Here is a 72,089-nt window from a genome sequence, read left to right on the forward strand (position 1 = left end):
CTTGCCCGACTGCATGTTTCACTTGCCCTGGGCAATCGAGCAGTGGTTAATGTCGAGCCCTGGACAGTCTGGTGCACTGAGAACAACTTAGCTCTGAGTACCAAAAAGACCAAGAAGCTGATAGTTGATTTCAGAAGACATCATGCTGTTCACCTGCCACTGAACATAAATGGAGAGGATATGGACAGAGTTTACAGTTTCAGATTCCTGGGTACACATATATCAGAAGACCTGACATAGACATACAACAGCTGCTGATGTCCTACCACTGTACAATTAAGTGTCCTCACACACAGCATCTTGATATGGTATGGTAACAGCTCTGCAGCAGATAAGGCACTACAAAGAGTCATAAAAACTGTGGGGGTGGGTAAGTAAATAAATAAATAAATAAATAAATAAGCAGCTGCCTGCTCTTGAGGACATATACATGCCCTGCTGTCTGCAGAAAACACATTGCATCCTAAAGGGCTCATCCCACCCTGCCCATCAGCTGTTCGAATGTCTACCCTCAGGCAATCAAAGCACGCACCACAAGATTCAAAAACAGTTTCTGTGCCAAATCCATCACCACACTGAACTCTGCTCCGAAGTCTCACACACCCCACAATCAATAATGTATCAATCTACCCACATCTTGGGCAATATTTATACTTAAGGAAAACAACAGTGTGCTTTAACTAAGTTTACTTACTCTGCCTTATTCCGACACGTTTTTTGGATCCACTACTCCTCCTAGGGCATTCGAGATAGAGACACCGTTCCAACTCTGAGATGTCTGGCCCGAAGTGGTGTAGTGTGCTTGCATACAGCTTTTGGATCAACGCGCCCGTTCTCTTGTTCTTGTCATTTTTCTTTTGGCTTTTTCCCATAGAGAATGAACAGGGCTGTAGGTACATTCCACTAAGAAACTACATTTCCCATCAGCCCACTTCCGCGTTGACCTGCGTCACGCCGGGGCGGGATCATCTACATTATCCTCCAGGAAGGCATAAACCGCCTGGAATTCCTCAGCCCTTTGTCTCTGGTGTCTGGATTTCAAGGAATCTAGATGCACAAAAGAGATGCTCTCTACCAAAAAGACGTTTTTCTTTCTTTCTTGTGTAACCCCCTTTTTTTTTTTTGGACAGGTGCTGATCACCCAGCACAGTAGGCTATAGGCTACTAAAGAGTTACCCTAAATCCCAATAAATAATGGCGCAACAGGGTCCTAAGTTCTCAGCAGTGGAGTGGTGAGCTGGCTGAGATTCCTGATACCATAAGGGTACAAGTATGACTAGAGAGAGAGAATAATAAGCATGAATCTAATAAATGATAAATTTAACAGCGCGGTGCCTCCACTGCGAAAATACTACACTTACCTTTGAAGCTAGTGTATGGTGTATTTCCTCAGACTTTAAAATAACAGTAGCATGAGTGAAAGAACTAATAGCTAGTCTGCAGTGCGCATGTCAGAATGTTCAAATATAAACAACCAAATGAGCAGCCAATACACCCAAGATATAATTAAATAATAATGATTATATTTATTAATAAGCAATAATAATAATAATAATAATAATAATAATAATAATAGCAATAATAATAATAATAATAATAATAGTATTTGACAATAAATGCTCCCAAAGAAGCATGCAATGTAATCACCAAGAAAATAGTAACACCGGCACAAGAAGAGCGGAAACAATTAGCCTACATAATAGAGATGTTACAGATAGCACATCAACAGTGTGTATACCAGCAGTACATAGTAAGAAAATAAAATTGGGTAAAGTATCAAAAGAAAAGAAGTGGACAAGAAAAAAACGCGCGCGCAGTTGGGGCCCGTTGGTGCACAGGTGGCAGCTCTCTGAACTGCAGGCAGAACAGCAACCGCTGCAATGCCCTTCTAAAACGCTGGCTATCCAGGCGAGACCAGAGGAACGCGTGTGTGTGTGTCAGTGTAAGTGTGGGTTCGCGTTACTCACAATCCACCGGTCAAACCAGACGGATCAGGTTACAGATGTCGGTACAGTCACGCAGCAGATGCTCCTGAGCAGAGGGCTAGCTATTGCTGTGGGTTAGCTCGCTCGAATAAGATGCTGCTCACCCCAAACCCCTCGGTAGCTGGCTGGGTCCCAGACCCGACACAGTGAGTTCCCGGGACTGACGAAAGCGCTCCGGTGGGCACAGCACGGAGGGCAGATGTGTCCGCAGAAAAAAAAAAACAGCAAGATCACTCACTGGAGTGACACCGGAGTTTATGGCCACAAGCAGACCAAACTATAAAAAAAACTGTCTGCAAAATAAGTGCTGAAATAGAGCTCACAAACAACGCGATCTCTCTCTGCTCGGCAGCAGGCGGGAACTCCGTGAGCTTCTCCCTCGCGAAGTGATGAAACATCTCAAAAAGCCCGCGAACTCGCGGGCATTAAACATATACCAATTACCATTGGCTGACATCAAAATTCAAATAAAACTACAACGAGCAAATAAGTCTGATTGGTCCGAATGCACAGAACGTCACAACACATCAGAACAGTGAAAATATTCCAAACCACAAGGCATTATGGTAAATGGAGTTAATTACACAGAAAATAGGGCAATCCAATATAGAGTATAAAATACAGTGTTATTTTAGAGGACCTTACACTTGCAAGATCCATCATTCAGCGCGATTTCTTCCTTACCCTTGGCCAAGGTAAACTCCAGAGTCACGTGATCTTTAAACTCAACCTGAGTTACAACCGGTTTATTCGTATTAGAAGTGACGTCACGACTGCTGCTCAAACGCAGTTTTTAATTAAAAGTTGGAAGCAACCGGATTCCTTCTGACTAAAAAAAAAGCACTGTGCATATTATTCTGATCAGAGGCTTTTCCTCACGAACGCTGAAGTTCGGACCAAGAATCCTCTGCCTTCACGGAAACGACCCAAGTGATCCACTGGACCAGAAAGTTCTCTACGCCTTCATCACGAGCGACTCCCGTGCTCCAACGGCGAATATCTCTTCATATCTTGCTAAAGAATATTGAGTAAGATTTTGGCATAAATTAAGATAGTCTTAGGAATTTGCTTTATTGAAAGTGTGAATTTAAACTCAAACTGTTTAATTGTGCACACTATAGACACTTAGCGTGTTGAATTGATTTATCTTGTTCTATGTTTAATCTCAATTGTTTAATAGGCTGTGCATGTTTTTTTTCCTCTCTCTTTTATTCTTACTAACATTTTAATTTCATTATTATACATCTTGACCTCATCAACATGTCAGTGGATTCAGTATGGTTATGAGCTAGTGAGTTAGCTACAGCTTCCCTTTATCTGCTTAGCAACACAAAGCTAATCTAGGCCTACCACGTGCTCAGCAGGCCATCAGGCCTGATAAACCACACCTCAGCTAGAAATCCACATCCTAGCTCTTTGTTCACACCATGTGGCCACTCACAAACACACCCTAGTTAGCTACGGCTAATTCCTTTGTCTTTAGCAACACGTGCTCAGTAGGCCTCACCAGGCCTAACAAACACACTTTAGCTAGGCCATAGGGACTTTCACACAAGCACACATTAGCAACAAGCTAGACCTAACACACCTTTCTTTGTTTAACTCCACGAGGTGGTCCTTGGGCCTTAACTCCTCCCCCACAAACACGTGGAGTTAGCCACAAGAGCCAACCCTCTCAAGAGCAACACCCAAGATCTCTCTCTCTCTCTCACACACACATACACATAAACACACACACACACACACCACATCATATGTGTATATAAGGATTACAACCTGTTATTATTCATTTTTTTATCTTTGTTATAATAAATCCATTTATCAAAGCTGTGTGTATTCATCTTGTTAGTGTTCCAATATTTCCGAAGTCCCCAATCTCTCAAAGAATTCAAAAAGGTGCATATAAGCAGAGGTGGAAAGAGTACTAAAATATTATACTCAAGTACAAGTACTGTTACTCTGATGAAATTTTACTTAAGTACAAGTAAAATTACCAGACAAAAAATCTACTCAAGTAAAAGTAAAAAGTAGATCATTTAAAATGTACTTTGAGTAAAAGTAAAACGTTACTTTTAACAATGGGTGTTTTCTGCCTCCATTGTGTTGTGCAAAAATGAAAAAGAAGAGGAAACAAGGATATATGTACATCTCAACCCAGATGTTTTATTTAAAGGAAGTGTATCAAATTGAATGCTTAGGATAATGCTGCATTAAAACTGAGACAAACAAAAAAGGTCAATACACACAGTCATGTCGTTTACATCGCCCTGACCACACACAAAGCATTGTACACGAAATATGAAAGTGAAACGTTGCACCGAAATCTCGTAGCTTGCCTGTGTGCACTGTGTGTTATTGAACAATTCAATTCAAACATTATTTGTTTTGCTTAGTATTCCTTTCTGGCCTGTTGGATGTAGAATGGTAGGAGGACTGATCACGTCAGGTTGGCGAGCTAACTTGCTTGCATGATTAGCCAACCGAATAACAGACTAGTTACCGTTATGTTACAGTACCAACAGGTTGCTACTTCAACGTTAGCAATGCCATCCACTATTTTTGGAATATAACCAGCCTATTGTCAGTTTTACTATGGAAAGGAAACATTATGCCAATGACAATACTTACCTCAACATGCTTGCGCAGATTAGACGTCGAATTTTTGTATGCTGCAATGGTTATCTTCTTGGGCACACATAATCTGCATTGCATAATGAAACTGTCACCCCTTTTCTCTACGAAGCTGAAGTGATCACGTATGTAGGGCCAGGGGTGCACTTCATTACTGGAAGAAATTGCGTTTTCTGCAGGGTCGCCCACCACAGGTTCCTCGGTCTCCTCCATGTCCGCAGGGGCGCTTTATCAACACCTGTGGCCCAGGGGCTAGGCCCCTCATAGGCTACCTGTCAACCCTACCCTTACCGTTGGCCAGGAAAACACTCTTATTTTATTTGCAATACATGTCAAGCATTTACAGTGTAAGCGCGTAATTAGCCTAGAAGTCTACGATAGGTTACGTTTGGCTCAGCGTAGCTGCGCAAGGCCCACGCTCACATCACTCAACACATCCGACCACAGAGGGAGAGAAGAACGCGCGCATTATCATTACAGAGCCGGTTCTGATTATTACCACGGACAGGACAGTGATACTGCGTAACTTTCACGCAGGGGCATAGCCAGAGATAAACACACAAGCGCGCGTGCGCGATAATGTAGACCTATGTGTAAACATAAAACACACACCTACAGACAAGGCCTTTTAAAAAATAAAATACATAAAAATAGCTCGGCGGCATGAAAACAAACATTCACTGCAAGTCAAGGTACTTGGCTCGGCGGCCACATGAAACGTAAACACCATGGACAGCGGCCAAACTCATAACGCTACAGACCGAAATACATGAAACCGAGTCCTACTAGGGTCTATTTTACCGATCTATGTTCAAGCATCATGCAAGTCTTCCTTCTCCTTGAATAAGACCGTGCATTCAACTGCCTTTTTGACATGACTGCATCGAAATACCACTCAACAATATTTCACGCACTCCATCAAGAAAAAAGTTAAACATGATGAACACGGGCATACTGTTTTGAGCATACGATTTTTTAAACAGAAACTAGCTACATCAAAGTCCTTCAATAAACCCATCCTTTAGCGCAAATGAGCTTAACCTAGTTCAAAGCATGACGCTAGCAGTAGCTGCATAAGGCAAAATCACGTGGGCCTTTCATCAACAACAAGCCACGGCGGGCAAACATTAATAATCAAGTGTCCTTACCTTAAAACGTTGTCTTGACCACAGAACTTCTCAAGTATTTCACTTAAATCCACACGGGTTAACAACACACCCAACACAGCTAGTGAGAAATGTGGATCTGCGCTAGCTTTCTATTGCTATTCCCCTCAGTATGCTTACTCTGTCTGCTGCCCGAACTGTGAAAATTATAGGCTACAATCTTTTCATCAATTTCTTCAGTAGATGCCGTTTTAGACATTTTATTATCCCCATAGAAATATGCTATTATACTAACAGGATTATAACCCATACGAAAAAAAAACAGTAAAGAACTTATAAGAATTTACCACTGTCTTAGTAGTAAATCCTTATAAATATAAGGATAAATCCTTATAAGCATTTATAAATAAATATATATGCCATGTATGATTTACTCCTGAAAGTGGCCCCTTTTGCATTTTCCTCATACAAATGTTTTATGAAAATCTAGTATGTATGAAGTGAACATTGTGCATGGTTTTTACAGATAATGTGTATGATGAATTACACCATCTTTGTATGCTTCATGTAATGTTTGTAGTTTTAAATTATATTTTACAGTTTAAAATGTATATGCCTTTTATATGTAAATCCACACAAACATATATGTTTTTGTTTGAATTGTGGATGTATCGTAAAGGTATTCTATGATGGCTCTCTATGTTTTTTATATGTCAACATTACATTGACAGTAATTGGTTGACATTTTAAAAACATAGATAAACCTGAACAATTCATACAAAAAAAACCTCTTCTATTTTTACATTTATAGTAATTGATCGACATATAAAAACATCTATAAACCTAAAGAAGTTATACAATAAACTAGGGTTGGGCGGTATCCAAATTTTGATACCTTTAAACTGTCTCTGTGTTTTCCCGGGGTATACGGTATTACCGAGAAAAAAATATTTTGTTTCGGCCTACTGTGTAACGTGCGCCTATGCCTCAAATGTACTATTTAAAAGCAGCATAGCGAATTGTGTGCATTGTGGTATGGATTAAGCAGCAAAGCGAATTTTGTGCATTGATGAATGGATTAAGAGATATTTCAAAGCATCACGCAACTCTTCCTTCATCTTGAAAATAGCATTCAACTGTCGTTTACACATGTCTGCGTTGAAACGCATTTGCAGCACTATTTCACCTACTCCATCAAAAAAAGTACACGATGAGCAGGATCATACCCTTTCAAGCATGGGAAATAAAAAAAAGAAAAAGAATCAACCAACACCCAAGTCCGTTTAGACTGCGCGATAAACCATATTCTTCAGCGCAAATGAGGCGAACCTAATTCAAATGCGTGATAGCTGCACAAGGCAAAATCATATGGGCCCACGTCATGCCATGGCGGGGAAATTAATAATCAAATGGCCTTACCTTGCTTAAAACGTTGTCTTGATCACATAACTCCTTACAATTATTCCACTTAAATCCATACGGTTTAACACACCCAACAAAGATAGCAAGCGCATTGCTAATTCCCACCAGAAACCTAACAGTTTACGCTACGATGTTTTCTTCCGTTTCTTCAGTAGATGACATTTCAAACGTTTATTACCCACATCCCAAATGTCATACGTTATATTATTTTACCTTGTTGTTACTCATGTAACCTACTCAAAACACAACTCATTGGAGAGATCTCGTGGAAGTGGAGTACCCCAGGCTATGGTGTGCCTTAGGGGACATATTAGATTTTTCGTTTGGTTTGAAACCAAAATACTGCCACACTGCTGATGTTGTATTTTTTTTGCCACTAACTTATCTTGACTTGCCATCTTTCAACCGCGGTCTCAGTCTCTTTTTTTTTTTTTTTAGATAGGACAGTATAGAGAGACAGGAAATGAGCGGGGGAGAGAGAGACGGGATCGGGAAATAACCTCGGGTCGGCTTTCTGTCAGACTCCAAATGTCACGCAGGGTTGCCATGGTAACGACATAAACAACCCTGCACGCGATGAGAACTTCTTTAGGAAATTGATAGAATTAGTGAAAATACGGTCACACAGTTATTTGGGATGATCTTCAATTTATTATTTTATATTATGACCTCATGTACTCCATATTTATTTAGATATTATATATTTTTTTAAAATGACGGTAATGAGACCGATACCGTTGGTACTTTTGGATACCTCGGGATACCTTCTTACCGTAATACCGCCCAACCCTAGAATAAACCTGTCTTTTTCAGTAGGTTGACATATAAAAAACATAGAGAGCCATCACAGAATACCTTTACGATACATCCACAATTCAAACAAAAACATATATGTTTGTGTGGATTTACATATAAAAGGCATATACATTTTAAACTGTAAAATATAATTTAAAACTACAAACATTACATGAAGCATACAAAGACAGTGTAATTCATCATACACATTATCTGTAAAAACCATGCACAATGTTCACTTCATACATACTAGATTTTCATAAAACATTTGTATGAGGAAAATGCAAAAGGGGCCACTTTCAGGAGTAAATCATACATGGCATATATATTTATTTATAAATCCTTATAAGGATTTATCCTTATATTTATAAGGATTTACTACTAAGACAGTGGTAAATTCGTATAAGTTCAAATCACACGACACGTATTCAAATCACAACTGATTTATTTTACTGTTGGACAGATCATAGCATATCTAGCCTAGCTGCACATAGCCTAGCTGCACAGAGCCGAGCTGCTGGTAGGCTGATCACTGATAAGTAGCTGATATTCTGAACAGATTGGTGATCCTTACCTTAAAAAAGTCTGTGACTTTAGGCAACGATTCTATCATTACCTGCATCTCTCTTTTTTTTTCCTTTTATGCGCCCCGCTAACATGTGAACGCTTCATCTTTCAAAGCCTCTAAATTTGTGTCTCTGCAGTCTGCAGTCTTTGGCGCGCTTTCGTGCGTGACGTTACATTTTGTTCCATTTTATTCTGGTCCAGTTGTGGGTGTTCGTTTCGCGAACCACAAACACCATGTCTCTTACAGCAGGCTACTGTGCGCTCATTTATTTCTAACCTTATTTCTATCCGTACATTAATGTAGGCCCACGATTCCGACAGTTTATTATTTTATTAATATTACAAGGCCCCTGATTGGCTGTGGCCCAGGGGCGTGAGCCCCCCGAAGCCCCCCCCCCCCCTTAAAGCGCCGGTGCATGTCCGCCATCGTCTGTGTGAGACTCGCGCGCGCGACAACTGTCCTTCCGGTGATTCATTTCCAGAGCGCATTTCCCCTTCTCCGTTTTAGCCTTTTCTTAATTTTTATTTATTTTTTTTTACTCAGTAACGGTTGTGATGTAAAATGTACCAAAGTACACTACTTAAAAGAAAACATACTAAAGTAAAAGTACACTCTTTAAAAATTACTTGAAAAAGTATAAGTACACAAAAAAGCTACTCAAGTACAGTAACGCGAGTAATGTAATTCGTTACTTTCCACCTCTGCATATAAATTATGTAATATGGTAAGTGATCAATAATAATTTGGAATATACCATAATCTAGCTGTTGGTAATTTGTTATTAAGCACCAAGATTAATGGTATGATTCACTTTGAATGATTCACTGATTTGCTTTGAATGATTCACTGATTCGATTCACTTGAGTGATTCACTTGAGTGATTCACTTTAAACGATTCAATGGGATTGATTCATTTTAATTATTAACCTTCAAATTTAATGAGACTGATTTAATGAGATCACTTAATAATTACCTAATGCACCTACAGGGCTCATGAATCGAATCGTCCTACTCGGACACGCTCCATCGCAGATGCACCAAACCTCGTGATACTTCAGGCCAACTCCCCCAACACATACATGCAATTGGTTCTGACCTGCACTCATATTTTTCCTTTCTTTTTGCTCATCCCTTTTTCCTCCATAGGCTTGCATTGATTTTGACACGTGAGCTGCTTGTGATGGAGGCGTAGAAAACTTTCGGGTCCAGCGGAGCACTTGGGTGGTTCCCGTGGAAAGCAGAGGATTCTTGGTCCAAACCTCAGCGTTCGGGAGGAAAAGTCTCTCATCAGAATCAGATGCACAGCGCTTTTGAGTTAAAAAGGATTCAATCGCTTCTTAACTTTTAACTGCCTGGGCTGCAGTCGTGACGTCACTTCTAATACAAGTAAACCGGTTGTAACTCAGGTTGAGTTTAAAGATCACGCGACTCTAGAGTTTACCTTTGCCAAGGGTAAGAAAGAAAATCGCGCTGAGTGATGGATCTTGCAAGAAAGAAGACGTCTTTTTGGCGGAGAGCGTCTCTTTATGCGTCTAGCTCCCTTGAAAACCGGACGCGAGAGACAAAGATGGTGGAGCTTCCGCTTGGATTTATGCGTGCATGGCAGACTGACGTAGGTGATCCCGCCTACGCGTGACGTAGGTCACACGGAAGTTGCCTGGGAATTGTAGTTCTGACACAAGATGGCGGCATGATACCTACACTAACCAGACTGTACAGCTATTGCAATGTTATCGCTCGCTCTAAAAGCACAGACAACTTCATGACAAGCTTTCTCCTGGAATAAAATGCTTACAGACCTCAATATGCTTCCGCAGGTTGGACAGCAAGTTTTTGTAGGCCGTGATGTGGTTCGTTTTAGATAAGCAAAGTAAACATTTAAAACGAAATGAATCGAATCTTTAATCCTTTCAGAAAACTGAAACATGGGTTCTAGGTAAAGCCATGAGTGAGTGCGTTCTCCAGAAGAACCGCCTCCTTCCATTCCGCCATCAACTGATGGTGTTCAAATAAGTGAACTGCGAATTTCGGCCCACGCAGTGCATTATGGGATCGCTAATTTTTTTGGCTACCAAACAGCACTTCAAAATGGCGGAAAGCAGTATTGACAACTACGATTTAGATCAGTTTAAACTTTGGAAAGTTGATGATTTGAAACAGTTTTGCAGTTGTCGTGGACTGCCTGTGACAACCAAGACCACTACTGATATTAGGGGCCTATAGTATCATGAGGCCTGATACTGACAAGTCTTGTAAACACTGACAACAATTCATTTGTAGCCTATCCTTTATACAAAATTTTATCTTAGGCCTACATTGTCTAGACTATACACACACACACACACACATATCTCATCTCATCTCATTATCTCTAGCCGCTTTATCCTTCTACAGGGTCGCAGGCAAGCTGGAGCCTATCCCAGCTGACTACGGGCGAAAGGCGGGGTACACCCTGGACAAGTCGCCAGGTCATCACAGGGCTGACACATAGACACAGACAACCATTCACACTCACATTCACACCTACGGTCAATTTAGAGTCACCAGTTAACCTAACCTGCATGTCTTTGGACTGTGGGGGAAACCGGAGCACCCGGAGGAAACCCACGCGGACACGGGGAGAACATGCAAACTCCGCACAGAAAGGCCCTCGCCGGCCCCGGGGCTCGAACCCAGGACCTTCTTACTGTGAGGCGACAGCGCTAACCACTACACCACCGTGCCGCCCACACACACATATATATATATATATATATATATATTTATTTTAGGGGTGGCACGGTTCACAAAAGTCGCGGTTCGGTACGTATTGCGGTTTGAGGTCTGCGGTTCGGTACGTATTGCGGTTTTTTTTTTTTTTTTTAAATCTTAAGTACTCTGTATTTGGGCATATAGCCTACTATTTACCTTAAGTAAACATAGTTTAGGATACAGCATTTAAGAGAGGTTAAAATTATAGTTACAATGAAATAATCATGCACAAACTGAGTTTGAGTTGACATGAGCACATTTTATGAACAATCTCTGATGAAAAGCCAGGTAGTATTTTGAAACAGCAAGAGGGAAGACATGGATGATTTCAACAGCTTTTTTATTTACTACAGTATTTATACAAAGTGTCAGGAGTGTTTGCTGCCATGTTGTGGCATCTAGAGGAACCAGGTGTCTTTTGTCACATACAGAGTTTTCATAATTGGAAGAAATAAAAATGAGTTCTTAAAGCTTACTTTTGAACAGATGTGTGTGTTAAAACTTAAACTTTTATGTGGCGACCAACCAACCACCTATATACAAAAACCGAATCAAAAACTCTTCTAATCCCTGAGAGTGAGGATGTATTTTTTCACTTGAAATTAAAGTGCAGTGTTTTGAAACGTATGGCTGGATTTCTTATCTAATCTTAAAGTGCCACTGTATTCTTAGAACGATTTATAACAAAATACACACACAGCCAATATAAAATATTGCAATAAAACCAATCACTGCACTGTTTAAAACAAACCTCCCCTCCCCTCGCCGGAAAAAAAAAAAAATCTAGTTCGCCCATTATCCTGTGTCATTCTGAGATGCGCAGATAGACAGTAAAGGGAATTCCGAATTCCCTTTACTGTCTATCTGCACATCTCAGAATGACACAGGATAATGGGCGAACTAGATTTTTTTTTTTTCTGGCGCCATGGTACGCCGGAAATCCGGCGCGGCGCCGGAACGCTATCACCCCTGTTCGCGCGAAAGAGAACCACGTGGTTTCATACGGGCATTCGGCTTTTTTTTTTTTTTGGCGAACGTCTTAAATAGGGGTACCGCGGTTTATACGCGTATTGCACCGCAACAGGCGTATCGTATGGTTCGGTTTTTTTCCCATAACCGTGCCAAGCCTAATATATATATATATATATATATATATATATATATATATATATATATATAAATACATCTACTGTTAATTATATAAAGTAATCTAAGCCTGCTTTAATCTATATGGCCCTTATAGAGATCTTCGAGGTCAGCGCGCACCCGGCGGCGGCCATATTGGAAGTCAAAGGTCGCTGTGTCAGTGCATTGTTGTTGTCCAGCGAAGCAAAAAGGGGTGACAATGCCGAATACATGCGTCATTGTTGGCTGTAGTAACCGAGGGGAAAAGGGTGGCAAAAGCTTCCACAGACTCCCTAAAGTCGTGACAAACCAGGGAATTGCAGCACAGGAGAAAAGCGAGCGGAGGAGACGACAGTGGCTGGCTGCCATTAACTGATCAAATTTAGGACAACTTGACTGTATCCGGATTTGTTCTGATCACTTTGTGACAGGTAGGTTAATATGGTCTTGAATTTCATAGTTACTAAAATAGTTACTAAAATAGTTATTTTAATTTCATAGTTACCGGTAGCATCCAGTCTGCCAGCTGTTGTGTGACCGTCGTTCTTTCCCTCAGTCTCGTGGCCGCTTCAACATAAAACAACAGGGAAGCAACATGGGAGCAACATTCCCCAAGTCCAGCAATGCAGTTGCAATGTGCACACAAAATAGCATGTCTCTTGTCAACTATTATCCAGGGGTGTAGACTAGGCTGGGATAGACTCTGCGAGTGCAACACTTTCCCTCTGATCACTTTTGTCTCTCCGTCTTCAGCAGTAAACACCGACACATCGCGGACCCAACCGGACACAAATCTATCGTATGCTTCCATGCTCTTGTGGTTCTGGAAATCCTTTAGTTCACAAAATGGACTTGGGTGAAACACTAGATAGTTCACAAGATCTATGTATGTTAAATGCGGCAACAAGCTGGGGTCGGCTTTCCATTCCTTCTCACTAACAGTGTATGGATCTACATTCCCAATGAAACGTGCCTTCTCAGCATAATGCTCCCGTGCCTGCTTATCCAAACTTTCACAGTAGTGCTCCATCACTTCAAATGTCTAAATTCTTTAAAAAATCCAAGCTTTTAAGCCCTCTAACGCGGAAACGAATCGCTAAATGTGTACTCTATGATATGTACTCTATGATATGTACTCTATGATATGTACTCTATGATGTGTACTCTATGATGAGTACTCTATGATGTGTACTCTATGCGTGCTCTGGAGCGAGTGACTTCCAAGATGGCTGCGCACGCGCAGTGTTACTATTTTTAGCATCATCTCGGAGCACTCTATTATGGGACACAAAGGTGGGCGATATTACAGTAAGATGGAAAGATGTAGTAAACCTGTAGGCCTTTTCTGCATAATAACTACATAATATTTTGTTAGAATTGCCAAAAATAAATGACGAACTAAATATCTGAACAAACTTACAACTTTTTTCCATCTTTTACGTCCTTCTGGGTCTTTTTTTTTTTCGGTTGGAAATGTAATCAAAACAAACGGAGGTTCACATTTACATGACCCGTCTTCAGATGTAGGCCCAGTACAATTGTGTTTTCTTCCACTGCTTAAGTTTATAACTTCCGTTAGTACATTGGTAAAAAGCACAGTGTGCACCTGTCATAGTTTTACAATTCACTTAAGGCTTAAGGTCTTTAAGCCAATCGCTATAGAGCTTTAAAGATCACCGTCTGCTACCTGCCTTCCTATTGAGGTATTTCACTCACGTGACCAAGTCATGTGACACTGCCATTTTGGACGGCACGGCTCGAATCAGTTTGAATGCGAGGAAGGCGACAAACGAAAAACATAAAAGAAAAAGGAGCGAGATGCAGAAAACACCTTCACTATCCAGCGACGTAGGGCATTTACAGGGCGAGCAGAGGGAGAGGTATTTGCAAAAATTGAGGTTAGCAGGCTTAGAGAACGACGTTTACCTGCTTCCACCAGGATTGTTCACTGACAGCTAAGATTTGTTCACATTTTCATTTACTTTCGGTCCTCAGGATAAACAAAATGTTATTAAATGTCATTGAAATAACTTCTTAGTCTGTTGAGACATGGCCCGTTATAAGTTTTTCCTTTACTGTATTTACTAGTTTACTGAGCGCGCTCCGGGGCGGGCTGGCTGGCTGGCTAGCTAGCGCTCCGGGGCCGGCTGGCTAGCGCTCCGGAGCCGGCTGGCTGGCTGGCTAGCGCTCCGGAGCCAGCTGGCTGGCTGGCTGGCTAGCGCTCCGGGGCCGGCTAGCTAGCTAGCGCTCCGGAGCCGGCTGGCTGGCTGGCTAGCGCTCCGGGGCCGGCTAGCTAGCTAGCGCTCCGGGGCCGGCTAGCTAGCTAGCGCTCCGGGGCCGGCAGGCTGGCGCTCCGGAGCCGGCTGGCTGGCGCTCCGGAGCCGGCTGGCGCTCCGGGGCCGGCTAGCTAGCTAGCGCTCCGGGGCCGGCAAGCTAGCTAGCGCTCCGGGGCCGGCAAGCTAGCTAGCGCTCCGGGGCCGGCTGGCTGGCTAGCTAGCTAGCGCTCCGGTGCCGGCTGGCTGGCTAGCTAGCTAGCGCTCTGGGGCCGGCTGGCTCAGTAAACTAGTAAATCCAGTAAAGGAAAAACTTGAGACTGAAAGGTTTTAACAGTCATACAAATGACTGACCGTAAACATTGCTACAGTAACATACCAGCTACTGTTGTTGACATTAGCTAGCTTGCCGTCCAAAATGGTGGACACCGGGGCGTCACGTGACCCTGTGACGTCAGGTGAAATACCTCAATAGTCACTTCAGCGCCTCGGTAGTTCGTTTGGTAGCCGAAATAGTTGACCTAGAAAAGCCGCGCATGCGTACAAGCGTTGCGCACTTCGCCTATAACGCTGCTGAGAAATTGCTGATCTGAGATCACACACACACACACACCCTGAGAACGCTTAAAAGCTTGTAAGTCTTTGGACATACATTTAATTATATCCTTTGTGGACATGTTTAACCTGTGAAATATTACAGCAGGATTCGAGCGAATTCTGCATTTTAAAAGCCAGGATTCCTCCAAGTTAACGCCAGGACCTGTAATATTCCTCTCATATCGCTTACACAGGTTTAAACCTGGTTAAGGGTCTGGTTAGTACTGGGAGAGGAAACTGCCTGGGAAGACGAGTGCATGGCGCAAGAAGGACTTAGACTGAAAGCTTAGGCACTGCTACATTAATAAGGTCATTGTATTACTTATTAGTTCTCTATAAAAAAAAACGCACTGAAATGCTTATCAGCTATAAAATGAGCACGGCAAACACGAGCATTTTTAATTTATGTCTTGGTCCAGTTTATCCCACGGAGCCAAAGTCGGCTCGGATTTTGATGAAAAGGATGATTTTGATCCTGCAGGGATGTGAGAGAATACTAATTCTGGTCTAGTTTTACTTCTATTCTGGCAACCAAAAACATAATTCTGGCAAAATAAATGATACATACCACCCAACTTAATGATAACTTCAACAACCTGAATATAAACAATACTAAACATTTTGCATCTGCTATGCACGTGTCCATTCCTTATTTAGTATGCACACGTCACATGAAACCCATTTGGATTTGTTAAATTTGCAGACCCAAAGCAGTGGTTTGCAACAGGAACAATGGCAGTGTTTCACAACTGTGGGCCTGTGCACATTCCTTGAGTCCCTATTTAACCCTGCAATAGATTGTGATGGGGAAATCATTGTACGAATGCCAATTAAATACTTACAAGATGTTTTTCTATAAGTTATAGAGTGTAATGCATAATTCAGGCATGTGATTAGCAAAAGACAAAAAAAAGGCAGGAAAATGTACAACGTGTAGAACCATGGGCGGATCTACCGGTGTGGCATAGGGTGGCAAATGCCACCCTAAAAGAAAGCCTTGCCACCCCTGCTGCCACCCCAGTTGGCAGCGACGAATTCAAAGAAAAATTACGGCCAATTTGACATTTACGTGCACGAATTTCCAATGTCCGACTGCGGCGAATGCAGCATGAGATAACGCCAGAGATTGGTTGTTTTGGAAAATTGAGAGGCGCGAAGTGAGGGAGCCAGGAGTCACGAGGAAAGGAGACATGGGAGGAAAGAGGTAAAAGCTGATTAACTATCTATCAAGAAATGAAATTATAATGAATGAACAGTGCTAGCATAGTTGCAATGCTGATTTTGAGAGGATAAAAATCAGGTTGGAGAACGTTATTTAGCTAACTATACATGTAATGTGAAGCATTTTGCTGAGCAACATGGAAATCACCGCATTCAGCTGTTGTAGGCATGACAAGTTCATGTTATGCTCACTGGTGAGCCTTTACAAAGCGTGAGAAAAAAAAAAAACTATAAAATGTGACACTGGTGTAAATGGTTTAAATCATGCTGAACTTGAAGCAGTGTTGTTATTGTTGTTGTTTTTTAGTGTCTGTTTTGCATATACAGTATAAAACTGTCCAGAAACGGTATAGACCTCATCTGAGAATGTGTTCTTCGTGAACAATAAAAGCATGAGATTAAGTTTGTCTGTATGAGTTTGTAAATGGCAGCCCATGCCCTTTTGTAGTGTGTACATACTATTTGTCATCAAACTGTGATCACTGTGATTAAATTCAGTATACATTTAGGTCCATAAATATTTAGACAGAGGCAACATTTTTCTAATTTTGGTTCTGTACATTACCACAATGAATTGTGAACAAAACAATTCAGATGCAGTTGAAGTTCAGACTTTCAGCTTTAATTCAGTGGGTTGAACAAAATGATTGCATAAAAACGTGAGGAACTAAAGCATTTTTTAAACACAATCCCTTCATTTCAGGGGCTCAAAAATAATTGGACAAATTAAATAATTGTAAGTAAAATGTTCATTTCTAATACTTGGTGGAAAACCCTTTGTTGGCAATGACTGCCTGAAGTCTTGAACTCATGGACATCACCAGACACTGTGTTTCCTCCTTTTTAATGTTCTGCCAGGCCTTTACTGCAGCGGTTTTCAGTTGCTGTTTGTTTGTGGGCCTTTCTGTCTGAAGTTTAGTCTTTAACAAGTGAAATGCTGCTCAATTGGGTTGAGATCAGGTGACTGACTTGGCCATTCAAGAATATTCCACTACTTTGCTTTAATAAACTCCTGGGTTGCTTTGGCTTTATGTTTTGAGTCGTTGTCCATCTGTATTATGAAACGCCGACCAATCAGTTTGGCTGGATTTGAGCACACAGTATGTCTCTGAATACCTCAGAATTCATCTGGCTGCTTCTGTCCTGTGTCACATCATCAATAAACACTAGTGACCCAGTGCCACTGGCAGCCATGCATGCCCAAGCCATCACACTGCCTCCGCCGTGTTTTACAGATGATGTAGTATGCTTTGGATCATGAGCTGGACCACGCCTTCGCCATACTTTTTTCTTTCCATCATTCTGGTCGAGGTTGATCTTGGTTTCATCTGTCTAAAGAATGTTCTTCCAGAACTGTGCTGGCTTTTTTAGATGTTTTTTAGCAAAGTCCAATCTAGCCTTTTTATTCTTGAGGCTTATGAGTGGCTTGCACCATGCAGTGAACCCTCTGTATTTACTTTCATGCAGTCTTCTCTTTATGGTAGATTTGGATATTGATACGCCTACCTCCTGGAGAGTGTTGTTCACTTGGTTGGCTGTTGTGAAGGGGTTTCTCTTCACCATGGACATTATTCTGCGATCATCCACTACTGTTGTCTTCTGTGAGTGTCCAGGTCTTTTTGCATTGATGAGTTCACCAGTGCTTTCTTTCTCAGGATGTACCAAACTGTAGATTTTGCCACTCCTAATATTGTAGCAATTTCTCAGATGGGTTTTTTCTGTTTTCGCAGCTTAAGGATGGCTTGTTTCACCTGCATGGAGAGCTCTTTTGACCGCATGTTTTCTTCACAGCAAAATCTTCCAAATGCAAGCACCACACCTCAAATCAACTCCAGGCCTTTTATCTGCTTAATTGAGAATGACATAATGAAGGAATTGCCCACACCTGCCCATGAAATAGCCTTTGAGTCAATTGTCCAATTACTTTTGGTCACTTTAAAAACAGGGTGGCACATGTTAAGGAAGTGAAACTCCTAAACCCTTCATCCAATTTTAATGTGGATACCCTCAAATGAAAGCTGAAAGTCTGGACTTTATGTCCATGTCCATTATATAACTATAACTTGAATATGTTTCAGTAAACAGGTAAAAAAAAACAAAATTTGTGTCAGTGTCCAAATATATATGGACCTAACTGTATACGTCTGTAACACGTTGCCACCCCTCAAAAATTCCTGCCCCCCTCTTGCCACCCCATAAATATTTTTCTAGATCCGCCCCTGTGTAGAACCTGCCATGGTAGCAACCAAACTGAACTAAACAAAGTAGCTTGAAGATGAAGGAAAACTGGGCTACTTGGAAATTTATATTATTTGCACTGGAATGATCATACAGTCACTGTTAGAGTAGTATGGTATGCAGTAGAACACCAAGTTCCACAGATTCTTGGCTTAGCAGCTACATCACTATCATTTCCTTGCACCTTTCTCTTCTTTAATCTGGCCTTTTCCACTCCCTCTTTTTATTGTTCATATTGATTAAAGGCTCAGACGGCTTGCTCGTCAAACTGTAAACCTGTACAGTTGTCACGTGACCAGTTTGGAATCAGTTAACCAGTCAGAAATCTCAAGAGGGCTGCTCTCATCTCCTGCAGGTTTGTGTGAGTGCAGCTGCCTGCAGCCTATACTGCAACAAGTATCTCCAAGTTATGCTGCTGCTACTTTTAAACTTATTGCATCACCAACTTGCAGCTCACCAGGAATTCTCGGTTTTCTAGATTAGCCATGCCAGCACAGCACATCTGAATTACCTGAGCTGAAACAGTTCTTGTCAACTGATGTAGGCTACCACTAACAGACAAGCATGACTGTAGTACATAGGGAAATGGGCATGTTTAGCTCAAGCCAAACAAACCTCATGGATAATTGGAAAGGAAAGAAATCTATGAGTCTCTCTCTTTCACACACACACACAAAGATTGTTTTTCTTTTTTTTTTTTTAAACAGATCTGCATGATTTTACACAAGTCACATTTTCAGGTCAAAAAATTCAGAATTGAGGATTAATGTAGAAGAATTACATCCATGTTAACTACATAAACACGTAGATTTTTATGTTCAATCATCAAGACCAGACAATAACACTATCAATGTACAGCAACAATGCCATGTACGTACCCAAGGTCTAACTGAGCGTCTCAACTGTTCTAGGGTTTGTTACATTCTTTCAGAAAAATATCAGTCCATTTTTCTCGTCTACGCCCTCAGTCATGGCCTTGCGTCCATCCCCAGTCTCCACCTTGCTCTTTCACACGTGTGCAGCCACTGGCTCCAGCCCTTCTTCCATTTCATTGGTCTGAGGTGGAGGATTTTCTGGGCGAGATGATGAGTTCTTTAACATCATTAGTGAGAGTCTTTATCTCCTGCAGTTCTTCAGCTGATCCTTCACCCTCTCCATCCGCCTGTTCAGCTTTCTTCCCCACCAACCGCTTCACCACCAGAGTATGATACTGCATCAACAGCTGATACTGATCCTAACCAACACACCACACTTACTTAACTGTCACAAACATCAGGTTAGTCAGTGTGCGTGCGTGCGTATACCTGTGGGAGTTTATTCTGCAGCGTCTGTATGATGCTTGACACACACCGTCCCGGAGCAAGCAACATGCAGTGTGTGTGTTGCTGAAAGAGCAGCAAAACAGCAAGATGCAGAACAAGTGCCTCGTCAACTGCCGCCTGCAACTGCTCCATCAGAGAGTGTTTATGTATGGAGAGAACCTGTCTAACACACACACACACACGTTTGTGTAATGTTAACTGTGGTTGTGCAGGGATGAGAATGGAAAAATATAAAAAAAAAAAAAGTCTGAAAAAAGCCAGGGGTTTGGGGGCCGCAGGCACCCAGCGGGGCCCAGGGGCAGGGAGCTAATGATTTTTGGCTTTTTTTTTAACCCCAAAACCATTAATTTTATCAGCAAAACGTTGCAATTTATTTGGAAATAAATTCCCCTTCTTGGTGGACTCCCAGGTGAACATGATTAATATGGTACAAGAGACTTGTTTTTAATCAATTCACATTTGATTTCAAAAAAATCAATGCACTTTTTAATATAAACGAGCTCTACAGTATTATATTTCTGCATTTTTGCTATTCGTGTCTTTGAATACTCTAATCCTTTACAATGAAGTGCAAACCAGAAAAAAGTTCTATCATATAATTCTCTTAAGCTTTCTTCTGATGTTATCATGGTAGCAGGAGGCCTTGCATATTAAGCAGGCAACATTCAACATCACTCATCACTTCCCTTTCAACTGTTGTGTGGACTAACGAGGTTTTATCTGGACAGGATGTTGTGTAATGTAATACAGATACCATACGGGCAATCTGAAGATCAAGATGGTGATTTTGAATTAAAGAACAGACATGTACAATGGGCATTACATATTGGAAATTTTTTTAAAATCAAAAACTATAAGTTCATCTCGGCCAAAAAAATTTGGGCAGACGCTCCCGCGCGGCACACGCCAGCAATTCCCCCTCCATCCCCCTATGAAATGAGCAATAAGTAGGAGAGTTATACACGGTATCATACCTAAAATTTTATCAGAAATAGATATGATACTATGATTCTTCCCAACATGCTACATTAGATAAGCTAACCCCATTTATAAAAGATACACTTATATATGACATGTATTTGAGACACACACACACTGATTCGTGCGATATACATTATAAATATAATGAATTATTGAACAGGCAAAATCATTTTCAACCTACCTTTGGTGTTTTTTGGTGTATATGTGAAGTTTGATAGTCCTCGCCCCTCTACTAGCGTAGTTTATCATGTCAGAACACAGCGAGCAAAGTACTTTTCCTGGGACGTCTATTTTCCGTATGTGATCACCGAGCTTCGTTGTGACAGTCTGCTTGTCGATCTCGACATTCAGTGTTCTCGACAAGCCCATTGAAAACAGTTCTTTATTCCTGCAACTTTATCAATCTTCCTCGCTCGGTCCTCTTCTAAGACTTTTGCCATTGTCGATATGCTAAAACATCCCGCCTGAATACATGAGTCCTTCCGATGTTACCAATGCGCATCGTCAAACAGTGTGTACAGTCGGTGAACGGCGATTGCAAGCCACACGTGGAGAGCATGCGTACTTGTGTTTATACACTGCACGTGATGGGATTTCCCGAAAATTCTACCACAAATAAGTCGAACATTGTCGCAAAAGTGAATGTTAATTACGACATGTCGAAAGACTCGAGTGTGTGTTAACCCAGAGCCCACCAAGAATCAAGACGTTATAAGGTGACCACAGATCGCTAACCATAACCCCCCCTCCGAAAATTTCTCAACGGATTTACATCAATCTCAGAAACGATCATTTTGGTCTGAAAAAGTCGGAAATCCGCCGATCGGCGGAAAATTCTTATCCCTGGTTGTGTGTTTGTAGTGTAGAACTATACGTTTATATACATTCTATCATTGTGTGTTCTTACTTCTCTTTTTTCTTGTCTCCTTTCTTAAGCATGATGCCACACTCCTCAGCAGCAGCTTCCACATTGCAGAGGAATTCCTCAATGCTCTGAAATACAGACACAGTCAGACAGACAGACTGATGAGATGGGGCAATGGCATGACAGGGCCACAGAGTGATTGTGTGAGAGCATGACAGGGCCACAGTGAGAGAGGTGAATGTGACTTATGAAGGTGTACACTCACTCTTCCATTCAGGCTGCTGTTCAGTTTCATCAGAGGAGCTTTAATCTCATCAGGAAACTTGGCCAGAATCTTCATCCTCACCTAGAAATTGTGGAAATACAGATGGCACATGGAACAGCGCAGGATCATGAAGTAAAAGCCAACAATTTAAAAAACACTAACAGTACTTCATCAAAGAGTTTTACAAGAATATAAAAAAGTGAGCTCACCAGATAACAGCTCGACTGTCATACACGACCATTTTAAATATTATATTCATGGCAGCAGATGATTGGAAAAATTCTATTTTGGATATTTTGACTACTGCCATCTCTTATTAAAACGTTTTAAAAGGTTTCACACTCCACAGACAAACACTACCAGAAGGAGCTGCAAGTGGTTTAAAAATCACAAATTATATTAAATGTTGAGAACTGAAAACAATTACACATGACCCAAACAGTACTGTTTTTGCAGCAATGGCAGCTCCATCTCCCAATTTAACTTCATTTACTCTGTAACCATGGAAATGATGTTGCTGACCTCAGCAGTGATGGAGCTGGGATTGTCGATGATGGTCTTGTGATCATCTGACAAGAAGTTGATCATCGCATTGGTTAGATCTGAACACACTGATTTCAGGATGTGTTTCGCCATGTGGAGTTGAACGTCATCTACACACGCACACACACACACACACACACTAACATTTGGGTCCCAGGTCTGGACATGAACGTACATGTGCAAGAGACACACAGAGAGAGAGAGAGAGAGAGAGAGAGAGAGAGAGAGAGCGAGTGTGTCTAATACACACCTGAGAAGTGCTTGGTTCCTCGCTCTAGTGCTCGGACATTAGTGTACAAAGTGTTAATTTCTTCCTGTAGCTCCTTGGCCGTGTGTCTGCGTTTCCCAGCTGAGTGGGAGGTGGAAGTGGAGGACAGGAAAACTGAGTGCACCACTTCCTTGTATGCCCTTGATAACGGCCTGGAGACAGACAGACAGAACTAAGCAATTACACCAGCACTGTACACAGCTGAAGCTGGGGGATTGCAGGAGGGGGCAGGGAGCATGACGGTACATGATGACTGTAGCACAACAACCCTGAACCCAAAATACAAACAGGCATATTCAAAACACTCACAGATAAAAAGCAACAGAAAAATATTACACATCCTGCATATAAAACACCTTGATGAGGCCACTGACTCCCAAAACCTGAACCGGAGTCTCAGCTTCCCTCATTCACGCTCCAGAATACGTCCATCCCAGCACAACCCTGAAGCTCTGCTCCAGGTCAGTACAGCAACACAGCTCATGCAATGCAGAACGTGAACAGTTGCAGTTTCTTAGGATTTGAAAAATTTCCCAAAGAGGCTGGCATTGACCTGACCTGCCCGCCTCACCCCACCCCCAGCACTATTGCTGGAAAACAGGAAGAGAATGGAGGTCCTGAAGGTGAAGGACTTTTGCCTGGCTGTGAACCGTTTCATATTTAGAACAGAATTAAGTTTTGAAAGAAAACCATGAGCTGATGAATTACTGGCTGCAAGTCTGCTTTTTAAGGAATGGCAGACTCCAATACCATCAGGACAAGAGGAGTCCATGGACCTTCTCATCATGGAGGGAGGTGCTGTAATTTATATGCAACATATACAGGCTGAGTGGGTGTATCAGAGTGAAGACCACCGCTGTGCAGCTGCAGAACCACAGACCAATGGACTTCTCTTACAAATGTGCTACTGCCCTCCCTAAGGATACTGGCCCCAAAAGAGCTGCCCTTCAAATGGACTAGGATCCAATAAATTCCACTTGGGGCATTAATGCATCCTGGACCTGTATTGTAACATAAGCCTGGGTATGAGGCTCATCCCACCAATTAAACCATTACAAACAAACAGTTTGACAGTGTGGGCGACATAGTGGTTATTACTGTCACCTCACAGCAAGAAGGTTCTGGGTTCAAATTTCGCAGCTTACTGGGTTTTTTCTGTATGGAATTTGTATGTTCTCCTCATGCCTGTGTGGGTCACCTGTGGGTGCTTCAGTTTCCTCCCACAGTTCAAACATGTGGATCAGGTCAACTGGCTACTCAAAATTGCCCAAAAGGTGTGAGCATGAATGGTTTTTCACCTCTGTGTTACCCTGTGACAGACTGATGATCTGCCCAGAACACCCAAAGTCAGCTAGGATTGGCTCCAGGTTCCACCACGACCGTGACGGATAAGCAGTACAGATAATGGATGTTTACTGGCGTAGCTTATCACGGCACTAGCATTACTGTTGCCATAGTGACTGGTGTGACAGGATACAGGTAGAGATAAAGTACACAAAAACTGGCTCCTGAGGAGCTTTAATATCAGTACCTGACAAGCTCATGTGCAATGAGCTCCAGTGTTTCCTCAGGACAATCACACACGTGCTTCTCCAACACCTCCACAATCTCCTGGACTGACAGGAATACTGGCTCTGCAGGCTTACCTACACACACACACACGGTTTTAACAGTGAGTGCAGTATACAGGAACACATAGGTGTGTTCAGTAAAGTAGGTGTGCGCACGCGCAGTGTCTACTCTGTGCAGTTGCAGTTTCGTCATCACTCTCCTCTTCTCTCCTATTCTTCTTCTTGGTTTTTCGTGTTCGGATCTCTCTGGCATTTCCTCCTCCGCCTGCTCGTACACTGCCACTGCCCTCTGTGCACGCACGCACGCACACACACACACACGAGTGACCCTGCCTGTAGTTCAAACTATATAATATAGTGATGAGCATGTAGCATTACTGCAAAAATAAATGACAGATTATTAGCATGCAACATTAGTACTCCAGGATTTAAGTCCACCTGATGCTTTCTTCCTGCGCTCGTCTCGTTTGTCTCGTTTAGCACTCGAGCTCTCAGCAATCACTGGTGCCAGTTTCACATCATCCTCTGTTAATAACAGCACAGGATCACTCTTCACTTCCTGTTTACACACACACACACACACACACACTAGCAGAGCTCTGTAGGAGTGCTGGCCTTTTAAACAAATGTCTGGTTGAGCGTTTTCTTACCGCCTGAGCTTTCTGCTGCATGAGGTCATCAAAAAGCGCCAGGCAGCTGCTCATAAACTTCTCGCTGACAACAGCAGTGCCAAGAACCTGAGCACTGGACTGAGCATGCATCGAGTGGATCACATGACCTATCAACGTCGCTGAATCATCCTGTGAGAGGCAGCTTGGCAACAGCAGCTGGAAAGTGGGCAAGGGATTGCAGAGACACGTAATATATTCTCCAGTTAATGATGTTAACTGCACTGTGACACGGTTTATTCCCACACTAAAGTTATACTCGGAGTTTGGAATGTGTGTACACCTGTAAGTCGATCCAAGTTTCAGAGTTGACCGCTTCCTCCACTGAGGCCTCCAGTTGATCCAATATGGCTGCTTCCACACACACTGACCGCAGGAACAGCAACTTCCTGTCCTTAAACCGCTTCTTAACGTAGCTCACTGGATCAGGAATTCCCAAACGGGACAGAGACTCAAACTCTGAGGAAACAACATTCTCACCTAAATTCTGAATCCAAAAATCCTAAGCTGAAATTTCTCTCCATTCCTTTAATATTGATTCCCTAATCCTACATGTGGAGCTCTTGCTTTCTTATCCCAGATACCTTATTCCTAAATCTCAATCTCTTGACTCCCAAATACTTAGATCTGAATCTCTTATTTGTAAACCTGAACCCTTTATCCCTGACTGTTACCAAGGTAGGCATTGTGTGTCAGGAAGGATGTGACCCAGGAGTTCTGTGCTCTGCAGTAGACATCAGGAACAAACACAGCTTTATCCTGACGACCTCCAACTACTGACCCAAGGACACGGCCTGAGTTCACCAACTCCTCCAGCAGAGCTACAAAAAAAAAAAAAAAAAAAAAAGCTTCGTTACAAAATCTCGTGATAATTACTATATTAAAGACTAAAATGGCAATACAGCAAATTTAACACATTGCAAGATATAAAAAATTCCTTTGCAATTTAACATCAATCATGATGTATACCAAATCTAACATGAATCTGATGAACCAACCAAGAAGAATATTTCAAAATGTAACACGTGTCAGAACAAAAAATCCAAAATAACTCACTGCATCGGCCCCACCCAACAGGAAATGTATTAGATTACAAATATGTTCATCCTAGGGAGACCCACATAGGTACCAAATATGGTGCATGTATGTGAAATTATATGTCAAGCACATGACTCAAGGTGATGCTACAGATACCCCGGGACATGCCCGAGGCCACGCCGCTGTCCCTGAGCAACGGTCACAAGCACTGCTGTGTGTCAAATGTGTGTGCCAGACAGCAGCTCGAACAGCGCCAAAAAGTAAATTCACACAGAGATGCTCTAGAGACCCTTGTCCCACACACACACAAAGAAAAAGATACTCACAGTATAAGAGATTGTCCTGTAAGCCATACTGGCCAATAAGGTTATTTACTGGAGTCGGCCTATAAATAAATAAATAAATAAATAAATAAATAGAAAAAAAAAAAACACCTTAAAGGGATCCTCCAGCGGATTTATTCTCAATCTTATTTTAAGTAAAAGTAGTGGCAGAATTCAAAAATCAAACTTGCATTTTTGGAGACCAAATACAGTGTTCGAGAAAAATGAATTTTCTTTAAAATCCCAGCTGGGCTTGACACATGCAAAGACATCATGTAGTGGTCGCTTAGAGCAACTCATCTGTTTATATTCTCTGTTTACATCATAGTTTTAGAAGTATTTTACTGAATTTATTAGTTTTTAAATAAGTATGCCTCATTGCGTCACACATAAATGCCACAATGATGCTATAAACAACATTCCTGGTCGTGTCCTGAGAGACTGTGCCGAGAAGCTCACAGATGTCTTTACAGACATCTTCAACATCTCGTTGAGCCAGGCTGTTGTCCCCACATGCCTCAAAGCCACCACCATCATCCCGGTCCCGAAGAAGCCGTCTCCCTCCTGCTTCAATGACTACCACCCTGTTGCACTCACTCCCATTCTCATGAAGTGCTTCGAGCGGCTAGTCATGAGGCATATCAAGTCTGCCCTCCCCCCCGCCCTGGACCCTTTCCAGTTTGCGTATCAGTCCAACCGTTCGACCGATGATGCCATCTCCACTGCCCTCCACTCAGCCCTCACCCACCTGGAGACAAAAGACTCGTATGTCAGAATGCTGTTCATAGACTTTAGCTCAGCATTCAACACAATCATTCCTCAGCAGCTCATTCACAAACTGGACCAGCTGGGACTCAACACCTCCCTGTGCAACTGGCTGCTGGATTTCCTGACGGGGAGACCACATGCTGTACGGGTCGGCAGCAACTCCTCCAGCACCATCACATTGAACACGGGGGCCCCCCAAGGATGTGTGCTGAGCCCCTTCCTCTTCACTCTGCTGACCCACGACTGCACACCAACATCCAACTCTAATCTCTTCAAGTTTGCAGATGACACGACTGTGGTGGGTCTCATCAACAATGGCGATGAGTCAATCTACAGGAGTGAGGTGAGCTGCTTGGCCATGTGGTGCAAGGACAACAATCTCCGTCTGAACGTAGAGAAGATGAAGGAGATTGTTGTGGACTTCAGGAGAGAGCACACCCAGCATGCTCCACTATCTATTGACGGTGCTGCAGTGGAGAGGGTGAGCAGCACCAAGTTTCTTGGTGTGCACATCTCTGAAGACCTGTCCTGGAGCAACAACACCGCATCACTGGCCAGAAAAGCCCAACAGCGTCTGTACTTCCTCCGCAAACTGAGGAGAGCAAGAGTCCCAGCCCTCATCATGCACACATTCTACAGAGGTACCATCGAGAACATCCTGACCAGCTGCATCACCGTGTGGTACGGCGCCTGCACCGTGTCCTGCTGCAAGACTCTGCAGCGCATCGTGAGAGCAGCTGAGAGGATCATTGGCGTCTCTCTCCCTTCTCTAATGGATATTTATAACTCCCGCCTCACCCGCAAAGCCATCAGGATTGCAGGTGACCCCACCCACCCATCTCACAGCCTCTTCAGCCTGCTGCCGTCGGGGAGGAGACTGCGGAGTCTCCGGGCCAAAACTAGCAGGCTCAAGAACAGTTTCTTTCACCAGGCGGTCAGGAGGCTCAACTCCCTCCCTGTTCTGCCCCTCCTCCCCCCTCTGCCACAGATTCTGCCTGCACACCCCCTGCCCCCCCTTCAGCATCTGACATCATGTCACCCTCACAGTCCCCCCCCCCCAACACACACACACTCTCAGCGTTCATTAACACACTGAACTCAGGGACTGCACATTTCACTTTACCTCGCTCATTTGCACTATTCCGCACTACCTCACCTTAACAGCTATTAGTTTATTGTTTATACTGCTTATTTCATGTTTACCTGCTATACCTCAAGTGCCCTTGACTGTTTATTTGCACCAATTTATGTGTGTTTAGTCTGTCTAGTTCTTGTGTGTTTATACTGTTTATTTTTTAAATTATTTTATTTTTTATTTATTGCATTGCCTGTTTGCACCGTGGGTCAGAGAGGACTGAAATTTCATCTGTGCTGTATGTTAAGCATGTATAGCATATTTGACAATAACGTTGACTTGACTTGATAAAGAAAGCACAAGCTGGAACTAGACTGCATTTCCAGAGAAAATGCAGTGTGCTTGATCAACTGGAACAGAGGGTCACCAACAGAAACTGGATCAGACATAAGACCTCATGCTGCAAATCTGGGTTTTTCTGTTTGTTTTTTTAACATGGTTGACAGAAAGTGTGTGGCAGAGTGTGTGTGTGTGTAGAGTGTGTGTGCCTGCATGCTCTAAAATCTCAGTTTAAAATGGCTCAACTGCAGCACGATATAACGCTCTGTGCTCTAAAATCTTTTTTTACATGTGCTAGGGAGATTAACAGTGTGTGTGTGGGGTATGGTTCAGGACAGACAGACATGTCACAGCTGGAATGTTGTCAATATCTCAAAAGCTGTAGGAGGAGTCAAAGTCCCTCTCATACCAGAATCCAGTCTTCCCAGGCAGTCTCCTGTCCCAGTACTAACCAACTCTTTAAGGCAGACCTGGGCATTTTACAGCCCGTGGGCCGCATCCGGCCCTTTGGTTCATTCTGACCGGCCCGCGTAAGGTTAATTAGAAGTTACAAAATAAATGCATTTTCTAATTTTACCCCATGCATGGACTGAATGTGCATTGCTTTTATTTTGAAGTTGTGTTCAACAAAAACACAATGCGCGTGACATGAACATGACATGAAATCCCACGAAACCTAATCCCGCGATAACTACTTCCGTAATTTGTCCAGACCAACCACAAACTTGTACGTCATCCTTCAAACGGTCCAGCCAATCACAGAGTGTGACGTCACCAGCAGGCGCCGGAGCCGATCTGTAGATCTGATACCTACACCGAATCGACTGATGATCTGCCAGCTGTGCTTCGCATCGCCACCTCAGACATTCAACCTGACTTTGATGCACTCGTTAAAGACCAACAGAGACTAGATTTCTCTCACTGAACAAATAAACTAAAAAACACCAAATGAGGTGATTAGACTACAAATGTGGGCATCATTATTATAATATGATGTATCTTGCTTGATATTTGGAGTAGAAAGACAATATTGTGATGTCTTTATTGTGTTTTGGGGTGAATGTGACTGAAAAAAAAAAAATGGTAAAACGTTCATATTTTTGTTAACCATTGTTTTGGGAAATGAGATTGAATAAATGAAATTTTTTGTAAGGCAACCTCGTTTTTTCCATACTCTTACCAGTCTTAGCAGCTTGTAAAAACAATGTTACTTATTGCTTTATATAAAGAAATACAATTAATATTATGCAGAATTTAGTTCAGCCTTTTGATCCGGCCCTCCACAAAATTCTGTTTCTCATGTGTCCCATGGAAAAAATAATTGCCCACCCCTGCTGTAAAGGTGTACGGGTGCAGCACCAATCTCCATTTCAGTAACCCTCAGCCTCTCCCCTATGGAGCACTTGCATGTGACGTCACAGCCGGTCCAGATTGTGACAGACGCCATCTTGTCGGTCAAACGCCATATTTCCGTCTTCTACTTCTGCTTTTACTTCTACCTTTTCTTCTGGAAAACCCTACTATATACAATTCTACTACAACGGCTGCGGCTACAAGCTCTCCCTACCTGTGCACGTTTTTTATGTTTTTTTGTGTGTATTTTTGCGTGTTGTTCATCTGTATCGGACTTCAATATCCACTACAACTGTATGGACTTACTGGACATGGGTTTCCAGCAGAAAATGATGGTTTGTAGCGATTTCCATCGCATGCACAACATTCCGGACGAGATAGCGAGACCAGCGGGGTCTCCGTGGATTGTTATCAGAAGCAAAGCGAAGGAGGCAGCGCCGGGAGCAGAAGCAAAAGCGAGGCTGCAGAGCCGGCCTGTTGACTAAGCTCAGAAAACAGCCACTCAAACCTCCACTGCTAAGTCTCTATCTCTCCAACGCCAGATCCATGGTAAACAAGACGGACGATTTGGAATTACAGCTGGAATTACCTTATTCTATAATTGGCTGGTCAGTGCTATACTCGATACTTAAGTGACTTACCCATCCAATGAGGATTCTTGTTTACAAGATGCCACATCTGAGTTGCTGACAAATCCTGAATTTCTGTAAAGATAACTGTCCAGAGATTTATAAGCACGCAGTGCTTCACCACCGAACAGCGAGGGAAAGTTAATGAGGTAATTATACACGTCTGGGTATTCCGCTGGCAGTTCAAAATCCGGTCGTGAAAACTCCGTCCGGTAAGCCATAAGGGTCACAAATCTGTAGGTCGTTTATTTTAGACATATATCTATTTATCTGTTCATTAGAAAAATGAGCCGTGTAGTCCGTCGGTTGAAATTGATCCATTCTGTACACGAGTGCAGCAGTATTCAGCGGTGTTTTTTACCGACAAGATGGCGGCTGTGTACTTTCCGGTCACGTGACTGCAAGATCTCTATACAGCTAGGGTTACATTTGGGGGGGGGGGGGGGGGGGGGGGGGTCCCCTCTGGTAACCAAGAGAGTTCCAACTTCCCCACTCACATCTATATTGCAGTGTGCCTTGCCAGATGGAAGCAGGTACCATTTTTATGATGGTCTTTGGTATGACCTGACCACAAGTAGAACTTGCGATCTCCCAGTTGAGAGGCGGACACACTATGTACGAATAGTAGTGTTGCCAAAAAAAAAAAAAACCTTAATTAAATTAAAAATAAATAAATAAATGGGTGAATTAATAAAGTAAACTTAAGAAAAATAGCGTGCCTCAAGCTGCTTTGTGTTTAGCAAGAACTTGTAACTCTCCTTCCTTCCCCCCCCCCCCCCCCCCCCCCCCCCCCCCGAGTAGCCAGGAGTCACCAACTGAATTGTCTGTAAGCTGCATAACACAGATACCCGTACAATGAAAAATCTGTCTTTTAAAAAAAAAAATTTAAATTTAAAAAATAAATTTAAAAAAAAGGGGGTGGGTTTTCAAAAAACTACATTATTTGAGATGTAAATATCCCAGAATGTTTTTTTTTACATGATCTACATGGTGCTGGGTAGATTAACACAGAGTGTGGCATGATTTAACAGTATTAGAGTGCAAAGTGCGCAGCGTGACATGACACTTCCGAGAAGGACAATTTGATTTGTGAACCCCATTCATTCAGAAAACACTTTTCTCTGTGGAAATGCAGTCTAGCTCCAGCTTGTGCTCTCTTTATCGCATCATTGCGGCATTTATATGCTACACAACGAGGCATACTTATTTAAAAACTAATAAATTCAGTAAAATACTTGTAAAACTACCAACACTATGATGTAAACAGAGAATATAAACAGCTGAACTGCTCCAAGCGACCACTACATGATGTCATTGCATACATCAATGCCCAGTTGGCATTTTAAAGAAAATTCATTTTTCTTGAACACTATTTGGTCTCCAAAAATGAAAGTTTGATTTTTTAAATCTGCCACTACTTTTACTTAAAATAAGATTGAGAATAAATCCACTGGAGGATCCCTTTAACACATTCAGGTATAGTAGTAACTATTTTAGGCAAAGAACTGAGTAATTAGAGTGCGTGTCTCTTTGTTTTACCTGGTGATGGAACTGAATAATCCTCGTATTTTTGCTTTCTGTCTGTTGATAAAGTTCTGGGTGAAGATCAGTCCAGTAAACTGATCGATGTGACCATCAATCAGCCGGCCTAACCTCGCACTGAGCTCCTATCTCACACACAGACACAGAGAGCGCAGTGATCCTGATATGAGACAATGGAACTATTAATGGAATATTTGTCGTTTAAACATAGTGGCTACAAATTAGAACACCTCTAGTTCTGTCATTTTCAAAACAAACAAAATCATCTGTCCAGGATCAGCGTCAGTCACCAGCCACGGCTATTCCAGGTAATTTACCAGGTATACACCACCGAACTAATGTGTTACTGACAAACGCAAAACTCATGTGTGTTTCTCACCTGTGTGAGGAAATCTGCAGGTAGCTGGTGCGTTTTACTGAGCTCAGCGATTTTCACCTGTCCAGCCTCCTGCAGCTTATCATTCACATCCTCACACATCTGTTCCAAGTAATGGCTGAACATCAGACACAGACAGACAGTGAGTGTGTGCACACATGTATGTATGTATGTATGTATGTATGTATGTATGTATGAATGAATGAGGGGGGCACATCTCACTCAGTAATCAGTTGTCCCAGAATGATCCGAGTTCTTCTCTCGGATTTGGCCACTTCATTCGCTTGGCTCTCCACATGGACCAGATCCACATTAATGATCTACACACACACCAAATGCATTGAGTGTTAAAATGTACTACCAACGATGCTGTCAAAGTTCATGGCCGCTCTATGACAGACGAAGTAGGTGGTGACAATTTCCTTCAGAATGCTTCATCTTGCAAACCTTATATAAAGGGTCACACAGAAGACATACATCAACCAGTATCTTTGTGCCGACTGACCACAAATTAACCTCATAAAATCTTAAATGTGAAGAGAAGAAATTAATTGAAGGAAAATACTGAACAATTGTTTACATGTTCTGTAAGAAAATAACTAAAAGTCATGTGTGGCATCTTTTGTGCTGATGCTAAGCACCAAGTCAAATTTCAACATGCAGTTTATTCCTTTTTTTTTTTAAATGTCTCTGTACACAAACAGGAATGTATCAAAAATAACAGACACCCAGTGAAGTGTGTGGGCTTTAGAGAGTTGATGAAACGAGTATACACGCACCTTCTGTAGATCCACTACATTTATTCTTCCTTAAAACACAAAAACACACACAAAGTCAGCACAAACAAAGCCAGAACCACAGCTATTACACTCTCTCTCTCTCACACACACACCTCCATGTGTGTACAGTTCATCTCGAATCTCTCGGCTGATCTGTGATGGAGTGATAAACTCTTTTCCATCGAGTGTGTGAACGACGTCCAGCTTCTTCTCCGCCAACAGCTTAGTGATGATCTCAATACAATTCCTCTCCGACAGCCTGAGTGTGCCCGGGCACAAACACACAATAATAATAATAATAATAATAATAATGTCACATGCAATGCGAGCTTAATTTGACAGCTCACAGCTAAAAGGACAAGATTTTTTTGTTTGTTTATTTGTTTTAAACACAAGTAAATAAACATCAGCTCATTAACTCTGCACTTTTTAAAGGCAAAGAGAGAGAGATTATTAACAGTGACCACAGCTGTACCGGAAACAGGTCCACAAGATAAACAGAGAGGTTTATTCCAGTGAGCAGTGTGGAACTGAACGTTTTGACCTATAATAAACCCCGCGACAGAAACTTTATTACAGTTTGTTCGGGTTATTTCTGTGGAGTTTATAATAAATGCTCACCTCTGTACAGACTCTGTGAACTGAACTCTCTGAAAATCTGCCGCGAGCCGCCGGATTTCCTCCCAGTCTGCCATTTTATTGACTTTAAGTCACAAAAACAACTAAAATATTCTTCGTTTTTCTCTTTTATTTGTAATTATTCAGCTCAGCTACGCTCATAACTGACAGCTGAGCTATGCTATGCTAAGTTATACTAACTGCGACCAGCCCACGTCAGCGTTCGTACGGTGCAGTACGGAATGTCGGGAGGGACAAAACTCGTAGCAGTAAATCAGAGTCCGGCGAGCTTGCTCTTCCTCTGTGACTGGCACGCGCCGTGTCCGGAGTCACTCACTCTGTAGTGGACTATGCAGTGAGTTCATCATTCTGCAGTGCTGTCCGAATGTATAGTGAGAATTATTACACCCTATATAGTGCACTCATAGTATCCCACAATGCACCGTGAACAGTAGTGTACAGTACAACCGATGGTCACTAACCAAGCAATATATCCCATCATGCATTGCGGTCGCGCTGAAAGAAAAAAGTGTGTAAGAGAACAGAAAATAAGCTAAAATAGAATAAGACAGATAAAAAATACAAGAATAAAAGTTCCAGTGCAGAGCGAGGAATTAATCAAAAGCCTCAAATGTCATTTAATAAAAGGCAGCAGCGAAGAAGAAAGAAAGGATTCAGCCTTGATTTAAAAGAACTGAAAGATGCAGCAGACACAAAGTGCTCTGTATTGATTAATGTGGGAAACACGCTCAGTATAATATGGATTTATTATTTTGAAAACCTTTTAATTGTGCGACAATAATGGCGTAAATAACGGCGCGGTGGAGTAGTGTCCGAAAGGGTTTTTACATTTTACCAATGAGCTCACTATTGCCGCTTTTCCACTACCAATGCGGCTGAGTCGGGCTGAGCCGTGCCGTGCTGAGTCGAGCTGAGCTGGGCTGTTGGAGTTGCATTTCGACTACAACCGCACTGAATCGTGCTGGCTGGAAGTGGGTGGACACATTGGGTGGAGTTAGCAAAAGTGGGTGGACGTCAGGTGATGTCGTTATGTGGCGCAAACAGTGACATCAGTGACCTTTTAAGTAGTAGTCTCACGACCCGGAGAGTAAACAATAAACATGGAGTCGTTAGTGTTGCTGGTCTTGGTGCTGTGGCTTGTTGTTGCCGACAACGCCAACAGATACTGGCAAGAGCGTATAGATGAGGCGAGGCGCATAAGGCTTCATAATTCTCGTAATTCTCCTTCTTCCGGGTTTACGGTGTTTACAGATCCCAGCGTGCTCGCGGGGCATGTGTGGGCATGTGAGGACACTCCTCCTCACCAATCAGTGCACAGGGGAGTGTCTGCTCACGCCCCTAGCCCCACTCGGCTCGGTTTGGCTCGCTTCAGCCCCACTCCAAAACCGTGCGAGTTTTGGGTGCTAAGCAGGGCTGAAGCGAGCTGAGTCGTGCTGTTCTTAGATAGTCGAAACGCGAGCCGTCGGGCTGAAGTGAGCTGAAGCGAACTGAAGTGAGCTGGAAAAGGGTAGTGGAAAAGGGCCATATATAATCCTCTAGATAGAATTCCCTAGATAGTGAGTAGGGAGTAGTGAATGAGTGAGTGATTTCGGACACAGCCAGGGTTAGGGTTTGGGTAACCCTGACCCCACTGAGCTCTATATAAAATCTGGAGGGCTCATAGCCTATTCCCCACTTTCCTTGACTGCTATTGTTTTTTTTTCCTTTTCCAGTTCAGTCTCTGATTTTTTTTTTTTGAACGGCTGAGATAATTATTTTTACAGAGATTATTTCGCATTTTTTCTTATATCCTGGACGCTGTCCAGAAAATAAGCCGTTGACCAGGAAATATGACCAACCCTGATTTAAGAGTACTTATCAATATACTTGCACTCAATTTAAGCTAAAATCATGTAGTTAAAACAGGCAATCATGCTCATTTTGTCAATTTGTGCAAGTAGGTGTGACGTGCAGATGATCTACGTTGTCAGTTGCGCTTAGCCTTAAGTAAATGAAAATAACTCCTGACTAAACTAGAACAATAACATCTCTCACTGCCATTTCTCCCTCAGGCTCTGGTCCTTCTTCCATTGCAGCTCCTGAGGCTAATTTACTCAGTTCATTTTTCTTTTTGAATTTGAGCCGTTGAGTTTGAGCTCTCACATTCAATATCAAACACATCTAATCTAGTTTGATCTAGTCTGGGGCATTTCCATTGAAAATCTGACACAGTCACAGTCAGGGCTAGCCTGGCAAGCCAGACTAAATGTGAATATTTAGTCTGGCCTCGATCCGTAGACATTTCCGAAGCGGGTAGGAGGAACAAACCGCTGTCTTTCAAACTGTCTCTGTGCGTATAGGCCAACGCTCTGACCAATCAGCGCAACAGTGACTGTGATGTAGTCAGAGCACGCAGTGGGGGAGGCCTTGAAATAAATAATTTTTCAAAATGCGTATTAATTAATAAACAGGTTCTAGATATTAAGAAGTTTGGAGATAATGACCACAAGTTTGGAGTCTGTACCACATACTTAACATACACATTTTTTTCAAGGGTTTGCTTAAACTGTTTTTGAGAGTTTTTATTTAGTGGTGTTTGGTGAAATAATTTCCCTTAAATTTAAAATAACGGGAAAATAAGAAAGAATCAAAAAGTAATGTTTCAAAGCTGTTTATTAATTCTTCGTACTGCACAAACTAGCCCCATCCTTTTGGCTACGAGCGGAGCCAGCTGGTAGATCAGACTTTTGCCATAGCCGGTCGGCAAAACGGTGAAAACGTCCTTCTTGAAAAGGAATGAGCGGAGAGCCTCTTCCTGCTCATGTTTCAACGAAAACTCCAAGTCTAATTCTTCTAAAACTGATTCCAAAGCGGAGTCAAATGAGCGCTGTTCACTAGCCGTAGCCATCTTTCCTGTTGTGCTTTCTCCAGCGTCGCACAGCTTTGTCGTCACTCCTGCAAAAGCCCGCCCAAAGAATCCAAACAAAAACCTTGCGTTGTGATTGGTGGGCACGATTTGATGCCCGGGGTGTTTTTGTTTATATGGTGCGAGGCTAGACCCACTCGCTAGGCAAAAATATTTTTGGCCGCTAGGCGGGTGGGTCTAGTTTACTAGGCTAAGTCAGGACTTAATTTGAGCCGGAACATGACGGAACAAGATCCAGAACCTCCGTCGTTGGATCCGGCAGCTATTTTCATTTCATTCGGTGTTCCGGCAGCTATTTAAATGGATCAGATCACCTCCGTGACCATCACAAAGGAAAAAAAAAATCAAACAATAAATTAAATAAATAAATAAGTAAATAAAAATTTGTTTCGTGTTCGGTTTTGATTGTGATATCTGTTGTTGATTTCTCTCCTATCACATCCACAAAATCTATGCGAAAGGGGAAGGGGGGGGACATGGGGTGTACACTTCCGCTCAATAGAACACCAGGTTTTTTGTAGCCGTTAGCTTGCGCTGTGGAAAAAATGGCAAAAAAAAAAGAAAGCTTACTAAAATTTTTCAAAGTCCCAGGACAGCTGGATCCTAAATGTTACCCTGCCCTCTACAGACATTTTACAGAGGCAGCGCAGGATCCCACCCGTGACGGAGCAACCCGAGAGAGCTACAGTGGGCTGGCAAAGCGTCGGTGCATCCCGAGCCTGCCGACCACCTGCGAACAATCCCAGCTACAGAACAAATCCTTGACTATGTGAAGATCGCTGCCCTGAAAAAAAAAATGTTACATGTCAACTCGTTATTACTTAAGAAAAGAATTAACTGTGTTACTTGAAAAAGAAAAAATGGTTCACGTCACTTTTAAGAACCCGTTATTACTTACCCATTACTTGAATCGATTGCACTTATGGCTGCTACTTGAATCCTTGGAATATAGTAAAACTTGAATCCTTAAAATGAGTTCTCCAACTTGTTTTGTAAACCCTTTATTTCTTAACTATTACTTGAATTGATTGCACTCATGTTTGCTGGCACTGCTTTTAAACTTGAAATATGCTTGAAATCCTAGGCTATGCTTTTAAATACCCTACTTAAATCCTTAAAATGAGTCATTTAACTCATGTCTTGTGTGATCTGATCTCCAATGGTGAAATAAACCGGTTGTGATATGAGTACAGTCTGTTATTTTAGAAGATAAATTTAATATATAATTTAATATATAGCCTAATAAAAAAAAATATTTTATAACATATCACGATGGGCGGCACGGTGGTGTAGTGGTTAGCGCTGTCGCCTCACAGCAAGAAGGTCCGGGTTCGAGCCCCGTGGCCGGCGAGGGCCTTTCTGTGCGGAGTTTGCATGTTCTCCCCGTGTCCGCGTGGGTTTCCTCCGGGTGCTCCGGTTTCCCCCACAGTCCAAAGACATGCAGGTTAGGTTAACTGGTGACTCTAAATTGAGCGTAGGTGTGAATGTGAGTGTGAATGGTTGTCTGTGTCTATCTGTCAGCCCTGTGATGACCTGGTGACTTGTCCAGGGTGAACCCCGCCTTTCACCCGTAGTCAGCTGGGATAGGCTCCAGCTTGCCTGCGACCCTGTAGAACAGGATAAAGCGGCTACAGATAATGAGATGAGATATCACGACATATTACTGTCTGTAACTGTTCGTCACTAAAGCGTTTTCTAAGATCATAATGTCTGATTTTTTTTTTTTGCCAAGCGGGGCCACTGCCGGGTTGGTCGACACGTGGTAGGTCTATTGTTCAAATGCGTTCTACGGTCTATGGGGCTGCATTGTGGGTGCAAGTGCCAGGACCGTTTTATTTATTTACTTTCTTTATAATCTCAGTCAGATACACAAGCAAGATTAAGTCTTTACTCTGCTGTGTTTTATTATGGCCATCAATATATTGTAACCTGTGTTTGATTTGTTAATTGTTGATCCAGTTGTTGCCTTAACGCAGGGGTCTGCAATGGCTTGGGAGCCAGATGTGGCTCTTTTGGTGACTGCATCTGGTTCGCAGATTAATCAGCTCACATTGAGATCAAGAAGTACACCTCCATTTAATGAAAAAGTCAGTTAGCTGTCCGCAAAGCCTTTTGACAAAGAACATGGCGAAAAGGGAAAAAAGGTGACTGGTAGGCTACCGTACATTTCACCAGGAATGGACAGAGGAATTCGCCTTTGTGGGGTGAGAGGGTTCTGCTTTGTGTCCAATAGGCCTATACAATGACAAGATTGCATCGATGAAACAATGAAATAAAGCGGCACTTCGAAACACGCCAAGCTACGTTTGCGTCAAAATATTCAGCAGGGGAACAGGAGGAAGACGGCATGTCAAGAGCCTCTTCATTATGAAAAAGAATATATTACACTCAAATTGTTGGTCATACGTAAAAATGCATTTTAGTTGTATTCAGCGTCACTTTTTATATATGGCTCTCACGAAAATGTATTTGAAAATATTTGGCGTTCCGGGACCTCCCACTTCACAAATTAAGCACTGGTCACTGTGTTCATCCCAGATATCAATGTCAGATTTTCAACAAAAACAGACAAGACCATGAGCCACATTTTCTGTTTTTTTTTCTTTTGCTCTTGCAAACCATCATAAAATGCTATCAGGGCTCCACACAAACGGTGCTGTGCACACACATGTAAAAATGATCACGCACTATCAATACTCACAGGTGAAATGTCTGTCCACAAGCTTTGACTCGACGGTTTGTACAGTTCACTGCTGCACATGCAGGCATTTTTCTTGTAATTTTTCTCACCAACTACAGAAATAACTTCTCCAGTTTTGTGTAGCTTCCAGTTGCCTAAATGACCGTTCCACTCTGCGATACGAGTGGTAAGATGGCGGCCAGATGGCGGCCAGATGGCCTCACTGACGAGCCTATGAACTCTCCAGATTTTTTACATAGAGCTCAGTGCATGACCCTCACCCGAGAGTTATGAGCGTTGAGCTTCATCACACTCTTTCCACCACACACCTGAAGCTCTGGACAGTTCTGTAGCACAGCCATGTTCTGTTGTGTTTGAACAGATGCTCAGCAGGGAATTGTTTGCAGTTTTTTTTAATGTGTTGGTCATTTTGGTGTCTCAGCTGTAGCTCACTGTACTGATATAAATTTATCATTAATGCTCATCTTAAGTTGTACTTTAGTAAGTTATGGGCAGGTCAAAAGTCAGACCCACTGTCCAATAGTACCAACTCAGTCAAACAAGCCGACTTTTAATTGGACTAAAAAGGTTTAAAACCACACAATGAGAGTAAATAGTGCCATGTTGTTCACACACAGAGTTGCATCATCATCAGTGTGGATAGTGCTTATAGTTTCATTGTACTTATCTACTGAATGAAAAAAAAGTTTACAAAGTTTTTGATTTTCTCTGCACAACTACAAAAGATTCTGATAAGCAAACACTGAGCACATTTTGGCTGCCATTTCTCAGCTGAGCTGTTTCTTTTATTTCTGTTTTTGTGTTTGTGTGCTTGTTTTCTCTTGTAATCTTTTTGTTGTGTTTGTCCCTTTGTTACAGCACTATATAAATTAAACATCCATCCATTATCTGTAGCCGCTTTATCCTGTTCTTCAGGGTCGCGGGCGGGCTGGATCCTATCCCAGCTGACTATGGGTGAGAGGCGGGGTTTACCCTGGACAAGTCACCAGGTCATCGCAGGGCTGATACACAGAGACACACAACCATTCACACCTACGGTCAATTTAGAGTCACCAGTTAACCTAACCTGCATGTCTTTGGACTGTGGGGGAAACCGGAGCACCCGGAGGAAACCCACGCGGACACGGGGAGAACATGCAAACTCCACACAGAAAGGCCCTCGCCGGCCCCGGGGCTCGAACCCGGACCTTCTTGCTGTGAGGCGACAGCGCTAACCACTACACCACCGTGCCGCCCCTGAATTAAACATAACTACACAAATACACACAGAGAGGAGGAGGAGGAGAATACAGTAACACCTCGCGGCGCTGCAAGGGTTAAATAAAGCCGGAAACATGGTTTCTGTCTTTCAATTGGTCAAAAATACGTCACTGTGTTAGGCCCCGCCCCTTTTGCCGGAGGTGTTGGGGGGCGCGTGTGTGTGAGAGAGAGAGAGAGTCGGTAGTTTGGCCGCAGGCGGCGGTGTGTTTCTCTCTTTCCGTCTGCTGGATTGTTTCTTAACCGCAGAGCTGCGTGCTTTACACTTACAGAGTGTTATTAGAGCTGATGTGTGTGAAAACAGACTTCTCTTGGCATTAAGGAGAGTGTGTGTGTTCAGCAGGATGTGACTGCATCCAACTACCACAGGTAACGGTCCCTTTATTATTATTATTATTAGTCTTTATGTGGCACGTTTGAGCCACAAATCTGAAAACACATCACATGTAAAAGATTAAAAATGAAAGGATTTATGATTTATAAATGTTCATTAATAAAACACTAATGCATGATATCTGTGAAAGTTACTACACCTCCTGCAAAGTATGAATTTAGAAACACTGATAAAGTTTAAGAGTTGTGTGTTCCTGATGTTCTCCAGAGTTTAGTGATGTGGTAAATGGGTGGAACTGTTATGGTGATGATTATTGTGGTTGTAGTGGTGGTGGTGGTGTTCAGGACAGTGGCGGCTCCAGAGATTTTTCCTTAGGGTGGCAAAGGAGGGGCAGAGGTTCCAGGAGGGGGGCAGAGGTTGTCGATGCAGCAGTTTATGCAAATCGTAGAAATAATTTTTACTTACCCTCAAGAAAGACTCACAATCAAGTCATCTTGTCAAATATGTACTGAGCTGTTGTACCATCAAGGAAAATGGAGTCAACCATCTAAACCATCTTTTCTGAAAGTATATTCCCAAGCAATGAATGGAACTATTCTGCCCTAGCGATGTATCAAAAAATAGACAGATAGCGAACGGTTTAGATTGTGGATCTTTACTGAAGACTTTAAACTTAAACAGATGTGTTCATCCTCAATTTCCGTAAAACTAAAAGAAACAAATTAAGTATATCTCTAAACTGAATAGCACACAGGCGAAAATGCGAGCTAGGCTGACCTGCTAGTAATGCTAACACACAACACAAGTTGTTTACTTTCTAAAGCCCATCCCTTTACAAAACTATTAGCTTTCATTTCGTTGCCTAGCATACACAGAAAGTAAAACATAACTGACAGGTATAGCTACTACCGGAACCTAGCGAGACAGCACTCCATACATCCAACCAATGACTAGCGTGCTAGTCTAGTTGCTGACCAACCAATATAAAAAATATTGATAATATAAAGATAGCTGGGCTAAAAGAATAATTGAGTACCAAAATGCATTTAACATAGAAAGGACAAGACTGTGTTCTATCAGGTGAAAACAATTTGACCAACCTCTTTGCTCCAGCACGTTGCCTCATCAGAAGTCGAGCATTTAGAAGAATTATAACAGAAGAGCGTCTCTCTCTGGGTGAAACCATTTCAGAATTCCGGGGGTGGGGTGTGAAATAACGTAAATAACGGTAGGTAGAGATGAGATGAGGGCTTAGTATTGCTGTAGATAGATAATTGAATTTCAAAAGTGTTTTAAATAATTCTTTTTAAAATAGGGGGGCAACTGTGGTGGCAAGACACATTTTTACAGTGGCAACTGTCACCTTTTGCCACCCCTTAAAACCGCGCCTGGTTCAGGATGAAGAACAGTGATGGGTTATACAGTTTCAGGAAATCAGGGAAATAAAACCATTCAGAGTTGTACGTATCACGAGGAGGTCTTTGTAGTCAGTGTAGCATGAAGAAGACTGGAGTCAGACACACTCCTGCAGTGCTCTGAACACACTGAAGCTTCATTAAACATGCAACAGGACTGAAACATGCTACAGTGGTCCGATCTATAGCTCTGAGCTCCAGAGCGAAATCAGGAACCTCACTGATGATTTGAGAACCAACAGCAGTACAATTTATCAGAAGGAGGATTCTGTTCATTTATTTGAACAGAACCAGTGATTTTGTGCAGCTGTGCTGTTGAATCAGGCTGAGCTGAGTGTCATCAGTGTAGAAATGTAAACCATCATCATGTGTACGAAACACACGGACAAGCGGTGAACATGGAAGATTCGTCAGTTTATCTCGATTCAAACAAAAACTCTGGTCTAACCTTTAAACACACGTTTGTTTGTTTTTTAAATCTAGTGACTGTTTCAGTGTTCAAAAGTTTGTCTTCTGGTTTCAAACCAACAGGCAGAAATGTGGAGAGCCAATCAGAACAGTGTACTTACAAAAGCTGAGATATTTTGCAGCCTATGGGCGGAGCCTATTAAACCGTCTGTCACATGTAAATTAATTATGGTGGCATGTAGGTTTGTGTGATATTAATTCTTTCCGGATCACAGTTTTCCATTTTAAAATCCATGCATCCGTTATCCATAACCGCTTATCCTGTACAGGGTCGCGGGCAAGCTGGAGCCTGTCCCAGCTGACTATGGGCGAGAGGCAGGGTACACCCTGGACAAGTCGCCAGGTCATCGCAGGGCCCATTTTAAAATATCATGATGAATAATTTAATCATCCAGAACTTTTAGCCTAAAAAGACACGAGCGTTTTCACCATGTCAGGTTTAAAGAGAATACGTGAGGGAGGAAGAACATCTCCAGCTGTGCAGAACTGGGGCCATTGCTTGAACTCAGCTGGATGGTGATTTATAAGTGATCAGGAACGACTTTTATAAATCTGCTGTCTCCCTGCAGGAGAAGGCCGGTCCAAAACAAAAGCAACATTTTTAATCACCTTCTAATTACTATTAACATTTATTTATAAATAATGTACATCTATCACTTTGTTGTAGTCTGTTTTAATCTTATGTCAAAACCTTCAGCTCTTCAGAACAGCTGTTTTGACTTTTTTTTAGTGAGATCTTTTGGTGGCATCACTAATAATTAAAATAAACTGATGCTTATTTTATACTAGTGCACACAAAATGTGTAAAGTTGTCTGGTCTGGTGATGGAACATAATTAGTGATAAATGTCATGATATTTTGGTAATATTGTGTCGGGGACTCTGATCGGTCAGTGTAGATGTGGATAACTGTACGAGAATTGTGTTTTGACTGATTTTTTTATGTGTCACTAAGCTGCAAAGTTCAAAGTTCAGTGTATGTGTGCGTGTGTTACGCAGAGCAAGTGCATCAGGGATTTTATCAGCTGGGATTAAACACTGTTTATCTTCTCTCTCTGCTAACAAACACACACATCAAGCGCTAATGATCTCTCATGTTCAGCTTTAAGATCTATGTGGAAATAATTTTTAAAAGGAAATATATGTAAAATGTTGTTGTTGTTGTTAATAAGTTCTGATTTACACTTCCTCTTCCTCCGCAGTCACTTCCTGTGCACTGACATGTTTCTGTGTTGGACAAGAGAGTGGTGGTTGCCATGGTGCCCAGAACCCTACAGGAATGTTGTTTGCTATTGCTAATGATAGACTTGCCCTGCCCCGTCCACGTGCTGCCTTCAGCCAATCAGACTCCATGGAAAACTCCTCCTCCTTGTCATGGTGGACGAACAGCAGCTCATTGGTGCTCAGGACTCTCTGGGCAACACCCACTGCACAGGTAGCAGAGCAAGCAGTGGTGCAGCAGGTGGGGAAAGATGTCAGTGGGCGTGTCCTGAGTGTGCCACTTCAGGTGTTCTTCAGTGTGCTCATGGTGTGTGTGGTGTTGTTGGCACTGGGTGGGAATGCAGTGGTGTGTGTGATGGTGTACCGTCGTGCTGCCATGCGTTCCGCCATCAACTTCCTGTTAGCCAATCTCGCCTTCGCCGACATGATGCTGGCAGTCACTGCCGTGCCCTTCGACCTGGTCACCATGGTGACAGCACAATGGCTGTTCAGTGCCACCCTCTGCCGGGCGTCAGCCATGCTCTTGTGGCTGTGTATGTCGGTGGGCGTGGCCATGCTGCTGGCGATCAGCGTGGATCGGTTCCTGATCATCGTGCGGAGACAAGACCGTCTCACACCACATCGTGCTAAGATCCTCATCGCTGCCTCCTGGATCCTTGCTTTTCTCCTGTCTTTCCCACTGTTGCTAGGATACCCATCGCTGCAGATTCCCCCTAGTGCACCACAGTGCGTACTCAGCTACTCCCCTGACAGCAGTTATCATGGATACGTGGTGCTCCTGGCTCTAATGAGCTTCTTTATGCCATTTGCCATGATGGCATGTGCCTTTGCTGCGATCTTGAGCTCCATTAGGCACAATGCACTTCGGATCCGTTGTGACTCTGCCCTTTCTCTGTCTAAGCCCCACCCCCTCCACGTGAGCGTGGATGTGGGTTTTAAGACACGAGCCTTCTTCACCATCCTGCTGCTATTTGTGCTGGCGTTCGCCTCACTGGCGCCCCTGGTGGTGTTCAGCTTGTGCGCAGCGTTCAGCAGTGCTGTGTATAACGGGGCGGGGTTTTTCGAAGTGAGTGCCTGGCTGTTGATCCTCAGCTTCCTGCGCCCTGCCCTCAACCCACTCATCTACTACTGTCGCATCAGGAAGTTCCGCCATGCCTGCACCCGCTGGGTGCCCTCCCTCTGCAAGCTCCACCCACTTCTGCCCAGCTACGCCCAGCGCAGGATCCAGCCCAGTGCTGTGTACGCCTGCAGTGAACATCGCTCCAGCATCTAACACACACACACGCAGTACACATTTACTGTGCCTGTAATTCACTTTATAATTGTAAATCGAATGAAGCTGTGTGTGTGATATTAGACTATGTGTAAATTGTGAAAATGTGCAATACCGTGCTGTTTGTTTAGATTTTTCTCCACAAAGATTAAAGTTATAAAATCATATTTGTGTGTTTGTGCTTCTCACTCACTCTCACAAAACTGGGTGTTTTTTGTTTCAGATGAAAATGTGAATATTTCCCACTGAAATGTTGGAGAATTTAGATTCACAATTGATGTCATAACGGCTGCTACAGCAGCCAACCAATCAGCAGCTTTGTTTAAAACTCACATTAATTAAAATTTAACAGGGGACTCATCGTTTCTGGAGAAAGGATTTTGATATTCAAACTCAACAGCCAAACAAATACACACCTCCCTTCAGTGCTACTTCAGAAGCTCTGCCCCCAAATTCATGGATGCACATTGCCAAGGCAACAACACTAACAACTGGCCTCGCTGACCAAAAGAGAAAATTCTCTCTCATAGCTGAACATAATATAAATGTCATCAAACAAACAACATGCAGGCACACAAACACCTCATCCAAACTGCAAGGAGGTAAAAACTAGCGAGAGTTAGTTGTTTAGATTATTTTTACAAAAATATGGTGACCATAGAGAGAACTGTAGTTTTGTTGTGAAGCTAACAAGGAAAGTAACGTTACCTAGCATAGCATTTAGAATTATGCATCAATCCAAGTCACCTCTCTGTGCAAGCAACCTTGTGTTTTTAGGGTTATGTGGCTATAAAACCCTTCACAAACATATGACCAAATACTGTGATCAGGTCGAGAGGCTTTATTGTCATTTCAACCATCTACAGCTGGTACACAGTGAAACAACAACATTCCTCCAGGACCCTGGTGCTACATACAGCACAGATCTACATGAGATGACACAGACCTACACAAGACTACATAAAGCACACATACAAATTTTGCAAGCGAGTACAACGATTACTAAAACAGAGCAACAGTGATGCAGTGAGATTCAAGACGATTTGATTCAGCACAAAGGGATTCAACGTGATATGATGCCATGTAAAAGAAAATGATGCTATGCAATTCAATATGATAGCTCCTCCTCCATGATGAACTGTACTTACCTAGACACACCTTTGACTCACCTAGGACTTGGCAAGAATCGGCTGCTGATGGCAGAGATGAGAGAGTGCTTGAGAGACAGTTTTGAGAGGAGGAATCAATCTAAATATAAAATTACTGGTCAAAAATTATTGGTCACATTTCTAAATAATGAAGGCATAGGGCCTCTATTAATAATTATATATTAATAAAACAGATTTTATAAACGCAAAGGTGTTAAAAATGATGCAACATGATTTCATCCCAAATTGTACGTAATCTTCTTCTTCTTCTCTTATGTCCCAGTCATGAATGACGATGGGGGACACTGTTGGCTTTCATGTCTCTGCTGGGCTGCTTTTGTTGCTGCAGCAGCTTCTGCCAACTCAGCACCTTTACGGACTGCTGCTCACCAGCCTGGTCTGGACTGAGTGAGTGTGTACCAATCCGAGCCAATTCCAAAAGCCTTCATATCCTCTTTGATAGTATCTTTCCATCTCTTTCTGGGTCTGCCTTTGGAATGTGTGCCAGAAAACAATTCACCGAACAGAATGCGTTTTGGTAATCTGTTATCTGGCATGCGGCAGGTGTGTCCCAGAACTAGAGACCAGAGGTTTAAGCTGTGACACATTGAATGTGGGGTGGATGCATCGCATAGTGAGTGGTAGTGCCAGTCTGATGGAACATGGGTTGATTATTTTCTTGATGAGGAAGGGTCCTAGGTTCCTAGGTACCTGGGAGCCAGCTTGCAAGAGACAGTTCTGAGTGGCAGATGGCATGTGGAGAGCATGACTCGTTGCCCCACCCAGTAAGTGAATGCCTTAGAGTAGCGTGTGTCGGCCTGCCTCTTGGATGCTAGGGCGGAGCGAATGAGTTTTCTCTGGGCCAATGCCCATGTCCTCCTGCAGTGGCGTATGAAGGTCTGGGCTGAGGGTACGGCGACCTCCTCCTCTTGGTTGGGGAAGAGTGGCGGTTGGTAACCTAGGGAGCACTGGAAAGGTGAGAGACCTGTGGCAGATGAAGGAAGAGTGTTATGAGCATACTCGATCCAGGGTAGGTACTTACTCCAAGAACTGGCATCCCTGGATGCCATGCACCTGAGTGCAACCTCCAAAGCCTGGTTCGCCCATTCTGCCTGGCCATTGGTCTGTGGGTGGAAGCCTGAGGTGAGACTACAGGTGGCCCCGATGAGTTTGCAGAAGGCCCTCCAGAACTGTGCAGTGAACTGAGGGCCTTCTGCACGAGTGTCTCAACCTCTAGAACGGCGGCTCCCACCAGGCAGCGTGGAGGAAGGATGGTCTTGGGCAGCTTAGACTCCTTTTGATGGGAGAAAAACATCCTGGACAGGGCATCAGGTTTGCCTTTCTTGGAGCTTGTGCAGTAGGAAAGAGCGTGAAGTTGAACCGGGAGAAGAAGAGAGACCAATGGGCTTGACGGGAATTAAGGCGTTTGGCGGACTTGAGATACTCCAGATTCTTATGGTCGGTCCAGACTAGGAAGGGGAGCTCCGACCCCTTGAGCCAGTGCGCCAACTCCTCTAAGGCTAGTTTAACAGCCAGTAGTTTTCGGTCGCCAATGTCGTAATTCCGTTCGGCTGGGGATAGCCGGCGGGAGAAGAAGGAGGATGGGTAGACCTTGTCATCACTGGCCCTCTGGGATAGTATAGCTCAAACCCCTGACTCGGAAGCATCGACCTCAACAATAAACTGCTTGGTAGGATCGGGTATGGTGAGAATGGGTGCTGTGGTAAACCTGTGCTTGAGCGTGGAAAAGGCTTTCTCTGCTTCCTCCCCCCATTTGAATTGGGTCTTGGTCGAGGTCAGGGCTGAGAGAGGTCCAGCCACCGTGCTGAAGTTGCGAATGAAGCGCCTGTAGAAGTTGGCGAATCCTAGGAAGCGCTGGAGCTCTCGTCTCGAAGATGGGGTGGGCCAATCGGCAACTGCCTCGAGTTTGAGGGGGTCCATCTGGATCCTTGCCAGGGAGATGATGAACCCCAGAAACAAGACAGAGCTCTGGTGAAATTTGCTCTTTTCTGCCTTAATGAACAACTTGTTTTCTAGCAGGCCCTGGAGGACCTGCCGGACGTGACCCTGATGTTCCTCCAGGGAGCGGGAGAAGATCAAGATGTCATCCAGGTACACAAAAAAGATGATGTTTAGGAAGTCCCTTAAGATGTTGTTAACGAGTGCCTGGAAGACCGCGAGCGCATTGGTCAGGCCGAAAGGGACCACGAAGTACTCGTAGTGACCCGTGGTGGTGTTAAAGGCCGTCTTCCACTCGTCCCCCTCCCTGAGCCTGACAAGATGGTATGCATTGCGTAGATCTAGCTTGGTGAATACCTTGGCTCCCTGGAGTAGTTCAAAAGGCATGGTCATGAGCGGTAGTGGGTAGCGGTTCTTGACCGTGATGGCGTTGAGATCCCGATAGTCAATGCAGGGGCAGAGCGACTTGTCCTTTTCCATGAAGAAGAATCCCGTCCCTGCTGGGGAAGAGGAAGGACGGATGATCCCAGCTGCCAAAGACTCGGAGATGTACTTCTCCATGGCTTGCCTTTCGACAGAAGAGAGAGAGTAGAGTTGTCCTTTGGGTGGTGCTGTCCTGGGTAGGAGGTCGATTCCACAGTCATAGGCTCTGTGAGGAGGGAGGGACACTGCTCGGGTCTTGCTGAAAACAAGTTTCAGATCCAGATATTCCAAAGGCATGTGAGAGAGGTCGGGGAACTCGCTGGCTGAAGGCTGCGGTGGTTTGGAGGAGGCAGAGCGGAGTTCAGACAGGAAGCTAAGCAGGACTGGCTCCAGCCTAGGATGGTGTTGTCAGCCCAGTTAAGGTGAGGGTTGTTCTGCATTAACCCTGGTAATCCTAGGATGATGGGTACGTGGGGGTTGTTCATGACGTGAAGCTGGATGGTTTCTGAGTGGTTACCGGAAATCCTTAGGGTGAGTGGGGCAGTAAGGTGGGTGATGCTGGTCAAGCCAGTACCATTGAGTGTCAGGACAGTTAGAGGGACATCAAGAGCAAGTAGCAGGATTCCCAGACGCTTGACAGTGGCGGAGCAGATCAGGTTCCTGTCCGCCCCTGAGTTGACGAGGGCCTGGAGGTGGTGATGCTGGTTGTCACGGATAATGATGACAGGAAGTAATGGACGATTAGCGGGGGACTGGTTCCGAGCGTTACCCACCAGGGCCCTGTGATTCACTAGTGGGCTCGTCCTTTTAGCGGGCAGGCTCGGCAGATGTGTCCCAGCTGACTGCAGTAGAAGCAGGCTCCTGTGCTCCGCCAGCGATGTCGTTCCTCCGCTGACACCCGAACCCGGTCTACCTGCATGGGTTCAACAGACGTGGCAGGAGGTGGAGAGGAGGTGAATCTGGGGTGGTTCTTCTCTCTCCTCCATTGCTGGATCCGAGCATCGATGCGGTTGGTGAGGTCCATGAGGTTGGAGAGGTCTGACGGCAGTTCCCGCGATACCAACTCGTCCTTGATGGTGTCAGACAAGCTGTGCAGGAACGCGTCAATCTGGGCTTTCTTGTTCCAACCACATGAAGCCACCAACATCCAGAACTCAATGGCATAATCTGAGGTAGACCGGGACCCCTGCCGCAGCTCCATGAGCTCTCTGGCCGCCTCCCGGCCAGACAGAGAGCAATGGAAAGTTCGCCTCATCTCCTCAGAGAAATCCTTGAAACTGGAACAAAAGGGTGCATTGGCATCCCAGATCACAGTTCCCCACTCTCTGGCCTTGCCGGTGAGGAGCGGTATTGTATATGCTACCCGGGAGCATTCTGTGGGGAAGACCAGAGGTTGCAGTTCTAGGATCAATGAACATTGAGACAAAAACGATCTGCAAGTACCTGGTTCTCCATTGTAGGGCTGAGGTTCTGGAAGTCTCGGTTCATGAAGAAAGGCGGTGGCAGGAGCTGAAGTAGGAGATGGCTGAGCAGGGGTAGGCACGGCTTGACAGTGCTGCATCTGTGTGGTGAGAAGGTTGAGTGCGTTAGACAGGGTGACAAGGTTCTGGGTAATTTGTTGTAGGTCTTGTTGGTGGGTCCCGAGGAGAGTCCCTTGCTGCTGGATGGCCATTCTCAGATGGGCGAGTTCTGCTGGATCCATGTTGGCCAGAACGTACTGTTAAGGCTGGTGGAGGTATGGTGAAGTTAGGATCCAAAAACAGAGCACAGACAGTAATTCAATAAATAAGATGATTTAAAGGATATGGGACATGAAACATAAATGCACGCTATATCAGTTTCTTTCCATTAAAAATATGAATTAATTGCATCAACAAATACAAAATCATCTATTAAATTCAGCAAAATCGTTATATTCGTGATGAATATATGGCATTTCTGCTCGACTTCCGATATGCATTTTCTACAACCGGAAGAGCCGCTGTCACGTGATCATACGTCACAAAAACTTTCGGGCACAGCACAAGCGGGTAGATGAATGGAGAAGTGGATGACAAGAAAATTGTTTTTATAGTCTTTAAAGTACATTGGACATCATACATTGAACATCATGGTGTATTGTGCTGCTTATGGTTGCAATAATTCCAATGGGAAATGCCCTGGAGTAAGTTTTTTTGCATTCCCCAAGGACCCGAAGCTGAGGAAAGTGTGGGCTCACTACTGCCGTAGAAAAAACTTTGCATCTACTGTTTCCCACAAACTGTGTTAGGACCATTTCACAGAGGATTCTTTCAACTTTAATACTCAGGTACTGAACGAAATTAATTGCCAAGCCAAATTTAAGAGGCTACTTAAAGATGGAGCTGTTCCCAACGTCCCAATTCAGGAACAAGACAGCGGAGTGAAACCAGAAGTGCTACGGCCACCACGAGGTGCATTCACTAAGCGTCTAAAAGCCGAGGTAAGGATTAGTATTATAAGTATTATAATTTTGGGTGTATCAATTATTGATTATCATAATTCTGACTCATTTACTCTTATATCTGTCCTTCTTTGTTTACGTACCGAATCGAAGAGTTGTGGTGAAGTTGTTGAAAACAATAGATATCGATTATGTTTTCAAAACATTTGAATAATTTTCTGGAGCAACTATGCGGATTCTGACATAAACATCGGTCAGGACAATAGGCTGTATAGCCGGGTTCATGGAGGCAGTGATAGCACCATAATATACAGGGCCTAACATTCCTACAACTGTAGAGACAGTCAAGAAATCCTGTAACATTAATGGACATTTAAATAAATGTTATGTTGGTAAGTTTGTTTAACTTTTCTTAATTTTCATCTCTTTCGCCAAACGGCGTAGTGTTGTTGGCTGTGTGATGGCGTTTCACCATTTTGAATGTTTTCATCTCGGACTCTGGAAGCATTATATCTCAATCAATCTCGAAAAATATCAGCAAAAAAAAAAACTAGCTTGCAACGGACTTTAGCTAGATCTATGATGAACTTTCAATGTATGATACAAAAATAATAATTCTTTCAACAGATCATTAGCCTTTGAGCAGAATTGTTTTTAACTTACCAGGAAGTGTTATCGAGCTGACCGCTTTCAGTTTCATGGGGACTGAATGAACCCTCACTCTCAGAATCATCTGACCCGTCAGAGTAAAGACAAGATCCATGTTCATGTGAATTTCCAGCTATCGGTTCGAATTGATAAGGTCTAACTTCACATCTCTGTGAAACATCGGGAATATCACTGTCGATGGTGTCCATTTCGGTAACCTGTTTACATTAGATTCCCAAGCGCTGGCTCCTTGGAAAGTTTTTGTTACGTCACGGGTCACGTGACCACCTAGCTCATTAACGAATCCTTGTTTTACGCTGATGTATAAAAAAACTTGAATAATGTGATGATTTTCACATTTTTGATGCCCTGCAGTGATTTAGATGGCATTTCTTATGTCCTTTATACATAATTATGCCCAGAAAAAAATCCATGTCCCATATCCTTTAATACAGGGAAGAAAGGGTGTGGCAAAAGATAAACAGTACAAAAAACAAATAGCAAAAATAGTCTGGGCAAAATAAGAACAAACAACTTGACAAAAACGCTAGCACAAAAAAACATAAACAAGAAAAGACCCTTAGTGCAAGAAACCATGAACCAGAAATAACCCTTAGTGCAAAAAAAACAAGAACCAGAAAAACGCTAGTGCAAAGCCCATGGACAAGAGAAAATCGCTAGAGAGAAAAACCATGAGGAGCAAGAGAGGCACAGAAATGGCTAGAGAAGCAAACAAGACGTTCTGGCAGTCTGAGTCTGAGAATGGCCTTTAAATAAGCAGCAGTGAAAACCAGGAAGTGAGTTCAGGGGAGAAAGAATTCCTGTCCCGGATCGGTGCTGGCATGAGAGATCTGTAATCTCTGGAGTGGATGTCCGGGGCGGAGCATGACAGGTACTTTGTTTGCCTCTGCTTAAGTAAAAGAAAAAAAAACTAGCGAACTAATATTTGTTAGACCACCAGGTTTACAAAAATATAAAACCCTAACAATTTGCTCCCAACACCCTCTAAACCAGCCCTGTGATGACCTGGCGACTTGTCCAGGGTGTACCCCACCTTTCGCCCATAGTCAGCTGGGATAGGCTCCAGCTTGCCTGCGACCCTGTAGAACAGGATAAAGTGGCTACAGATAATGAGATGAGACCCTCTAAACCAACATCAGCAAAGCTTCTGATTATTACCAAAGTCCTTCCCATGGATGAATCTGAAATTCAGTGACTACAGTTCCTTATCTTACCTGCACACGCTTAAGCTGGTTGGATGCAGAGTTTTTGTGTGTGGCTATCTTCACGTTTTCAAAGCAAACAATTTTTATACTGCAGAATGAAGCTGTTGTTTCTTGGACTTTAAGTAGAATTGGTCCCTTAAACATGGCCAAAGATTTCCTTTATGTTCAACTTCATCCTCAGCTGAACATGACCTGGATTCAGATTCATTTCGGTCTGCATTCAGGTCTTGAGTGGCCATTTTTATTTTAGTCCAGTTCATTTCTATGGCATTTGGCATGTAGTTCATGGAGACTGAATTAACAAACAAACAAACAAACAAACAAACAAACAAACAAACAAACAAACAAACAAACAAACCTGTAACAGAGACCATTTTTAAATTGTAGTGAAGTAAAATATCTCAAAATAAATATACTTAAGTAAAATATTTTTTTTAATTGTAAGTACACAAAAAATCAGTACAGTAATGAGAGTAATTGTAAACTGTGGGTGGTAAAAGAGAGCAACTGGACTTGCTTGAAGATTCTTGAAGACGTTTCACCTCTCATCCGAAAGGCTTCTTCAGTTCTGTCTGACTAATAGGGAGTATCAGGTATTTATCTTCTCATGGATGAAAAGCAATCCTAAGGTGTGGTTGAGTCCTCCTGTTGGTGTGGGTCACTGGGGGCTGGGTGTGAACGGCCTCAAGAGTCGTTAGGGTGATCAATGGATTGCTGGTTCTCTCTGTCCTCCTGTGAGTCACTGAAAAAGCTGGGTTTTGGTGTGCATTCAGTTGTCTGGGACATGTGCCAAGGACTGCATTGTAGGTGGCTGATAAATGATGTCTTAGGCCCTGTCCACACGGCAACGGATTCAGGTGACTCCGATACAATTGTTTATCGTTTAGGCCAGGTGTCCACACGGCACCGGTGTTTTGGGTGCCCAAAACGCAATCTTTTTGAGAACGGGTTCCAGAGTGGAAAGATCTGGCAACATTGCCATTGTGAAGTCGTCTGGATGAGTAGAACGGATTTGTTTACGATGACGTCACAACCACATGACTGTGAGTGCTTCACGCCGGGTAGAAGTGTAACGAACTCGATGCGAGTTGTCAACAAATCCTATAACTTGGTTCATGAAACGCGCTTACAAAATATTTTCACTGTGAATATTTATTGTGTAATGGTGCAAAGTGAGAGAGAGAGAGAGAGAGAGAGAGAGAGAATAGCCCTTAGGGCAGAGTCAATCCCGCCAGCAAAATTAGGGAAAAAAAGGAGCGATCTCACCTCTTCAGATGATGGTTTAAGTCCTACAATACATTCCTCAAAAAGGGCGTAGAAGAGCAAATTAATCCATCAACGTGTAGCATTCAATTTATTCCGGACCATTAAAGACGCCGCCTTCCGCGTAGAATCATACGTCATCCTCGCCGCCATATTGGATAGGTCAAAGTGGAGAATAAAGATTAGCTGCGTTTAACTGTACCAACAGGTTTGCCATCCAAACGAGATCACATGGGATTACCTTTCACAGGTGAGACTGGAAAAATACTTTTCATTGTATTTGGTCATTATAATGTAATTTTACGAACAGATTTTCCTGACTTTGTGGCTAATATGAAGTCTCGCGCATAATAGTTTATGCGCATGCGTCCTTACTTCTTCTATTGTTCTGGTGTCTCCGAAGGGACCGTCTTACAGTGCCCCTAGAGGTATGGCATGTGTATTGCATCGTTTTCAGCAAGCGTTGCGTTGCCATATGGACCTGATATTTTACTGATCGTTGCCCATTTGGAAGCCATATATTTTTAAATAACATCTCGTTGCCATTGTCGTGTGGATGTAGCCTTAGACCCCCACCTCTGTTCAGTGATGGCCGTTCCAGGTTGACAAAAATGGCTTCTTTAACTCCTTGCTCATACCAACGATCCTCTCTGGCTAAAATGCATGCGTTGCAATCCTGAAATGAGTGTCCTTTGTTGTTAAGATGAAGATAGACAGCAGACTCCTGGCCTGAGGAACTGGCTCTCCTGTGTTGAGCCATACACCTGTGAAGCGGTTGTTTTGTTTCCCCAATATATGAATCCGTGCAATCCTCACTGCACTGGATTGCATACACTACGTTGTCCTGTTTGCATCTGGCTATTCTGTCCTTAGGGTGGACCAGTTTCTGCTTCAGGGTGTTACTGGGTCTGAAATGTACCAGAATGTTGTGTTTGCAGAAGATCCTCCTGAGTTTCTCAGATAGACCAGAAATGTAGGGAATGACAATGTTCTTGCATTTGTTCCTGTTGTCCTCCTTGTCCATTATGTTCCTTTTTCTGCTCTTGAAGAAAGCTCAGTTGGGATACCCACAGTTCTGAAGTGCTTTCTTGATGTGATTCTGCTCCTTCTCTTTTCCCTCTACCATTGTAGGAATGTTCTGAGCCCTGTGTTGCAAGGTCCTAATGACCCCCAATTTGTGTTCCAGTGGGTGGTGAGAGTCGAAGTGTAGGTACTGGTCTGTGTGTGGGGGTTTCCAGTAGACCTCGATGCTAAGGCTTCTGTCTTGTCTAATGTGTACATTGCAATCCAAGAAGGCTAGATTATTCCCACTGACGTCCTCCCGGGTGAAATTGATGTTGATATCCACTGCATTGATGTGCTTAGAGAAGGCTTCCACCTCATGGGTTTTGATTTTAACCCAGGTGTCATCCACATATCTGAACCAGTGGCTGGGAGCAACTCCTGAAAAAGTGGTCAAAGCTTTATGTTCCACTTCCTCCATGTAAAGATTGACCACAATAGGGGACACTGGTGAGCCCATGGCACATCCATGCTTCTGTCTGTAGAAACTTTCATTAAACTGGAAATAAGTGGTAGTCAGGCAGAGGTCAAGCAGGGTGCAAATCTGGTCCGTGGTGAGGCTCGTTCTATCCAGTAAGGTGCTGTCTTGAAGAACTCGTTTTCTAACAGATTTGACTGCTTCTGTGGTGGGAATGCAGGTGAAAAGAGAAGTGACACCATAGGAAACCATGGTTTCATCTGAGTCTAGTTTGAGGTCTGCAACTTTAGTAGCAAAATCTTGGGAGTTTTTGATGTGATGTGGCGTATTCCCAACAAGAGGAGCCAGGATGGTGGCTAATGCAGTCCTTGGCACACTTCCCAGACAACTGAATGCACACCAAAACCCAGCTGTTTTCAGTGACTCACAGGAGGACAGAGAGAACCAGCAATCCATTGATCACCCCAACGACTCTCAAGGCCGTTCACACCCAGCCCCAAGTGACCCAAACCAACAGGATGACTCAACAACACCTTAGGATTGCTTTTCATCCATGAGAGGATAAATACCTGATACCCCCTATTAGTCAGACAGAACTGAAGAAGCCATTCGGATGAGAGGTGAAACGTCTTCAAGAATCTTCAAGCAAGTCCAGTTGCTCTCTTTTACCACCCACAGTTTACTATGACCTGGATGACTGAGAATCTTCACAGAGAGTAATTGTAATTCATCATTTATATCCTGATAATAATAATAATAATAATAATAATAATAGAAAAGTGTTGCCAGGCAAAACAAACCTCGCCCAGTTATGATGAATATGAAGGAAGATATCACGAAAAAAATCAGTCCCCTATGGGTCCATGTGGCTCCTGCTTATAAATAAAATAGTTTTCTGATCCCATGTCCATACAGTAAATATAGCATATATATTTACTCTACGAGGCAGTAGCCACAAAAATGAAGCGTAATCCAAAAATGAACAATTTAAAAATCACAGAAGTAAAATATACCATGTCTGTACTTTATATTATTCTACTCTTACCTCTTACAGTTTTTCAAACTGAAACCTCTGAAACAAGGCTGACACACACACGCTATCGCCATGACCCAAACTCTTATTTCCTGGAAATGGCCCAGCGCTAGAGCTCAGTGGAACCCACTTTCCTTCTGTAATAAGCATAAACATGTCTGAAAGCCATTTCTTTATTCTAGTCCATTTATTTCGAACAGTGAACCGAATTGTGTACGCTCACCGGCCATTTTGATAGGAAGACACGTATGCGCAAGTGCAGTGTGCGATCGGTACACTCTTACATTCTTAAAGCACAATGACGTAGTGGCTAGTGCCTCTATATGAGGCGGGAGACACAACAAAAATGATTTTGACTTTTTTGGTGACCTTGACCGGATGACCCTCAAAATGTTGGAGGTTCTATTTGAGACCAATGACCATCTATCCTGAAAGTTTCATGAAGATCGATCCAGCCGTTTTCCTGTAATATCTTTAACAAAAAAACAAAGAAACCTGACCGAAAACAATACCTCGCCCTGCTTACTCTGTAGCAGGCGAGGTAATAATAATAATAATAATAATAATAATAATAATAATAATAATTAAAGCCGCTCATGGCCTTGACAGGCCCTCGCACGTGTGGTTCCGCAACCCAGGACATCCCGCCACCCAACAAAACAGTCACATGTCATATATTCATCAAATGTTCAAAGGTGATGTGCATGTTGCAAATGCCATGACTGCTTGACGAATGAGAGATAGACAAAGACTGTAAGTGTGTGTGTGTGTGTGTGTGTGTGTGTGTGTGTGTGTGTGTGTGTTTCTGTGGTGTGAAAATGTACATTTATATATGTACAAAACTATACATGTGTCTCCTACTTATCTCTATCTCACGCTGTAATCTTAAGTCATCTTAGCTTTCCTGTGTGTGTGTGTGTGTGTGTGTGTGTGGGTGTGTGCATGCAGAGTTTTCATATGTCTGCAACAAAATTCACAATGATGGCAGGTCACTAATATATAGATTTAGGCACTGCTTAAAAGCGGAGCTCCCATCTGTTTCTGGGTTGTAGAATTTTCTTATATCCTAGCCAGTCTCTTTTGTTTTATTTCTTTACTGGCTAACACTGGCCACTCGGCAGTGTGTATGACTGGTAATTACTAGCACTGGCCACTAGGCGGTGTGTCTCATCTCATCTCATTATCTCTAGCTGCTTTATCCTGTTTTACAGGGTCGCAGGCAAGCTGGAGCCTATCCCAGCTGACTACAGGCGAAAGGCGGGGTTCACCCTGGATAAGTCGCCAGGTCATCACAGGGCTAGGTGGTGTGTATGACTGGTAATTACTAACACTGGCCACTAGGTGGTGTGTATGACTGGTAATTACTAACACTGGCCACTAGGCGGTGTGTATGACTGGTAATTACTAACACTGACCACTAGGCGGTGTGTATGACTGGTAATTACTAACACTGACCACTAGGCGGTGTGTATGAGTGGTGGTACATGTACACGGACAAACCATAAAAAATTGACTCGATGGGTTTACCATTTTTTCTTAGGTATGGTGCTCCGCTGGAGCTCCGCTATTAGTGTGTGTGTGTGTGTGTGTGTGTGTCTGTTTGTCAGAGAGAGAGAGAGAGAGAGTGTGTGTGAAAGAGAGTGTGCTCATAGATGTTGTGTGTGCATGTGAGTGCATACTTGTGAGAGTGTATGTGTATGCATAAATATGCATATGACTGTGAGTGTGTGCATGAGTGTGCACAGAATTGTATGTGTTATATCATCAGACTCATGATATCCAATATTTTGTAAAGTTTCAGATCAATCCATCAATGAATTGAACATTTTTCCCCCATTTCCTGCTTGGCCAGATGGTGGCGCTGTGCTAGGCATCTGAATTACACATGTGAATATCATCACAATCATAATACACAATATTTTGTAAAGTGTCAGATAATCAGTTAAGGCATTGCCAATTTCTGGCACATTTCCTGCTTGGCCAGGTGGTGGCGCTATAACAGGCAGGCCCATTGGGCGTCAGGTTATCATAATAATCATAATATCTATTGAAGTAAGAAGTGTCCGACCATACAGTCAATGCACTGTGGCTTTCTGACACGTTTCCTGTTTATGTGGCAAGATATTAAAATCATTAGGCCATTTCAACATATTACAAGATATCAAAAATCCCTTCGCAATTTAATATCAGCGACATCTTGGCATCACGTATAACAAATTTCACATGAATCTCATGAGCCGTCTAGGAGGAGCATGTTAAAATTCATCATGTATCAAAACACACATATTCAAAACCCTATTCTTTCCTTGGCCAGTTGGTGACGCTATACCAGAGAGGCCCATAACGGCTAAAGAGTATTAGAATCATATTACAAGATATCAAGCTCAACATTCAGCAATATCTTGGCATATTATATAATATTTCAACATATTACAACATATCAAAAATCCCTTAGCAATTTAACTGCAGCAATATCTTGGCATCATGTTTGCCAAGTTTGACATGAATTTGATGAACCGTCTAGGAGGAGTACGTTAGAAATGACCATGTGTAATTTCACTCCAAATGGCCTCATGACATCACCATTCCAAAGTTCTACCCATTCATTTCAATGTGAAATGGAAAAGGGGCGCTATGAAGTCCCTGGGCCACGCCCGGGGCCAAAAGTCAGTGGCTGAGTAGCGGTGACAATGACTGATGTGTGTATCAAATTTCATGAGTTTTCGTGCATGGGGAATGCCTCAAATAAGGCCAAACACGACAGAAAAATAATAATAAGAAGAAGAATCCTTCGAAAAACAATAGGGTCTTCACACCATTAGGTGCTCGGGCCCTAATAATAATAATCCTTTGAAAAACAATAGGGTCTCGCACCGAACGGTGCTCGGACCCTAATAAATCTGCATTAGTGATTTTATCTTTAGTCTCACTTCTCAATACAGAAGTTTGTACCTCATGTTGGCCATGTTAGCAGTTTATGTGTAATTAAGAGTAATTTCAGTGCTGTATGGAGGTTACATGCTAGATCACCAAATTGTTAATCTCAGTCATTCGGTAGCTCAGGTCCAGTCTAGCAGCAGCGTTATTAGGGCTTTAATAACATGAACACACTGTGTGGAAGGAGTGTTCGTGGTAAAGCTAAAGGCTAAAACATACAGCACATCTCACACTCAGACAGGAGTTTCACTCATCCCCCCCCCCGCCACACACACAGGGATAAATGAGACCTGTTGAGACTAATTAATATGAAACAGGTGAGACACAGGAGGTTCAGGGGCGTGGCCAGAGGACAAGTGGAGAAACCAGGAAGTAAACAGGAAACAGAGTTGTTTATGTAGAGTTTTATGTGCAGTATGTCTAGTGTTGAATGTGAGTGTGAATGGTTGTCTGTGTCTATGTGTCAGCCCTGTGATGACCTGGCGACTTGTCCAGGGTGAACCCCGCCTTTCACCCGTAGTCAGCTGGGATAGGCTCCAGCTCGCCTGCGACCCTGTAGAAGGATAAAGCGGCTAAAGATAATGAGATGAGATGTCTAGTGTTTGAATTACACAGAGAACAGGTTTTCAGTATCTCTCTCTCCCCCTCACACACACCCCTTAGTGACTTTAGACTTCAGGTTAGTGAGATGCACAACCCTGTTTCCAAAAAAGTTGGGATGCTGTGTAAACAGTAAATAAAACAGAATGTGATGATTTGCAAATCATGGAAGCCCACTATTTCATTGAAAATAGTACAAAGACAACATATCAAATGTTGAAACGGAGAAATTTTATTTTTTTTATTTTTTAAATTTATGCTCATTTTGAATTTGATGTCAGCAAAAGGTTTCAGAGAAGTTGGGACAGGGACATGTTGAAATGAAAGCCAAAGACCATTCATTTTTAATTTTCTCATTTCTAGGGTTCGGGTTAAAGCGTACCATGATCTAAATGTACAATCCCGCCCCCAATCGAAAGTACGTGATATGAATGTTAACCTCCCTCATGGCTCTAACATTCAAAAGGGAATGTAACCTACAGCCAGCAAGACAGGTTCAGGGCTATAGGAACAATACCTGGGGATTTAGCCCAATAACCCGGTCCAAGGCACGCCCCTGCTCTGAATCTTTTAATTATATTATGGACCATAGATGATGTGATCCCCATATTCTGTGCAGTTTTACATTGAGGAACATTATTCTTGAATTGTTGCACTGTTTGCCCACGCAGTCTTTCACAGAGCGGTGAACCCTGCCCCATCTTTACTTCTGAGAGATTCCGGCTCTCTGGGAGGGTCTTTTTATACCCAATCATCTTACTGACCTGTTGACAATTAGTCTAATTAGTTTTTTTTTTCAGGTCATCACAGGGCTGACACATAGACACAGACAACCATTCACACTCACATTCACACCTACGGTCAATTTAGGCTACATCCACACGACAACGGCAACGAGATGTTATTTAAAAAAATATCGCGTCCAAATGGGCAACGATCAGTAAAATATCAGGTCCATATGGCAACGCAACGCTTGCTGAAAACGATGCAATACACATGCCACACCTCTAGGGGTGCTGTAAGACGGTCCCTTCGGAGACACCAGAACAATAGAAGAAGTAAGGACGCATGCGCATAAACTATTATGCGCGAGACTTCATATTAGCCACAAAGTCAGAAAAATCTGTTCGTAAAATTACATTATAATGACCAAATACAATGAAAAGTATTTTTCCAGTCTCACCTGTGAAAGGTAATCCCATGTGATCTCGTTTGGACAGCAAACCTGTTGGTACAGTTAAACGCAGCACATGAATGAGGCATCTTTATTCTCCGCTTTGACCCATCCAATATGGCAGCGAGGATGACGTATGATTCTACGCGGAAGGCGGCGTCTTTAATGGTCCGGAATAAATTGAATGCTACACGTTGATGGATTAATTTGTTCTTCTATGCCCTTTTTGAGGAATGTATTGTAGGACTTAAACCAACATCTGAAGAGGTGAGATCGCTCCTTTTTTTCCCTATTTTTGCTGGCGGGATTGACTCTGTCCTAAGGGCTATTCTCTCTCTCTCTCTCTCTCTCTCTCTCTCTCTCTCTCTCTCTCTCTCACTCTCTCACACTTTGCACCATTACACAATAAATATTCACAGTGAAAATATTTTGTAAGCGCGTTTCATGAACCAAGTTATAGGATTTGTTGACAACTCGCATCGAGTTTGTTACACTTCTACCCGGCGTGAAGCACTGACAGTCATGTGGTTGTGACGTCATCGTCAACAAATCCGTTCTACTCATCCAGACGACTTCGCAACGGCAACGTTGCCAGATCTTTCCACTCTGGAACCCGTTCTCAAAAGATTGCGTTTTGGGGCACCCAAAACGCCGGTGCTGTGTGGACGCCAGGCCGAAACGATAAACAATTGTATCGGATTCACCTGAATCCGTTGCCGTGTGGACAGGGCCTTAGAGTCACCAGTTAACCTAACCTGCATGTCTTTGGACTGTGGGGGAAACCGGAGCACCCGGAGGAAACCCACGCGGACAACATGCAAACTCCGTACAGAAAGGCCCTCGCCGGCCACGGGGCTCGAACCCAGACCTTCTTGCTGTGAGGCAACAGCGCTAACCACTACACCACCGTGCTGCCCATCTTTGTAATATTTTCAATGAAATATAGAGTTTCCATGATTTCTAAATCATCATATTCTGTTTTTACTGACCGTTTGGGACACAGCGTCCCAACTGATTTGGAAATGGAGTTGTGAATGAATGAAACCTTTATTGCCCCAAGGGGAATTTGTCTTGGACTTAGGAGCCATAAATTACATAAAACAAAACAACACTTAAACATGCAGACTTACACAATAATACATAGAATAACAAACAAATCTAAAAAAACCCCAATATATAAATAAAAGGTGCATACTTTAGAATGGTGTCGTCTGAATTCAGCCTGTTTAGCAGCTGAATGTTCCTTGGCACAAAAGATGTTATAGCTCTGTTTGTTTTTACATGTGGCGTTCTATAACGGAGTCCTAAGGGGAGAGTGGGGTACTCAGGGAAGAGGGGGTGGGATGGATCATCCAGTATCTTCAAGGCCAAATTAATGGTGTATTCATCAGAAATCTGCACGATACTTTTCACTTCTGATCCAGTTATTTTCCTACCAAGTTTTGTAATCTTATCCAGCATATTCCCGTTTTGAACAGATAAACCACCCCCCCCAACACTGAATTACAAAGGTCACAACACTCTGTATAAAAGTTAAATAAAACAATCTCAAAATCACTGTATCAGCCTTAAAGCTACGCAGTTTCCTTAAAAAATAAAGTCTTTGTTGTGCCTTTGTATATCTTGCAAGAGTATTTGCCCTCCATGTGAGCTTATTGTCTATAATAGTACCTAAGTACTTCTACTCTTCCACTATGTCAATATCACTCCCATGTACAGAAACTGGTTTAAGAGGGGGCCTTTTCCTAAAATTGATAACCATTTCTTTGGTTTTCAAAATATTTAAAATCAAGGAATTTTCATTACACCATTTATAGAACTGGTCTATTTCCTGTCTGTAGCCAGTCTCATCACCCGTTAAGAAACCCACTATGGCCGTATCATCAGCAAACATAAAAAGAGAACATTCAAGGGTGTGGCTCACACAGTCATTTGTGTACAGTATATATAATAGGGGTGACAGGACAGGACTTCCCAGCTACAAACACTGATTGATGCGCTTTCTGTTACGTTGTCCGGCCAGTTTGGAAAAGGCCGCAGACCGCTCTCCCACCTAGCGAAATATTTATTCAAGGCATTTGCCTCTTCAACTGAGTGCTCAGGAATTTTTGGCTGATTACTTTGTCCAATCATAGTTTTAATTCCTCTCCATGCCATCCATGAGTCGTTATTCATCAACAGTTGTTCCACGTTTGAGTTATATATTCCCTTGCTATGATTAATTTCCGCCTGTATCTCCCTTTGAATCAACTTCCCCCTGCGCCGATCATTTGCTTTAAACGCCCACTCTTTTTCCACCAACAGTTTCTTAATATCACTTGTGATCCATGGTTTTGAGTTGGCAAACATTTTTATTTTTTTCGTAGGGATCAGATTATCCACACAGAAGTTGATGTAGGCTGTAACTGTCTCAACGTGATTGTCCAAGTCCTCACAGTCAAAGACCTCCCAGTCCGTACAGTCAAAACAGCCTTGCAGAGCTGTCAAACTGTCAGGGTCCCATACAGGCACTGATCTTACTTTGGGCTTCTCTTTTTTAAGTCTCTGGCGGTATGAGGGCAGTAAGTAGACAGTATTATGATCTGACCCACCTACTGGTGGCTTATTGATGGCTTGGTAGGCATTTCTTATGTTGCCATAACACAGATCAATGGTTTTTGAACCGCGCGTGGCGCATTTAACATATTGCTGATAATGGGGCAATGCAGTTAACATGGAGCAGCCATTAAAATTGCCCAGAATTAACTTGGGTGTATCTGGGGAGGCTGTCTCCAGATCTTGTATGTGTTGATGTATAACCTCTGCAGCCACTTTGTAATTTGCATCGGGGGGGATATAAACCAAGCACACAAAGAGCTGCCCAAACTCCCGTGGCAAGTATGTGGGTCGAAGGGAAATGGAGAGAAGTTCTAAGTTTGGGGAACTGACAGTGTGTCTGATGACATAGTGTTTACACCATTGTGTGTTAATATACATACAGAGACCGCCTCCGATCGATTTCCCAGTGGCTCGCTGGTCTCTGTCGAGTCTTATTGGTGTCCCAAACCCCGAAAGAGAAATACTATCATCATTTACCGTGTTATTCAGCCACGTTTCGCTGAAGCATAAAATACAACTTTCCCTGTATTCAAACAGGTGTTGTGTGGCAGCGTGTAGTTCGTCGACTTTGTTCCTCAGTGCCCTCACGTTAGATAAGATGATAGTTGGGAGTGGAGGTTTGAATCCTCTTGCACGAACTCGCCGGCGGATTCCTACTCTCGATCCTCGCTTTCTCTGACTGAATCTCCATGCTGTAGACCTAAGACATTCCAGGGGAATATCTGATGCAGGTATCCTGTCATGTTGTAGTAGTAGGCCCAGCTGCAGTAACTCCACTCTCCCATAGGTAATCTTATGGCCCTTTTCCACTACCCTTTTTCAGCTCACTTCAGCTCGCTTCAGCTCACTTCAGCCCGACACGGCTCACGTTTCGACTACCAAAAACCAGCACGACTCAGCTCACTTCAGCCCTGCTTAGCCCCTAAAACTCGCACCGTTTTGGAGTGGGGCTGAAGCGAGCCAAGCCGTGCCGAGTGAGGTTGGGGGCGTGAGCAGACACTCCCCTGTGCACTGATTGGTGAGGAGGAGTGTCCTCACATGCCCACACACGCCCCGCGAGCGCGCTGGGATCTGTAAACACCGCAAACCCGGAAGAAGAAGAATTACGAATTACGAGAATTTCTGAAGCCTTATGCGCCTCGCCTCATCTATACGCTCTTGCCAGTATCTGTTGGCGTTGTCGGTGACAACAAGCCACAGCACCAAGACCAGCAACACTAACGACTCCATGTCCTCCATGTTTATTGTTTACTATTCGGGTCGTGAGACTACCGCTTAAAAGATCACTGAATCAGTGACATACAGAGCATCATGGACGAGTTCGCGGAGCGCAAGGCTCGTCGTATGCCCTTCAAATAATGCGCGCAGTAGGCTATTGATGTTTTATTATGAGCCATGTACAGTATGTCACCTAATGTTTTTTTGTTTCTGAGTTACATGTTCGTTTGAAGGACTTAATGTACAAAATAACATAGTTGCACCCCGTAGTGTTGAAATTGGTAAACACAGTGCATTCAGTGAGGTTTGCACCGCCCTCCTTTTATTTCTGACTCTTCCTGTCACCGTTGCAACCTCTGAGCGCTCATTCGTATGCCCTTCAAATAATGTGCGCAGTATAGGCTATTGATGTTTTATTATGAGCCATGTACAGTATCCTAATGTTTTTTGTTTCTGAGTTACATGTTCGTTTGAAGGACTTGATGTACTAAATAACATAGTTGCACCCGGTAGTGTTGAAATTGGTAAACACCGCAGTTGCGGACATTTTGTAGCCTAAAATGATGTTATGATAAGCTTTAATAAAGGGCCCGGTCATTTGCCCCGCCCCCGGCCCGGCTCTGACTTGTTCCGCCACTGTCACTGATGTCACTGTTTGCGCTGCTTAACGACATCACGTGACGTCCACCCACTTTCGCTAACTCCACCCAATGTGTCCACCCACTTCCAGCCAGCACGGTTCAGCGCGGTTGTAGTCGAAATGCAACTCCAACAGCCCCGCTCAGCTCGACTCAGCTCGACTCAGCACGGCACGGCTCAGCCACGTTTGTAGTGGAAAAGCGGCATTTGAAGACTCCGTACGTATCATTAGAGGACAGAGCAGAGTGATCGCCAATAAAAGTCTGAAACAAAGCATGTTTTAACTGCTGTTCATGCAAAATATAGCGTTCTAATTTATAAAGTGCAAACAAGCACACTTTAAGACATAACACTTAGTACCGCATCTAACAAACAAAAAAAAAACAAACACGAACAAAGAAAGCTCCAGCACGCGAGTCAGCCGCAGACCAGCGCCACTTGTATTGAGACTGAACAGAGAGTTGATTGGACAGAAGAGCTTTATACTATATTCGGGCTGGTTCTGCCAGATTGGGTGCCAATACTTTTTTTTTAAAATGATGATGATGATGTCTCAGCTTGGTTCTGCAGGTGACATCTGAGGCTCTCAGAAAGTTTTTTTTTATTTGATTTTATTTGTGTTTTATTGGATTCAGTTATTAATTTGAATGAAACTGTTTGATCCCGATTTCAGCTGTTGATTTTGCGGCTGTATGACTGAACTGTTCACATCCTTTACAGACACGCAGAGATTTTATAAATAAACTCTTCACTTTGATCGAACACTGTTTTCTGTATTATTTTTTAGTGTTAACAGTTTGTTAAAGTGATGGAATAGTGAACACATCCACCCTGTTTGTGTTTCTGTTTTAGTCGTGATGAACGCACAGAGAACCTCAGTGAGTCTCTCCAACACACACTGTTACTAAGCAACAGGAACACCACTGGAACCAGTCTATGGAGAGAAACTGTGTGTGTGTGTACGTGTGTGTACTCATGGGCTTGATTATACATATGCACACATGCATTGAACACAGTTCTGTTAGAGTGTGATGTTTACTGTGGCTCCTCTAAGGAGCCTGATGATGTCATAAGGGGAGCCCTCTAATGAGCAGCTCTCCTTAATGAAATCTCAGCAGGGTTAGACACATTACTGCAACCTGCATAGACAGACGAAGAGAGAGAGAGAAGTCTCTGTCTGTAATGAGTTAATTGTAGTCTTTATGAAGTTAAAGTGAAGATTTTGCTTATTCCTCATCACAGGCGATTGATCGAAGAAGATACGTGAAGCTCTGCTTTCTCTAAAATATAATTAAAATGAAACTGGAGTGAACAGTGTTGGCTGTGCTCAGCTTCCAGACTCTTCGCTCTTAGATTAGCATGTCCCTTCAGCAGGCTCTGATTTATTGTGTTTGGTGATTAATGATAGATTTGATTTATTCTGAGTGATGATAATCTTATCATTTTACAGGTGTATTCTGCTTGTTACGGTTCTGTATAAAGACTTTGGACTACTCGTCTTTTCAAGCGGTTGAAAGCCAAGTTAAAGCATTAAAACACATGGAATTTTGTTCATTATGATTACAGACGATTAGATTTTACTTATGCCGAGTGACTTATCACGTTACACAGGTTCTCTGCTTGTTACAGCAGCTAGCATCATAGCTCCATGTCTCCAGAGTGGATGATGTTAGCATTTAACTTTTGCCTATTCAGCCATACAAGAAAATGGAGTTATACTGATTTATGAGAAAATGCCATTTATTTATAAGAAGTTCTCAGCAATTCTGAGCTGAACTATTACTACTAGCATCATTAGCTTAGCTACACAGTCATCTACAATCTCAAATCAGAAAAAGTTGGGGTGGTATGTTGAGTTGAAATTAAAACTGATTTGTAAATCATCTTTGACCTGTATTGCACTCAAAACAATACAACAGCACATTATCTGGTCTTTTACCTCGAGTTTTATTGTTTTTTTTTTCAAAATAAATACATTTCAAAAAAATTTTGTTACAGTAAATAATTTCCCACTTTATAATGTTCCTGTTCCTTCTCCCAACACTTAAGATGTTTATGGACTGAAGACTCCGAGTGATGAAGTGTTTCAGGTGTTATTTTTGTCCCGTTCTTCCTGTAAACAGTACGGGGTTGTCACGGACATTTTTAATTTCTAAATTCTCATATACACACACGCTCAAAACATCTCAACAAAAATACACTTGGACAAAAGTATAACACTTTTCTAATAAAATAATTTCACTACTAACACATGACTTTAAAGGTGACATTACAATTTAATTTGGGGGAATTTTCAAAAAAGAAAAACACTTTACTCTGTGTGGCACATTTAAATTTCTTGTTCATTAAATAATTAATGCAAAATGAAGTGTTTTTATAACTATATTCAGGAAATATCAGGACATCATTAAACTTTTAGCTTTAATCAAACACTTTTACTGAAATGAAATTACTAGCAATTTATAACAAATATACAATAACAAGCAAATAAGGGAGAAAACAGAAAGGTGTGTTTTAGGAGTCAGTGATGCGCGTCTGTGTATCTTCAGGTCGGGAGATTTTAATGACTTTAACGTTAAAGGGAATGAAGTAGGATGTTAGTGCATGGGCATCGCTGTGTGTTAGCGTTAGCTCCTGTGCGATCCGCTCAGCTGGCCACTCCTTAGGTGTTAGCTTGTGGTTATTTAGTGCTGTTAGTGCCTCCACAATGGTAAGCTTCCCTTTGGGCACATCTGTGATGTCACACACTCCAGGGGGCGCCAGTGAGGCACTGAGGGGGCGACGGTCCACCTGCTGCAGCCTCCTCACACCTGCCAACCTCTGTAACTAACACACACACACACACACACACGTGTAATTCTGTGTTGCAGCAGTAAGAGCTCTTTCACAGAGACATTTACAGCAGAAGCTCCACATAAAGATTTTAAAACTCTACATTTCCTGTGAGGAGAAATGTGTGCGTAACATCTCTGGAAGGAGTCTCCAGTGTCAGTGCTGTGCAGTGATGGGAATAACGGCGTTAGAAATAAACGGCGTTACTAACGGCATTACTTTTTTAGTAACGGGTAATCTAACTAATTACTTTTTACATCATTATAACGCCGTTCCCGTTACTTACAATAAAATGCTCTGTGTTACTTTATTAAAGCTGTTTTCAGTTGGCACGCTGCTCGTTCAGCCTTTCTTTACTCTGCTTTAGTGTGGGGCGGGGAGATGCGAGACAACGGCACAGCAAGCCAATCAGAGTAGATTTGGACAACATACGTAGGTACTGCACTACTGCGCACACTTTCAATCAGAAGACCCAGCGATGGCGAGCGGTCAGCCCAGCACTGCGCTTTCACACTGGAAATACAGCCATTACTTTTCATTACTTGAAATAAAAGGCAAAAATGTCTACGTGCAATGCACATTATGTCGAGGAACAAAGCGTTTGTCCTCGTCAGTGGCCAGTATCAAATCAAATCAAGTTTATTTGTATCGCGCTTTTAACAATAAACATTGTCGCAAAGCAGCTTTACAGAATTTGAACGACTTAAAACATGAGCTAATTTTATCCCTAATCTATCCCCAATGATGAAGCCTGTGGCGACGGTGGCAAGGAAAAACTCCCTCAGACGACATGAGGAAGAAACCTCGAGAGGAACCAGACTCAAAAGGGAACCCATCCTCATTTGGGCAACAACAGACAGCCTGACTATAATATTAACAGTTTTAACAGGTATAACCCTCAACTGTCCTCATGGGGCCGTCCTTCACAGGAGTGGGGCGATAAAACTCCGACCAGTAATTAGTAACAATTTTAATAACTACAAAAATATATTAAATTTGATAATGTCTTCTCACATTGTACCACAAAAATATTAATATAGTGTAGATAACGTTACTAACTGGTTCTGTTAAGTGTCCATTTCAGTCATTAAACACATTTAACATTCACTTTTATTATGATTACACTAATTGAATTTGTTTTTTTTTTTTGGGGGGGGTTAACACAAAATGTAACGGAATAATTACTTTCCCTGGTAATTAGTTACTTTTATGACAAAGTAACTCCGTTACTAACTCAGTTACTTTTTGGGAAAAGTAACTAGTAACTATAACTAATTACTTTTTGAAAGTAACGTGCCCAACACTGGTGCTGTGCAACAGTCAGAGGGGAAGCTGGAACTGGAAGGTACTGGACAGAGTTTACACTTCTTTACAGTTTCTCTTTTTTTTGTCTGATTCACTTGCAGAGAGAATAAAAAGACACTGGTGAGGGGACGACTATTTATCGCTGCTATAATGTAACTGGGTTTTTTGGTGGGAAAAAAAATCAATGCTCTCTGATTTTCACTAAATTCACATGAGGGAATAATGTGTTCAGGACTAACCCCAGGGTGTGATTATTTTTATCCCATCACACTCCAGAACTGAGATCTGAACCACTTTATATCATTACACTCAATTACAGACAGGTGTTTATCTAATTCAGCAGTACACTGTGTTCCAAATTATTATGCAACAAGTGTTTAAGAGTGGTAAGGTAAGATATTTGTCAGTTAAACTCATGAATGGTAATGTGTATCAGGGCTCTGTATATCACTGAAACCAATTGAAGACACCTGTGCTAATTAGTTTGGCAGGTGAGTCCAATTAAAGTGGAAACTACTAAAGAAGGTTGTACCACATTATTAAGCAGGCTACCATTTTCAACCAAAATGGGCAAGAAAAAGGACCTGTCAGCTGCTGAAAAGCAACAAATAGTTGAATGTTTGGGTCAAGGCATGGCAACAATCAAAATTGCCAAGAGACTTCATCGCGATCATCGCACTATGAAGAAGTATGTAGCTGATTCAGAGCACACACGTGTGCGTGCTAATAATGGAAAATCCAGGACTCTTTCCTACAGGCAAATACGCTGGATCAAAAGAGCAGCTGTAAAAATGCCCTGTCATAGCAGCAGACAAGTTTTTGAAGCTGCTGGTGCCTCCAACGTGCCCCGAACAACAAGATGCAGGGTCCTCCAGGGGTTTGCAGCGGTGCGTAAGCCATCGTTTCGACCTCCCCTGTCCATTGGACACAAGCAGAAACGGCTCCAGTGGGCCAGGCAATACATGAAGACTGACTTCAAAACTGTTCTGTTCACCGATGAATGTCGTGCAACCCTCGATGGTCCAGATGGATGGAGTGGTGGATGGTTGGTTGACGGCCACCCCATGCAAACAAGGCTACGGCGCCAACAAGGAGGTGGTGGAGTGATGTTTTGGGCTGGAATCATGGGGAGAGAGATTGTCGGCCCTTTTAGGATCCCTGACGGTGTGAAGATGACATCCATAACATATGTGGAGTTCCTCAAAGAACACTTCCTGCCATGGTTTAAAAGGAAGAATCGTGCTTTTCGAAACAAGATCATTTTCATGCATGACAATGCACCATGTCATGCTGCAAAGAATACATCTGCATCTCTGGCTGCAATGGGCATCAAAGGAGACAAACTTATGGTGTGGCCCCCATCCTCAACCCTATTGAGAACCTTTGGAGCATCATCAAGAGAAGTGTTTATGATGGTGGGAGGCAGTTCACATCTCAACAACAGCTCTGGGAGGCTATTCTGTCCTCATGCAAGGCAGTTCCAGCAGATACTATCCAAAAACTGACAAATTCAATGGATGGAAGACTTGAGAAGGTCCTTTTCAACAAGGGGTCC

At 42.9% G+C, this 72,089-nt stretch overlaps 3 protein-coding genes across 3 annotated transcripts in view; 1 reads left to right on the forward strand and 2 right to left on the reverse strand.

Moving 5' to 3' along the window:
• Window positions 1-19,500: 19,500 nt before the first annotated feature.
• Window positions 19,501-34,445, reverse strand: ufl1 (UFM1-specific ligase 1). The gene is made up of 19 exons (XM_060913413.1): window positions 34,039-34,445; window positions 33,531-33,676; window positions 33,418-33,446; window positions 32,861-32,958; window positions 32,642-32,756; window positions 32,260-32,387; window positions 26,560-26,618; window positions 25,870-26,016; window positions 25,479-25,654; window positions 25,178-25,354; window positions 24,966-25,086; window positions 24,697-24,816; window positions 24,488-24,602; window positions 22,939-23,108; window positions 22,668-22,798; window positions 22,146-22,226; window positions 21,923-22,008; window positions 20,017-20,197; window positions 19,501-19,946 (listed from the first exon to the last, which is right to left on the reverse strand). Exons 1-19 carry the CDS (start codon window positions 34,110-34,112, stop codon window positions 19,761-19,763), a joined length of 2,340 nt encoding a protein of 779 aa, XP_060769396.1. The 5' UTR covers window positions 34,113-34,445; the 3' UTR covers window positions 19,501-19,760.
• A 6,633-nt stretch (window positions 34,446-41,078) lies between these two features.
• gpr63 (G protein-coupled receptor 63) lies at window positions 41,079-45,764 on the forward strand. The gene is made up of 2 exons (XM_060904976.1): window positions 41,079-41,288; window positions 44,338-45,764. Exon 2 carries the CDS (start codon window positions 44,415-44,417, stop codon window positions 45,627-45,629), a length of 1,215 nt encoding a protein of 404 aa, XP_060760959.1. The 5' UTR covers window positions 41,079-41,288; window positions 44,338-44,414; the 3' UTR covers window positions 45,630-45,764.
• A 22,556-nt stretch (window positions 45,765-68,320) lies between these two features.
• Window positions 68,321-72,089, reverse strand: part of ndufaf4 (NADH:ubiquinone oxidoreductase complex assembly factor 4) — a 4,787-nt gene continuing 1,018 nt past the window's right edge. The window contains exon 3 of the mRNA XM_060913427.1: window positions 68,321-69,223. Coding sequence (XP_060769410.1) covers window positions 68,912-69,223 — 312 coding nt within the window. The 3' untranslated portion in view covers window positions 68,321-68,911. The remainder of the gene's footprint in view (window positions 69,224-72,089) is intronic.

The sequence above is a fragment of the Neoarius graeffei genome, chromosome 2 (genome assembly GCF_027579695.1).
Source record: "Neoarius graeffei isolate fNeoGra1 chromosome 2, fNeoGra1.pri, whole genome shotgun sequence".
Classification (NCBI taxonomy): domain Eukaryota; kingdom Metazoa; phylum Chordata; class Actinopteri; order Siluriformes; family Ariidae; genus Neoarius; species Neoarius graeffei.

Bases quoted from the DNA above. Each gene is read 5' to 3' on its own strand.
- ufl1 (XM_060913413.1), bottom strand. From the start codon at position 34,112: ATGGCAGACTGGGAGGAAATCCGGCGGCTCGCGGCAGATTTTCAGAGA. The intron at 32,959-33,417 runs GTGCGTGTATAC...GTGTGTGTGTAG, and splicing joins ATGTAGTGGATCTACAGAAG to ATCATTAATGTGGATCTGGT. The intron at 19,947-20,016 runs GTATACGCACGC...TGTGTTGGTTAG, and splicing joins TGCAGAATAAACTCCCACAG to GATCAGTATCAGCTGTTGAT.
- gpr63 (XM_060904976.1), top strand. From the start codon at position 44,415: ATGTTGTTTGCTATTGCTAATGATAGACTTGCCCTGCCCCGTCCACGT.